The sequence below is a fragment of the Canis lupus genome, chromosome 12 (genome assembly GCF_048164855.1).
Source record: "Canis lupus baileyi chromosome 12, mCanLup2.hap1, whole genome shotgun sequence".
Taxonomy (NCBI): Eukaryota; Metazoa; Chordata; class Mammalia; order Carnivora; family Canidae; genus Canis; species Canis lupus.
This window is the reverse complement of record NC_132849.1, coordinates 6,176,349-6,245,830: the sequence shown is the minus strand read 5'-3', so window position 1 is coordinate 6,245,830 and position 69,482 is coordinate 6,176,349. Positions and strand designations below refer to the sequence as shown.

The following is a 69,482-nucleotide window of genomic DNA, read 5'->3' as shown; positions in this document are numbered from 1 at the left end:
ATGTAAGCTCCATCTTACATGGGCAAAGCAGTTTTTGTTTTGCTCACTGCTATATCCCTAGCTCTTGGAACAGTGTCTGACATATAACAAGCACCCAGTAAATATTTGTTGAATGAGTTAAGATGTTTTTATTATTATTCCCATTTACAGATGAAGAAACAGATTTAGAGATATTAAATAAACTGCTGGAGGTTGTATAGCTAGGAAATGACAGAATTCAAATTCATGTTCTTTTTTTTTTTTTAAAGATTTATTTATTTATTTATTTATTTATTTATTCATTCATTCATTCATTCATTCATTCATTCAGAGAGAGTGAGAGAGAGGCAGAGACACAGGCAGAAGGAGAAGCAGGCTCCATGCAGGGAGCCTGATGTGGGACTCGATCCGGGACCTCCAGGATCACACCCCGGGCTTCAGGCAGCGCCAAACCGCTGCGCCACCGGGGCTGCCCCAAACTCATGTTCTTAACCACTACATATACTGTCTTTGTATGTTTTGTTGAAGCCTGCTTCTTAGTAATTTCTACCACAATATAGCACAGTCAGTATCATATATATGAGATGTTATTTGGGGGAAAGGCAGTATAAGGGTGAGCTCTAGGGAGGGTTGATGATAAGGAAAAGCTGTTTGGGACCAGATTATAGAAGACCCTAAATATCTCAAGAATTTAGACTCAATCACAATCTTTAATAGAAGAGACACACCGTAGATTCCTGACCCAAGTGAAGTAGAGATGGATGGTTTACAGTTTTCCAACCACCAGTTTATTGTCTCAATTAAATAAAATTTTGTCTTCCTTTTACCCCATGTCCTTGGGTTAGTATCTAGAAGTGGAGTCTTTTCTTGACTCCTTATTGCACCACAATCAAACCAGTTATCATCCCCACTGCTAGACCTGGGTTTGTCAGGTGAAAAGATACCTGAACCAGTTGGTTAGAGTGTCTTTTCCTTTGAAAGGGCCTGAAGACATGCTCATAAATTCTTTCTCCTTCTCTAGTGTTGGTGAAACATCCTTTCTCCCCTAATATGTTCTTTCAATCAGATCACAGTTTAATCTATTAACTAATAGCCATTTTTCCTTACATTTTTTGTTGGACCTAAAACTTTGCAAATTCTTCAGACACACATTTTTCCACTCCCTCCTTCTTCTGATATATATTAATCTCATCTGCTGTTCTGTTGCTATATTTTTAATTATTATTTTTCTCTTATTACAAAAGCAATACCTATTCAGAATAGAAAACAAACTTTAAAATACACAGAACCCCCCAAAAATGCAAAACCCTATGACTTCAAATTAACCAACATTAATTTTCAGTGTGTATCCTTTAAGAACAGCTTTTTTTCATCATAAGTGTGTATGTATGTGTTTGACAAAATAGATGATCTTATACATATTTCTAAATCTTTTTTTTTTTTTCATGAACCAGGGCATTTTGTTGAGCCATATATTTCTTGTTTAGAGTATTTGCTGGATATTAATTGAAGAACAAATATCCAAAAATGGAATAATATGCAAAGTGAGCTAGAGAGCCCTCTTACTAAAGATGTTTAAATTTTTTTTTTTATGATAGTCACAGAGCGAGAGAGAGAGAGAGAGAGAGAGAGGCAGAGACACAGGCTGAGGGAGAAGCAAGCTCCATGCACCGGGAGCCCGACGTGGGACACGATCCCGGGTCTCCAGGATCACGCCCTGGGCCAAAGGCAGGCGCTAAACCGCTGCACCACCCAGGGATCCCAAGACGTTTAAATAGAAACTGGAAAACAACTTACTAAATATGGTTTATCAGAGGAAGGATACATGTCTAGAGTAGAGGATTCACTATGATCTCCATTGTCTAGCATTATGTCTGGCATATAGTAAATGCTCAATAATTATTTGTTGAATGAATGATTACATGATTTCTGAAGCTCTTCCAAACTTGAGACCTTGTAATGCATCAAGCCTCCTCTCACCATCCCAGTCTTCCTAGCTTTCTCCCTTCTCTCATCATATTAAGGGTATGTACCCTTACTAGCAACATAATTTAATATTGTTGATTTTGACCTTGGTCACCTAACTAAAGTAGTGTTTGTTTAGTTTCTCCACTGTAGAGTTAGTTACTCCCCCCTTTCCAAAGCTGAATTAGACAAAATTCCCTATGTATAGCCTACACTTAAAGACTGAAAAGTTGGGATACCTGGGTAGCCCACCGGTTGAACATCTGCCTTCGACCCAGGGCATGATCCTGGATGGAGCCTGCTTCTCCCTCTGCCTGCATTGAGCCTGCTTCTCCCTCTGCCTGTGTCTCAGCCTCTTTCTCTCTCTCTCTCTCTGTCTCTCATGAATAAATAAATAAAATTTTAAAAAGAATAAAAAATAAAAAAAAAATAAAGAGTAGAAAGTTATACTCGTTATACTCTTTCTTTTCAAGGTGGAGTCTACATAATTTATTTGGAATCCTGTACGAGAGGTTTGTCTTTTCTCCCCCATAACTTATTTAATCGCTTATTTATATCAGTATGGACTTGTGGATATTTATATTATACTTTAGGATTATAATCTAATACTACTTTATTTTATTTCATTGTCAAATTCTTCCAGCTTTGGCCATTGGGAGGTCTTTCAGTTGACTTTTGTGCCCCTTTGACATAGCCCCACCAATGTATGCGTGTTGTGGTTTTGAGTACTTCTTTGCTTTCCAGTACCAGAATATGCTTCAGGCTCACCTTATATGTTTCCTTCCCAACCCTAGAATCAGCCATTCCTCCAAGAAGCCCTGATTCCTTTTGTTGGAAAATGGTATTAGAGACCAAGATGTGGGTGCTAGGTGTGCTCTTTGTCACTGGAATATCATTTCTTGGAAGTTTCATTTTCATTTGGTAACTTTACCCTCCATCCTATCTGCTTCTGACTGGCCCCTCAAGGTTGGTGACAAGAAGCAGAGTTCAGTCTAGTAGTAGAAGAAACTTGCAGTTCATCAGAGTTGGTCACTATGGGATGGGCGGCCTTGGGGAAGAATGAACACCCTCTCAATAGAAAATGCCACTGGAATTTGAATGACTAAGAACGTACAGAGTGGAGTACTGCATTGGGAAGGGGTTTAGACTACATACTTCTATCGGTCCCTCCAATTCTAAGATTCTGTGCTTCTCAGTGGTATTTCAAATAATAATAAGTTGATTGTAATGATTCTCTTCACCCCTACCTCCCACCACTGACAGTGAGACTGATGACTGACCTCTCCCTGTGCCCCTACAGTGCCTGGCACACTACCTTTTCCATAGTAGATGCTTAATAAATGTTTTGCTAAATTCACTGCATTAGCTTGAATTGGGGCCCAATTGGGTGTAGAAAGCCAGGGAGAGAAAAAGTTCAAAGATTATATAGAGATATGCAGATGGTGACAAATATCAAATTATCTTGGGGATGGAAGGAAATTTTGTCCAAGGGTCTAATCACTTTCACCTTAAAAAAAAAAAAAAAGATTTATTTATTGGAGAAAGAAAGAAAGAGTGGGGCGGGGGTGGGGGGGGAGAGAGAGAGAGAGAATCCAAGCAGACTCTGCACTGAGTGTGGAGCCAATGCAGGGCTCCATGACCCAGAGATCATGACCCTGAGATCGTGACCCGAGCCAGAATCAAGGAGTCTTAACCAACTGAGCCACTCAGGCATCCCTACTTTTCTTTCTGTTCTACAGTTATACTATATTGCAAATATCTGTCCTGTTGGGATCATATCTCATCCATATCTGTATTTCCAGAAATACCCTCCTTGGTACAATGCCTTCCCCACCAAAATTTGTTGAATTATACTGGCTTTTTGGATCTTAAGGAGAAAAAATTGAGTATCTTGTACCTCCCTGGCTTCCTATCATTCTACTATACTTTTTGTTTTTGTCTTTATCAGGTTTTTCTCACTGGATCACTGAATACCCAGGCCCCCTCCACCATGGCCAGTCGGGGTGGGGGCCGGGGTCGTGGCCGGGGCCAGCTGACCTTCAACATGGAAGCTGTGGGCATTGGGAAGGGCGATGCTCTGCCTCCACCCACCCTGCAGCCTTCTCCACTCTTCCCTGTGAGTGTCTCCCCCACTTGTGTGCCCCTGGCTGACTGTATATGATCCTGGATTCCTCGTGGGCCACTATAAAACTCATCTTGCCTCTTCCTGTCTCTGTGCTTCCAACCCACATGGGATGTTTTCTAGGCAAAGTAGTTTCTTACACTCCCAGCTCCCCAGCTTTCAAAATGCTGTGTTGTTCTCCCCATTTTTCTTTGGCCGTCTGTTCAGTGGGAGCATTGGATTGCATGAGGGGGAGAGACCCTTCTAGGTTTGTACTCTAGTGTTTCACCCCCGCCTGAACTGACCACTGCCCCTGTTTCCTTAGCCCTTGGAGTTCCGCCCCGTGCCTCTGACCTCAGGAGAGGAAGGGGAATATGTCCTGGCACTGAAGCAGGAGCTACGAGGGGCCATGAGGCAGCTCCCCTACTTCATCCGGCCAGCTGTCCCCAAGAGAGGTCAGTTGGAATGTTAGCATCATGTTCTGAGTGCCTTTCATGAGCAGTGTCCTAGACACAGCGCCATGGAGGGCCAGAGAGGCCAGAAGAGGCACAGGAAGCTCACTGTCTAACTGGGGAGATGATAACAATTACCCCTGCCTTTGAAAGGTATTATAGTATTCGTGGTTTGTTCTGAGTCTCACAACAGTCTTAGGATAGTAGGAGGTTAAACATCAGGGTGCTCATTTCATAGGTATAAGTGAGATACATCAACATTTTTAACAGTTTGGATGTTACAAGCACCAAACAATAAGAAGGGAGGCTAATGCTGGGTGTCTGAGAAGCCCTCCTAAGGTCAGCAGGATTATGGAGAGGTCAGGGAGACCAGGAGGGACCAGAGAAGGGGAGTCTCTTAGGAGGCTTGGGATAATGGCTATTCACCAACAAGTGTGCAAGTGCAGTGTTTGAGTATATTGACAAATAGTGCTTTCCAGTTGAAGCCTTAGAAGCTGCAGCTCAGGGGTGAAAGGACTTGCCTGGTAGCCCTATTAACAGAGAGAAAGGGAAGACTGAAACCCTGATCTCTTGCTCTTTAGTATATTTTCCCATGAACCAAACTACCTCTCAGTATGGCTGTGCCTTTGGGTTAAGGGAGAGAACAAAAACATTATAATTTGGGGTGGCAAAGGGACAAGGTAGAAGAGTGTTGAAGATCCTCCCTGAAGCTGACCACCTGGGCTCTGGGTTTGGGGTGAAGGAACAGACAATGCATGCTGAGTATTGAGAGGGCTGGGCCCTTAGGAACAACCCTGTTCTAGGGCTCTGAAAGGATAAAACTTTGACCCTTGGCCTCTAACCCCTCAGATGTGGAGCGTTACTCAGACAAATATCAGATGTCAGGGCCGATTGACAATGCCATTGATTGGAACCCTGGTAAGTGATGGCCCTTTCATTGACTGCCTTTTGGCTGCCAAAAGCCACCAACCCATTCACCTTTCTCTGTCCACCTCCTCCTCCCCCACTCTACTCAGTATTTATAAACTGGAGTCCTAGTTATACTACAAAACACTCTCAGACTCTACCTGAAAATCTATGAAATAGCCCCTCTTCCCTGGAGGCATCCAAACCACAGTTTTGTTCTCAGTAACTTTGACCCGACCCCTTCCTTCCTCACCATCATCCTGACTCTTACCTTTCTTTAAAACCAATTATTCATAGGAGACCCCAGGCAGGGTCTTTCTGACTTTTATGTCCCCACTGTTCCCAGATTGGCGACGTTTACCTCGGGAGCTAAAGATCCGAGTGCGGAAGCTACAGAAGGAACGTGAGTATATCTGGGAAAAGGAGGCAGAGGAGAGATTTCCTTCATCAGCTGGAGGGCAGAGGCTGTCTGTGGTCTTGCCTGCCCTCCCAGTTTCTAACCGGTTCCACCCAGTATTGTAGCTGGATGCCATGGTGGCCACATGAGGGCAGCAGAGTGACATTGTCTCTGCAAGAGCTTTCTAATAAGCTCTAATAAGCTAAAAAAGAAGTTTGCTAAAAAAGAAAAAAAGAAGTTTGTTCTAATGGTTCACCTTTTGATTCTTTGGCCAGGGACCACCATCCTAATCCCCAAGAGGCCCCCTAAGAACACAGAAGATAAGGAAGAAACAATACAGAAACTGGAGGTAAGGGGGAAGTGTGCGTAGAGACCACCTGGACCCCAGTCCCATTTCCTGCCCTTTGGCCCATGTGTGCCTCACTCTTTTCCCTCCTCTGAGCTGCGTCTGAGTTTCTCCTTCTATTCATCTCCATGTAAGACCCTGGAGAAGAAGGAGGAAGAAGTGACTTCAGAGGAAGATGAGGAAAAAGAAGAAGAAGAAGAGAAGGAAGAGGAAGAAGAAGAGGAGTATGATGAAGAAGAACATGAAGAGGTGAAAGCGCTCTCCTTCCACCTTTAGGTCCCCTCTCTTCCTCATAAGCTCTGTGGGTCTCAACTCGGTCCTCCAGGGTTGTTCTCTCTAGAGGGTAGGAGAGCCAAAGGACATGTGCTATAGAGAATAGTGGCCTCCACTTCATGTGTCCCTAGGTTCTTCTAAAGAAGAAACTGTATAAGAAGGGACTTCCCAGGCCTGGGATGGTTTCTTGGGGAGGGGGGGAAGGAGAAGGCCCAAAGCATGCCTGACTTTGATTCCTTTTTGTTCTGTTTCAGGAAACTGATTACATCATGTCGTATTTTGACAATGGAGAGGACTTTGGGGGTGACAGTGATGACAATATGGATGAGGCTATATACTGAAGAAGGACCCTGAATGATACCCTGGACCTTCGGCTCTTTCTTGATTTAAGATAGAGAGAGTAACTGTGCCTATTATTTGGCTTTATGGACAGGCAAAGCATTTGCTTAGAGTCCAGAGAAACTCTTTGGCCCTGGAGACAGAAGTGAAAAATGATGACGGATAGCTCTCTTTTCTACTCTTCCTCTCCCTCCACCCTTGTGTCACCTCTCTTAGCTTGGGAAAAGGGCAAAAGACCAATGTCTGAATTGTATGAAAGAAAGAAGGGTCGAAAGAAACGAGTTGTTAGAGCTGAAACAGCTGTACGTGTGTCCCCACCCACTTTTTTTTCCCCAGCCACTTTTTTATAGTGAAAGATCATTGAGGGTGTGTGCAGTTAGGAGGCGTAAGGCCAGTTTTATATTTTTAAATAAAATGTTTTTATCTGTCTCTCTGTCCAGGGTGAGGCCTGGTGGGCGAGGCCTTGAGGGAAACGAAGGTTGCCTAGCTAGGCCATTCTTTCCTTATCCATCAGAGTCCAGTGTGACACACTGGGGGGTGCAGCTTTCCTGTCCTTTACCCCTGCCCTCCCACTCCCATGTAGGACACTCCCAATCTAGCCCTGCCAGGGAATATTCAGGAACTCATCGCTGAGGCTGTGCAGAGTGAGTAGGAGAGAATAGCCTCATGCCCTGAAGACCCGCTGGCTTCTGAGCCCCTGGTCCTCAGGCCATGGGACACAATTGTCTCTTTCCATATGTGGACACGGCCCTCTCTTTCCCACACTTGACCTTGATCTTGTCCTTGTTTACAAGGAAAGATTACAGCTATTTTTGTGAGAGTCAAGAAAGCCAGGTGCAGGGAGGGAGGAGGGAAGAGGTGCTGATTCTTCCTCAGCACACACCCTCTTCCAGGCATGGGGGATTCCACATTGAAAGATAGGTCTCTGAAAAGGGAATCCCCATTCTCTACTTCCAGAAGCTGCTTTATGGCTGACTTGCAGCTTCTCTTTTGGTTCTTCCTTTGTGGAATTTAGTTAGCCTTTCCTACTGCCTTCTTGGGGTAGAGGGGTAGGCGGTATTACTTTACAGGAAGTAAGGAGGGTGGGGAGGAGGGGAGTGACTTAGGGACACTCATAGCTCTGAGAGATGCTTTCTCGCCCACACAGCTCTCCCTGGGGTGAGGTCACTTCCCTACGCTCTGATTGGCTTCCTATGAAGCCCTCGATGAGCTGATTGGTTGCAGCCACTTGACATGCAACAGTCACGGGCGAGCTGCGTGTCCAGAATAGGGACTGAATAACGAGGCAGGCACCGAAAGCTGGTATGCTGTCATAGCGACCCTTCTAAACAGTTGAAAGTCCTAAAGAGGGGATGCAAGAGAACCTTCAAGAAATTTTCCAACCATATTCAGGCAGGCAAACTGAATCTTCAGCTTCAAGTGATAGAGATTGGCAATGTCATGCTAGATATTTCTGACCCCATTGTAAAAAATGGATAGAGGCTGTGACTCCATTGAGGGAAAGCACCTTGAAACCCTGGTGTGGCCATGGTAATAGATGTTAAGGTAGAGGCAGCCAAGAGAACAGAGGAGGAAGCCGGCATTGAAAGAGAACATTCCAGAGTTACTGAGCAATTTGCAGTGATCTGTGTGTTTCCTTTTCTAGCTCTCCAAGGTGCTGGGTGAGTGGAATGGTGGGGGAGGGACCAAGGGACCTGTTACACTTTAGCCTGTGACTGTGGCTGTGGAGAAGTCAGCAAGAAACAAATGTAAAAGACACTGAAAAATCTCCTTTTGCCTCCTGTCCTCCTCCTCCACATATACCAGTCCTAACCTAACCAGCTATCTCTGTGTCCATGTTGGGGGCACAGCCATCCCCCCAAATCGCACCTATTGCCAACCTGAGACTTTAAAAGAGTGGATACAAGATTCTAAACAGTAGAGGAGGATGGGAACACACTCCTGCTCCCACCTCTACATACACATGCATCTTTTCCCCTTGAAAAGGGAGAAAGGAGGGCAAAGGTGAGAGTGACCACTTGGGTTCAGTTGTACTGCCTCAAAAACAAAGTGGCAAAAAGATCAGACCATTCTTGGATTCTTTCCTATCTGGCATCCTGCCACTCTTGGCAGGTGACCTTGCTGAACAAAGCCAGAGACATGGGATCTAGCAACTTCCCCAGATTCCAGAACTGTTCCAAGCATAGCTAGATTGTTTCCATTGACCTCTCCCCTACTTTCCATAGGTTCCCTGAGCAGGCTGAGGCTGAAGTCTAAGGTCTAGTAACCAATCACAAGTGCTTATATCCCAGGAAGACCACCTGAGAGGTTAAAGGTTGAGCATCTGTTTGCAAACATTTAGAGAGGACTGCACAGTGCTTGCTCAGCCCTGTGCTACCCCCTTGCCTGCTAGGGCCTGCTTTATGTTGAACAGATTGCTCCCATACCCACAGCCAGGCCCATGCTGGCCTCCGGCTGAGGGGGGTTCTCTGGCAAGAATCCTACCCTTCACTACCCTATGTTCCATCCATAACTTCTGGTCCCCTCCTACCTTGGGCAGGAAGCTTTAGAGTTGGGGTCTGCAAACTCCACAGGAACCCAAGTGAGGTGAAGGAGGGCTGAATGGAAAACCTGGATGCAACATGTTGTTGAGAAGATTGGGAATGGAGACCCAAGAAAATTGGAAGGTCAGATATCAGGTAGATAGGGCCCCTGTGGTGTAGTGAGGAAAAGACACTTATTTCCCTCAATTCACTTTTATTGCTATTTGAACTTTGAAAGGAAGGAAGGGTGGCCTATAGGCATAGGCTGGTTGAGATTAAGCCAAAGGGAAGGGCTGCTGTCTCAACTGAGCAAAGCAGTAGTTATGGTCATATGTTTATGGAGTTATGGTTTATGGGATTTCACCATTCCACAGCCTTGTGCCTTGGGAAAGTCACCACAAGTCTGCAGGCCTCACGCATGGGACAGAATTTGGATTAGAGATCCACTATGAATCCTTCAAAGCGATGCCGATCCACCTGCCAGAGTCTAAATGGTTTTGAGAACAAAGGTCAGGATGTGTCCAGCTCTTGCTGAGCTCATTCCATTCTCTGGATTTCCCCACCTATTTTCAGCTTGGGCAAGCTAAACATACCTCAGGCATCTAGCCAGTCCTTTCCAAGAAACTGCCTCAGCCCCAGTAGCAGGAGGATCAGCAATTCTATCAACTATTGAGGGAGGTGATAACCCCTGCAGGAGAGTTCAAGGTCACAGTCTGCAAGTCAGGACTCAAATCAAACCATTTGATGGAGAAATTTCTGAATGAGGAAGGGGATAGTGGGGGCAGGGCTTCTTTATCTCTAGGCATTTTGCAAGTCTGGCCAGAGGACAGAGAAGAGAAATGAGCTAGACAGGAATAGCTCAGTTAGCTAATTGGGCCAGACAAGTATAACCCCTTCTCCAGTGACCTTTCCCCTACTGAGCCCCACTATCTCCTCAAGGTCATTTGGGATCAGAATGCTGAAAATAAGAAGTTCTAGTATCACCTCAGAAAGCCCTTTGCTGGGATCCCTGGGTGGCGCAGCGGTTTGGCGCCTGCCTTTGGCCCAGGGTGCGATCCTGGAGACCTGGGATCGAATCCCATATCAGGCTCCTGATGCATGGAGCCTGCTTCTCCCTCTGCCTGTGTCTCTGCCTCTCTCTCTCTCTGTGACTATCATAAGTAAATAAATAAAAATTAAAAAAAAAAAAAGCCCTTTGCTTTATCTCCAACAGAACTTAATTTGCTGTTTTGTGTCTTAAAGGGAAGGAAGGTTCTCCTGGCCAGCCTAAGGGGACTCAGTGGGAAGACAGTGATCGGCTCAAACTGCAGGACCTGAGAGGCTAAGGCCCAAGACTTTTAAGACCTTTTTAAGGAGCAAGGGTCCTCAGACCCAGGCCTGACCAATGCAGGGAGAGGCTGTGTCCCCACGATCTCTGAGTCTGGGACTATTCCCTATTCTCAAAGCCCTCCTTCCTAGATCCTCAGCTATGAACCAAGCTTCCCAAAATTTGGACCCCCGCCTCTCCCTGAATCTTCCCCATCCTGTGAGTCCATCTTTCTTGGTATAAAATGGTCAAGGGAAAACATCCAAATCCTGTCTTTGACCTTCTTTGTTACATTCAGGGCAGCATTGATAGTACTAGAAGAGGAGGGAGATTAGTTAGACCTGTCTTCACCTTACCAATGAGGGTGGTCATGGTGAGGGATAAACTCACCCAAGTCAGGGACACAGATCTGGAGTATTCCCTATCTTGGGGAGAGAAAAGATGAAACCCCATTTGGACAGGGAAAGAAGCCTGGGACTCATCTTCCTTCTGCTCCTCTATGGCGGGAGATGTAGCCATTCTGGAAAGGAGAGTCCCTCATCTAAGGAGGGCAAGGTAACTCTTTTACTTCATTTTTCTGAGGCACTGGATGGTAAGAGGAAGTAAAACAAAGATGGGCTCAGTGGGAGAAAGGGTAAATGCTGAGCAGCCCTTTTCTCAGCCTTCCACTTCCTGTCCCCAAGCCTCTCTCCTGGCCCTTAAACAATCTTTTCCATCTGACCATACTTGGCTGCTCTTGGCCCCTCACCTCTCCCTTACTTGGCCTGGCTCCTGTTTTGAGACTTGCTTTTCTCTGTGAGCTACCACTCTAACACCTGTCCAGAGACATCAGGGATGTCTACAAACTTCCAGAGGCTGGACTAGGCCTGGTCAGGAGGTGGAACTTAGGGCCAGAAAGAGCTTATCACTCAGTCTTATTGTCTTTTATATTCTTTTCCTCTTGTTGACTCTCTTGCTCCATGTCTGTCTTTCCATGTCTCTCTTTGCTTCCTGCTTAACTTGGGTTATTTATGGGTGATGCGGTGAGAAATATTTGGAGTTGCAGAATACACACAGTACATCTTCCAGGCTGGCAATTTTACTTTTAAGATTTGGTGGAGGAAGATAAAATTATTATGTTAAACTACACAAATATAGTGTATGTTATTAATTGAAAGGTGCACTCTTTATACATAAAATAGGTACTTCAACAACATTTTAAGCTTCTGACAGGCTACTTTGAGGGTTCCAGAAGCTCTGAGGGAAATGGTTCATTCTCCCTAATCTTAGGGGTCCCCTCAGAGGAAATATTTGAGAAGCTCTACGTAGAGGTAAGAACTTAAGAGAAACCTAAATACCACATACAGGAGTCAGGCAGGTATAAAAGGGTAAAGCAGGTGAGTTTGAAACAACAGGGAGTGTGAGACAACAAACTGGCAAATGAGAGCCTGTCTGGTCCCTTTGGCTCTCTTGGGTGGACGCCATGAAGGAATGCAGGCTGCTTTTTAAGAGAGGCCAGAACAGTAGAGTTTGGTGAAATCTGGTTTTGAAATGTTTACCACTAATTCAAATTTTTAGAAAGAAACTGTATAGGTTTCTAAATCTTTTTTTTTTAATTTTTTATTTATTTATGATAGTCACAGAGAGAGAGAGAGGCAGAGACATAGGTAGAGGGAGAAGCAGGCTCCATGCACCAGGAGCCCGACGTGGGAATTGATCCCGGGTCTCCAGAATCACGCCCTGGGCCAAAGGCAGGCGCCAAACCGCTGCACCACCCAGGGATCCCGCTGTACAGGTTTCTAAATGTCTGCAAGCTGATTCCACCAATGACCCTCTGGTTTGCTGCCCCTGATCTCAACTAATATTTCTTCTACTTTTATATGAGGCTCATCTTAGCTTTCAAGATCTCAAATTCTGTTCCCAAGGGTTCCAGAGCAGTGAGGTGTGTGAAGTTGCAAGGGAGTTCGGAGCTCTCCTACAGGGTAGCTTGAAGAACTAGGGCTGAAGAGAAGTCTCTTGGTACCACTAGCAGACTTCTTTCTTCAAGAGAAGCAAGGCAGCCATTGGCCACAGACTGACCACCCTTTCCTTGATCTACAGGGATATGGTGCTAAAAACATTTTGGGGTCTTGCACAGAAAGCAAAGTTTCCTTAGAGTTGGAAGGTATGACATGCAAGAAAAACCACGAATGGAGTGAAATTGGAGAAGGAGAGACAAAGGAGACAAAGGAAGGATTCATTTTGAATGGGGCAGAGGAAAGAGGAAGTCAGAATTTAGACAGGTGAAGTAGAGAGGGAGGGTCTTCAGCCACAGAACCATATAAGGGAAACATAGTTCTCACGCCCCTGGCCCCCACCTCACCTCCCAGCAACTGAAATCCTTCCTCTGTCCATCTGTCCAGAAAGTTAAAAATATCCAAGCTGGGCACCTGGCCAAGCCCGGACATTTCCAAGAACCTGTTTACTGACCATTTGATTGACTTAGAGAGGTAGTTAGCAGCTCCATCACCTCAATGAAGAATGAGAGTGGACCTTGCTTGACATCCCAGGACTCAAGGCACATGAGAGTCAAAATCCTGGACCCTTGCTCTTTCTGTTCTCCTCTTCCCAGTCGCTTCCGTTGCGACTGACTGGAAGATGGAGATGACCAATCAACTGGGAGTCAAAAATTCCAGCCTTCAAAGCCTGTTCATTCTTTTCTCCTTACAGAAGGGGCCCAGGAAAGAATACAGCAGGGTCAAGCCAAGGGAAAGGTCAAGACAAGACAGAAATAGCCTAAACAGGCTAAATTGGGCCTCAACAGAGGGCTCACCTCCACTAGCTTTTGTGCCACTCACTCTAGTCCATCTAAGGAAAAAAAAAATTGAATGGGATGCATTACCTTCAAATAAGGAGTCTGAGAGTTCTTTGTTGTGTCACATTGTTTGCGCAGCACTCTCTGTTCCTCAGTTTATGACTCTAAATGGTGGGAAGCTTTCCTCCGAAGTTGTATACTGAAAAGTTAAGAAAGCTCAGTTAATTTCCAGAAGGTGACAGGGTTAATCCAGAGGCTGGTGAAGCATTCCCCGAGTATGAGAGAGAAAACTCTAGTATTCCCTGAGCTCTACCATGAGGTGCTGGGAGTGTGTAGAGGGCCTGTCCTGGTCTGGAGATGGGAGTCCCAACCTCTTCCCTACCACAATTAACTCCAGGCTGAGTCAGCTTCCATACATGGACTTCTTCTCATGCTGTTTTGTTCCCTTAACACGGGAAGGGAATCAAGAGGAGCAAAGAGAGAATGGCCTTACTTCTGCTAGGTCACAGAAAAAGAACAATTTTGGAGACATGCCTGGAACTGAACTAAGGTGGTAGTGGATACACCTCTTCTTTTATTTTAAATAGCAAGCACTGGTTTGCCATTGTTCTAACACTTCACATTTATTTTTATTTTTTTTATTTTTTTATTTTTTATTTTTTTTAAGATTTTTATTTATTTATGATAGTCACACAGAGAGAGAGAGAGAGGCAGAGACATAGGCAGAGGGAGAAGCAGGCTCCATGCACCGGGAGCCTGACGTGGGATTCGATCCCGGGTCTCCAGGATCACGCCCTGGGCCAAAGGCAGGCGCTAAACCACTGCACCACCCAGGGATCCCTTCACATTTATTTTTAAAACCCTCACAACAATCTTCTTTATTTATTTTTTAAGATTTTATTTATTTATTCACGAGAGACACAGAGAGAGGCAGAGAGAGAAGCAGGCTTCCTGAGAGGAGCCTGATGTGGGATTCAACCCCAGGACCCCAGGATCAGGGCCTGAATGAAGGGCAGACACTGAACCACTGAGCCATCCAGGTACCTACAACAATCTTCTGAGATTTCAAGATATCAAACCATAGCTCTGAAAGCTTAAACAAGTGGCCCAAGCTTATACAGCTTGTTAAATGGTGGAATTAGGATTGGGGTTTAGATAGTTTGACTCCACACTGTATTATTTCTCCTTAATAGTATAAGAAGCCTGATCCCTAAACTTTTTCTAGGCTATAGAAAAGCCTATTGGGCTGGGATCTGCAGCCCTGGACCTATAGGCACTCTGCAGGGTGGTTTGCAAGTTAGGAAATGGAGGTGAGGGCAGCCCCGGTGGCACAACGGTTTGGCGCCGCCTGCAGCCCAGGGCGTGATCCTGGAGACCCTGGATCAAGTCCCACGTCAGGCTCTCTGCGTGGAGCCTGCTTCTCCCTCTGCCTGTGTCTCTGCCTCTCATTCTCTCTCTGTGTTTCTATGAATAAATAAAATCTTAAAAAAAAAAAAAAAGGAAATGTCAGGCTCTCTGTGTGGAGCCTGCTTCTCCCTCTGCCTGTGTCTCTGCCTCTCATTCTCTCTCTGTGTTTCTATGAATAAATAAAATCTTAAAAAAAAAAAAAAGGAAATGTCAGGCTCTCTGCGTGGAGCCTGCTTCTCCCTCTGCCTGTGTCTCTGCCTCTCATTCTCTCTCTGTGTTTCTGTGAATAAATAAAATCTTAAAAAAAAGAAAAAAAAGGAAATGGAGGTGAGTGAGGAGGGTAAGAATAGAGAAGGAGACAAAAATTTCTGCTCTTCTAGTCCAGAACTGTTGAAGTCAGGGGGCTTGGGACAGGGATTTCAGCCATTGGAGGGTCAGTAAAATATTTTCCTGATCTACCTTACGTATTCCATAGTCTAGAGATATATAATCCAAGGAAAGAATTCTAGGAAGGGGTCTGTAGGCTGTTGAGAGAACCGGGCAAAAGATACTCCTTCACCCCTCTCCAGACCCTTCAGCTCCTATATGATTATTTTTGTTGACGAGGTGCTCAGACAGATCTCTCCACACTTCTCCCTCCCAGAGGCTCAGCCCAAATTACACCCTTGTGTTTTCAGTCTGTTCAGAGGTATCAAGGTAGCCAAGGACCCCGGTTGTGGAAGTACCTGCCCTTTCCTTCTTAATTTTACTTTCTCTAGCTCTTTTCTCCCATTAGTTCGTTTTCTTGCTGTCTTTTCTCAGGTCTTTGTATATCAGGTTGGACCTAATGAATAAATGATACTAAGAACTGGATCTCCTCTAACGGCTCTACATGTAGGTTTTGGTTCTTTAAAAATTAAAAGGCAGAGGCACCTGGGTGGCTCAGTGGTTGAGCATCTGCCTTTGCTTCAGGTCATGATCCTGGGGTCCTGGGATGGAGTCCCACATCGGGCTCCCAGCAGGGAGCCTGCTTCTCCCTTTGCATGTGTCTCTGCCTCTCTCTCTTTCATGAATAAATAAATAAAATCTTTGAAAAAAAATTAAAAGGCATATGAGAAGAGCACTGGAAAGAATGACCCCCAAATCTACCCGCTTAAGTAGCTGGGTCAGTACCCAGGGAAGTATACTTAAAGGAGCCTCTCTGCGAAAAATGTCCTGAGTTAAGTTAGAAGTTGTGTGTAGAAGGTAAAAGAAAGTCGGAGTGGAGCCTTTTGTGCTCTAAGGGAAGGATGAGTTTCCTCTGAGTGAATAGCTTCTTTCCTTCTTCATATTTTGCTACACTGCTCAAGATGGTTGTCACTAGTCACACATGGAGCTAATTAAATTTAAATTAATCCAACAAAAATTAAAATTCAGTTAATCAGTCACACCACCACATTCAGAGCTCAATTGCCACTCCATCATCACAGAAAGTTCTATTAGACAGTGCTGAGTTTGAGGCATTATGGTATCAGGAGAGTATGCATATGCTCTGGCTGTTAGAAAATCAGATCTCTAACAGAACTTAGGTGTAAGTTATCTACCTTCTCCCTGCTATCCTCTTCTCAGATCTTGTCCCATTAGCCAGGCTGTTTACAAGAACAGTCAGGCTTTCTCTCCATCTCTTCCTCCTGCCCTCTGGCCTGCTCTCCTCCTTGCCCCACCCCTCCAGTCCCTGGAAAACAAGCTGGGCAAAAAACTTTCCATCAACTTTGACCTAGTTTTCTGGTCAAATTCAGGGGAAAGGGGAGGAGCCACTAAACTCTTGAACAGGTAAGAAAAGGAGGCAGCTGAGGTATGAGTAGAGTTACTACAGCAACAAGGAGCTAGAGCCACATACCTCGGGAAAGAAAAAGAAGAAAAGAGAGAAGAAATAGCTCCTGAGAATTAAAGACAGATGAACAAAGACTGAAGTAGGAAAGAATCTTTTCAATCTCACGTTGTGCTCAATTCACACTGATTTTATGAACTTTCAGGAGTCTGAGATTTGGAATTAAAGCCAGCCCCCAAATACCCAAATAAGGGCCAGGACTAGATCTGTCTACAAAAGTTTAAATAAGCCAGAAACCAGAAAGTACATTAACTACTCTGCAGTCTCAGGGTTGCTCATCCCCATCTCCCCCTTTAAGAGTAATAAAAATCATTTCAGGTAGAGGGGCAGTTGTGGTAACCATTTATTGTTATCACTCTATAAGGAATAGGAACTCCAGAAGCATGTCCTAAGGGATGATGGTGGGGTTAAATATTCAGCAAACATTTGCAGTTACGCTCATGTGTTTGATAGAACTGTAATAGGAACATAGGAGATGGTAGATGCCCTTCAACAAATACAAGTCTAGAGCAGCCCCGGTGGCTCAGCAGTTTAGCACTGCCTTCAGCCCAGGGCCTGATCCTGGGGTCCCAGGATCAAGTCCTGCATCAGTCTCCCTGCATGGAGCCTGCTTCTCCCTCTGCCTGTGTCTCTACCTCTGTCTCTCGTAAATAAATAAATAAAATCTTTAAAAAACAAATACAAGTCTAGATCCTTAAGTCCTGAATAATTATCTTCTACCTTACTGTATACAAGCCAGGTTTAGCCAAAAGTAAACTCTACGATGAAACCAAACTATAAAATAGGGAGCCATAACCTTTCCTTTCAAATCCCATCACCAATGTTTGTGTATTTCAAGACCTCATTTTATTTTTCAAAAGATTTTTTTTTTAGTTTTATTTATTCATGAGAAACAGAGAGAGAGGCAGAGGGAGAAGCAGGCTCCTCACAGGGAGCCCGATGCAAGATTCGATCTCTAGACCTTGGGATCAGGCCCTGAGCCAAAGGCAGAGGCTCAACCACTGAGCCACCCAGGAGTCCCTATTTTTCAAAAGATCTTATTTTTAAGTAACCTCTGCACCCAGCGTGGGGCTCAAATTCTCAATTCTGAGATCAAGAGTCACATGCTCTCCTGATGGAGCCAGCCAGATGCCCCAAGAGTTCATCTTTTAAAAGTCATGCACTCCAAAATTGAAGGCATTTCATCATGAGTATCTACAGGTGCAGAGAACTAGCCTGTACCACTAGACTGTCCCACTATAGTTTAGTTCCTTGGAATTAAGATTAAATGTAGCTCAAATTCCTTCCCTTTTCACCCCAACCCCCACTCTAACTATAGTCATTAGGGCCTTGTATCATAGGGAGTGTTTTCTCCACAGGGTATCCCAAACTGTGAAGTAGTAGGGGCAGGCTCCTTCAGGCACACTTCCTAATAGCTTCAACACCATCTCACAAGAAAGCCATTTTTTTCATGAAAAAACTTTTATTTTTATTTTTTTTTTACAAAGAATACCCCCCACTTGGGGTGAAAATATATCTGGTTAAGTACAAAATATAGTTTTTATCATACAAAAAGATATACAATTAAAAAACAAATGAACCACCTTCAGCCGACATACTTTCTCAGAAAAGGGTGGAGCTCAGTGCTCTGACACAGGACAGTGAACAAAGTGCTAAGGCTGAGGGTGACTGACCAAGTGCTAGGGGCTGCAGTGAGAGGGCTGTCGACATCCCTGCCTCCTAACATTGGGAAGAAAGGGAGCCCTGGGGGCTTTGGGTGAAGACACTTGCCCTCTCGTTTCTCAAGGCAATGTCTGGAAGCTCTGATCACAGTGCTGTGGGCATCAATCTAGAGAGTTCCTCCTTCGGTGTGGAGAAGTCACAGTGGGCAAGGCTGATAGCAGCAACCCTTCTCAGAGAATTAGTGTCAGAATCACAGAATTCTGTACACTGGGACAAAGTCTCAGAAGTGAGGAATAACACTATATTTTTTTGTCATTGTGCTTACCCCTAGAAACATAGTAGACCGGATTTAGCTTACTTTTGATATAGGGAAAAAACAAAAAAAAAACACCACAACCCAAAATTTGACAGGAACTAAAGTGCTAAGAATGATCACCTCAGAATCCATTCCAAGGAGTCACATGAAAAGAAAAACACTCTCCCACATGAAAATGTTTGTCAACAGGAGAACACAGTGCAAAAGGCTCTAAAAACAGCTTTTAAGACCTTTGGTGGGGCATAGTTACAACTGCTTTAAGCCAGATTAAAGCACATTCTAAGCAAAGACAACCTTAGAGCTGCTTCTCTTTAAGTCTTGGGAAGAAGCTCTCTCCAAAGTTCAAACCAAATCTGCTCTGGAAGGTTTTTCTCCCCCCCGTAAGTGTACAAAGGGCAACGATTTTGTCCTAAAAATTTGGCCATGATTTTTTTGTTTTCCTAGTTTGCTAAATTGGCACCAACATTCAAGATATACAATCTCCTCCAAAAAACCTGGGGAAGACCACATCAGGAGGCCACCAAGATTTGACAAAATTGGGATGGGCCGGAGTTTTTCTAGCGTGTTTTTAAACCCATCCAGCAGACACTCCCATATCACAACTTCACATCATCTCGCTGGCTGAGGATGTGTGCGCACCATCATTTAAGGTCCTGGAGATGGCCTGCTGAGCACCTCCTACACTGGGGAGTCAGAGGCTGGGGTGGACCCATACCCCAACTGTAGAGACTGTTCAGTCTCTGAGAAAGTAAGAGTCCAGGAAGAGAGGCAGAAAGAAACATGTTAAGTACAGCTGCTTCTTTTCTTCCACAAGTTCACTGCACATTGTTGTTGAGGATGGAGGGATCCACCTGGAGTGGGGGGAAGAGAAACAAAAGAAACGATTATTTTAGTTTGGGTAAGAACTAAAACAACCACCCAGTTTAGCAGTCCTTCCCATTCAACTTCCTGTAAGAGGCTTAGAGGACAATTTGTAAAATGGCAATGATCACCTCTGTGTAAGTCGGTGGTGGCATGAACTTGAACTCAGGAGCATACATAAAAATAGGGCTGTCTTGGGAACCATCTGTGTCATCTAGTAGAGGAGTAGTGGGGCTCTCCAATCGGTGATCTTCAGGAATGATATCCATATAGCAAGGAGGAGCTAGAGAAAACATAGGCATAAGAAGTTTGGCCAAGAAATGCCTGACCGTCACAATTTCACAAACCCAAGCAGGTCAAAAAGGAAGAAAAAACATTATTAGGTCTGGCTCACCTTCTGGGGTATCGGGAATATTGAGATCTATCCAACTCATTTCAGAGCTGGTTCGACTGGCCATGCTCGATGTCCGACTGCTCAGACCTGATCTGCTACCGATTACCAGGGGCAGATCAAGGATGACCTTCTTGGAGCCAGGAACACTAACATAGATCTAGAAAGGAAAAATGACAGTTAGTTAGACTAGAGGTTTGGAGAAATGACTATTTTGACAGATGAACAATTTCTTGGACTCCATTCACTCACCAATAAGGAGTATTCAACTCGAAGGATGTTGCAGCCCAGAATAGAAGGCCTGATCTTTTGCACCCGAAGGCTCTTGCCACGCCACGATGCACAGGTTCCTGAAATGATGTGATTGCCTCTGACAGATGACAACTTCTGTGTCAGCACTTTGGTTTGACCATTGGCAAGGTAAGTGTGGCGTGCTACTATGGCAGCTTTGGGAACCACGATGCGCGAACATGTATTTTCAAAGTCAGCATGGATGGAAATTTCATCACCTAACAATGATAAAGACGAAAACTTATTAGCCGACGCTTAATACAATTAAGGACTTCTACCCCTATAGCCTGCCCTCACTCCCAAACCCACAGTTCCTGTTTTATCAGACTACCTTTTTAATTAAGTTTTTACCTTCACAAAATCCTTTTCTGTCAATTCGGGCAGAGACAGACACTTGTCCATCAGGAATAAACATGCAGGAAACTTTCTTCTCCTTTTTAGCAGACACAGGAGCCTGTGTTAAATAGGGGTAAAAAGACATTTTGAGACTTTCTAGAGATCCTTCTCTTTTTCCTTTCTACTCCTTACCTAGAATAGGCAACTTTCCCTCCCACCTTGGTAATCCATTTAGGACTGGATCCCCTGAGGTACATCAGTCTAATGCCTAAGACACTTGACTTACGACTTACCATCCCCGAAACCCAAGAAAACATAATTTTTAAATGAACCTCACCATTAAATCAGGAGTGTTGACATCCACTAAATCCATCACTTCAAAGAATTTCTTTGTCTCTTGAGTTGGCTGGCTGGGGCGATCAAGAAAAGCCTTCACCCAGTAGTCTACACACCCATATTTTCCTTTGAAAGATGTTCCCAAAGGCCTGTGTCAAGAAAAAAGAAGCAATCTAAAACTGTTCTCCAAGAACAGGTGATCAAAGTTGGCGAATTTTAGAGATAAGAAAGTCCAAAGATGCATTTAGTAGACACCTACCCCTGAGGAAGCTCAAAGCCGAACTTGTACTCGTATTTGTTTCCAGGTCTCATGATCACCATCTCATTCTCACCTGAGGAGAAAGAAGAAAGAATAGCCCATCAGGTTTCTTGTTTCACTTCAAATGCATCTGTGTGATAAGGAATTCCCGGGCAGCATGCAAGTCTATTGCAGGTCCCCTATTTTCACCCCCTTCTGTTCTTGAGAGATCCTGATGCATTTCGTTGGGCAAAAAGTTTCAAAGCCTTGCAATGATGAAAGGCTCAACCAGGGCAGTGAAGCTACTACCCTCTCAAACCGGAAACAAGCGAAGAATATGCAACTTATGCACACAGAAAACCTTTAAATAGTTAAGGCAGCATACCTCAGGATCACCTTCAGAACAGAACACTGTAAGAAACTGTACAAATCACCCCCCCCCCTTTTTTTAGGAGTCTGCAAGTTAAAACTAAAAAAGGAAACAACATACAAGTCAAGCTACTCAACCTTAGCAGCTTGAAATATTCAGCATAAGCTGCAAGCATTCGTTTCAACTCTATTCTCAAATCAGCTTTCACCCTCCCAACAAACAACGGGGCCACTCACCTGTTGGCTGGTCTTCCAGGAGAAGCGTGTCTTCGAAGCGCAGGTATTCAGAGGTCTGTTTGCACTGTTGGGATCCCTGCATCCACAGGACTTTGGCCACTCCGCAAGCCAGGATCCTGACAGCTTTAACTCGAGTCACTTCGCACACCTCCACGACCACCCGGCCGGCCACTTTCTCCCCGCTGCCATACACCTTTTCAGGGTCGTTAAAGACCACCTCAAAAGACTTGATTTTCTTGAACATCACCATGATTGGCTGGGCTGCCTTGACAGTTATAAACGGGGGGGAGAGAAAAAACAAAACTCCAAATCCAAAAATGCTCTGCAAAAAAATTATTTCACTCTTCAACTCTCCGCTAAGATTTCAAAAAGATTTTGGAAAAAAATGTAAGCTGTGGGTGATGCCGAAGGATCCCCGGGAAAAAAAAAAAAATCAGCTTTCTGTTCTTTTCTCCGACAGCTGGAGGAGCGCCCCGACTCTAGGAGAGCCCGAACGGCCCACCCCGCCAGAGGAGACGGAAGGAGAGTTGCGGGGAGCAGCCGGAAACTGCTTTATATAGTCGCCCGGGCTCGCCCGGCCACGCGAGCGCTAGCCCTGAGGCTCGTGCTGCCCTCGTGCACAGCCCTCCCATTGGCTGCCCGCCCCTTGTTTACCAGGAGCCCAACCAATCAGCGAGGCCGCAGCGGCGCGTGGACACGGTGTGCTCCTGGCGGGGAAAATGGTTGTTGTGCACGGCAGCCTCGCCGGGAGGAGGGAGCGGAGGGGCTGCGGGGCCGCCTCCCTCCGCCCGAGGACGCCCAGGGGAAGCCCGGAGGGAGCGGGCCCTCGCGGACCCTAGCATTTATCACGGGGGGTGGCCGTCGGGGGGCGGGTGCAGATGCTTCTGGGGTGGGAGCAGCGTTTGAAGCGAAAAGAAAATGTGCTTATGTGGGAATTTCGTGCCTAACCTCAGCCAGTGCAATAAATTTAGAGGCGACCGTTTATTTCCGGCTCACAAGTCGCAAGTCCGGTGAAAAATAATCCCATAACTCCAAGAATACTTCAGAATTGGGGCAGAGGCCAGGGAGCTTTGGTGTGACTGTTCAGGAAGAGCCCCTTTGTCTTTCTCTTGCCCCCGGGTCTCTATCCAAACCCCTAAATACCGTGACAGAAAGGGGAACTTGTCACAAATTGTAAAGCTCTTCTCCGTCGTGGGTGGGCAGCGGTCCGGGGCGCTGCTCGGCTTTCGCGCTCCCTTTCCGGCGCCCCCGAACCTGGAAGCCCCTGTACCCTCTCTCTCCGTTCGCTCTGTTCTCCCTGGAACGGAATCAGGGCGTGTTCACATCCTGTTCCTTTCCCCCTCATCTCTTCAGTTTCTACCTGCAAAGTTGGGGGAACACTTTGTTTCTATTCCCCCAGTTACCAATATATTACTCTTTTAGTAAGGTATGTACTTGAAACAAGATGCTTCCCTCGTTTCACTTTCCTCCTCAGCTGCTTGCACTCTTCCTTGTCTTCATCCCCTCTGCAACTCACCAAATCAGAGGCGCATCTCTAAATCCGTAGCCCACACTCCTCACAGCCGAGTTAAAAGTTCTCTTGTTTATATGATCAAAGTGTCAGTAAAGAGATGGCTGCATTCCTGTTTGAAGGAAGAGTTTCCGTATCTTTTAAAAGTGTTTTTCTAAGCCCTTTTAGAAATCCCAGTGAGGAAAGAAGACAAAAGGATCACTGTATTCAAGCTAAAAGAGACCCTGACTGATCACTCTTTATTGTCATTTGTCAGATTCCCCCCTCCCCCAACCTGGCATGAGATGCCTTAAGGGCCTGACTCCTGAGAAATTATTCATAAATGCAAAAACAAACAAACAAACAAACTTGCAGAGATAAAGGCACACATGGACGCACCCTTTTTTTTTTTTTGATTCTTGGGCCTCTCCTGTCTGTGTTGAAGTATCAGGAGATTTTTACCTCATTTTTTTTTTGTCCTGGCAAGAGGAAGACAGTGTTTCCAAGATTGAGATGGGGAAGTAAATAAGACGTATGTGGGTGTACAGAACTCTTATTCTCAGCAAAGAATGCTATCCATTGCAATTAAGGATCCTTCTTCCTTCTTCATACACCATAACTGGGTTGACACCCTAAGGCTAACAAGTTACAACTCAGCACCGCTATTAAGCAAGCCCAAGACTCAGGCGTCAAAACTCAGTTGGAACACACACACACACTATCCACCACCACCCCACCCCCGGGAACAAAAAGGGGAACATGTTGATCCTTAGGATGTGAGTTTGAGGTGGCACTGTTTTAGAAACCCAGTCAACAAGACCTGAGTTGTTTTTCAGTCAATCGACAATATTGATTGAATTATCAGGAGCAGGCAGGGTAGGACTCTCACCAAAATAGTTTTAAAAACTCAAAATTGTGGCTTCTGAGAGAACTTTCAATTTGATGGCTATGAAAGTGTACATAAATATGAAACATCAAAATGTTTACAAAGAATTAAATGGGGATCCCTGGGTGATGCAGAGGTTTGGCGCCTGCCTTTGGCCCAGGGCGCGATCCTGGAGACCTGGGATCGAATCCCACGTCGGGCTCCCGGTGCATGGAGCCTGCTTCTCCCTCTGCCTATGTCTCTGCCTCTCTCTCTCTGTGTGTGACTATCATAAAAAAAAAAAAAAAAAAAAGGAATTAAATGAGTCAGGGGCGCCTGACTGGCTCCCTTCGTGGACTCTGTGACTGTTGATTAGGGGTTATAAATTTGAGCCTCGAACTGGGTATAGAGACTATGTAAAAATAAAATCTTAGAAAAAGAGAGATGAATCAATATTGTTAAACTGTGGGATATGTAGCTACATAGATTTTGAGGGGAAAGGAGGAGAGGTGGATAAAAATAGATCAGGGTGGTTGGTGTTGATTCTGGACATCTTAGGGAAAAGGGAATGCTGATATTTATTTGAGCACATCTAGGAAGGGCTGAATTTTTTGAGCTTTTAAAAGTCAAGCAATTCTTACTATAAATTTCTCTTTGGGATCAGGGTTTTTCTTTCTTTTCCATTTTGTAGAACTCAGTACAGACCACTTGTTTGCTCTGTGCTATGTCTGGGTTCCCTTAAATGAGAGAAAACTATTTAGCTTTGGCAATAAGCAGCTGCCTACCAGGCCCCTGGCCAACGCATGTTCTGAAAGGAAGCCCTTGGACAGAGTTGTTTATGACCTTTCACCTTATAACCCGGTATTCCGATAAAAAAAAATTTTGCTCCCTGACTCTTCTTTTTCAGTTCCTGAGTCAAAGGAAGAAAAAAAATCTTGTAAGTTCCTGTCCTGCGAACAGGGTACAAGCACATGTGAGGTGTGGGGGTGGGAGTGAGGAGGGCAGATCCAGGAAGAAGAGCAAGTCCAGGAGTTTTGCAAGTGAGATCATCTCTACCTGGGTCTTCCCCACCCTCTTCTACCTCTCTGCCAATAAAAAACCAAATTGTGATAGTTGTTTGTTTTACTGGAGTTGGTTGAGTAAAGTCAAAGCTTTCAGAGAGAATTGTCTTCTCTATTCTGTTGCCAGTGAGAGTCAGAGCTGGTTGCGGTTCTCTTTTCCTTAACTTCTGGCCTGAGGAACATTTAGAACTCTAGAGCCTCATAGTTCCTAATGCAAAACAAACCCCTTTGTCACCTCCACCTGTGGACTTCCATTCCCTTTCCTAACCTATCAGGTTTTCCCATTTTTCCCCTAGGCAATGTTAGTTTGGTGACAAATAAAGGTGGAAAGGAAATGTGGAATTCCAGGCTGCTCAACTGTGTGCACCTCCAAGTCGTTAATAAGGTTACATTAATAATTGTATAGCATCTTAGAGTTCAAAGTGACTTTTTTGTCATTTATTGAGCACTATAATGGACCAGGTCCTTAACATAACTATTTCAATGACATCTTATTTATAAATGAATCTGTCATCCTCTTACAGAAAGGATTTAAGGTGAGATTATTTCATTGACTTCTCACACTAACTCTGTGACTCAGGGTTGATTAAGTCAGGCTCAGAGGGTTAAGTAATTTGCCTGAGGTCACAGATTTTGTAAAGAGAGCAAGATCTTGAACCCAAGTTTGTCTGGTCTAAAGTACGAACTCTTTCTTTCTTTAGGATTTTTATTTATTTATTCATGAGAGACAGACAGAGACACAGGCAGAGAGAGAAGCAGGCTCCATGCAGGGAGCCCGATGCGGGACTCGATCCCAGGACTCGATCCCAGGACTCCAGGGCCGCGCCACGGGCCAAAGGCAGGCGCTAAACTGCCCCGAACTCCTTCTAATGCGCTATCCTGCCTCTCAGTACTTCAACACATTCTATCTTACTTGATCCTTGCTGTAAAGGATTCAGGGCAAGACTCATAACATCTTAGAGTCAAAGTGGACTCCAGCAGTCTTCAAAAAACAACCCCCCCCCACACACACACACTCACACACACACATGCCCTAGGACAAACAGCTAGTACCTGGTGGAGCCATTCTCCAAACCCAGGATTCTTAACACTTAACTTAGAACTCTTGTCTCTAGGATGCTTTCTGAGAAATCTTGTGTTTTTTCATTTAGCTTAAATTATTAAAAATACCTTATCTGGGGATGCCTTGGTGGCTCAGTGGTTGAGCATCTGCCTTTGGCTCAGGGCATGATCCCGGAGTCCCTGGATCCATCCAGTCCCATATCAGGCTCCCTGCATGGAGCCTGCTTCTCCCTCTGCCTGTCTCTCTGCCTCTCTCTCTCTCTCTCTCTCTCTCATAAATAAATAAAATCTTTTAAAAATAATACCTTATCTGGAAGCCCACATTTCATGTTTATTGGAGTTTATTTTTCTACTATATGGAAGAAAGAATGGACATCTAGGAGTTGCCCAACTTCAGGGAAAGATGGGGAAAAGGAGCTTAATTTATTCAGGATTGCTGTAGACTCATTTAAGATACTTCTTAAAGTTGACTTATTATATCAAAAATGTATTTCCCTTCTCATGCTATCACTCCTCTGTTTTCTTTCCTTTAGTATTAAAACTTTTTAAAGATTTTATTTATTTATTTATTTATTTATTTATTTATTTATTTATTGAGACACACAGAGAGAGGCAGAGACATAGGCAGAGGGAGAAGCAGGCTCCTCCTAGGGAGCCCAATGTGGGACTCTATCCCAGACCCTGGGATCATGACCTGAGCCAAAGGCAAATGCTCAATCACTGAGTCACCTGGGTGCCCCTACTATTAAATTTCTTAAGAGAATAACTTATACCAGCTTTCTGCATTGATTAAATTTGTCCCTTTGTAGTCTGACTTCTGCCTCCACTAAAATAGTTTTCTTCAAGGTTTCCAGAGGAAACCAGAGTGGTTTTTTTGGCTTTATTCCCCTTGGCTCCTATATAATTTGAAAACTGCCATCTTTTTAAAATTTAGACATTCATCTGGACTTTTGGACTTTCTCCTTTTCCAGCAATTTCTTTTTTTCTCTGTTCCTGAGAGCTTTTCTCGAGGACTTGTCCTCGGCCCTCTCCTTTTCTTCCTTTAAGCTTTGCTCTTCAGTTTGCCCATCTGTACATCATTTGTGTAAAATTTATACTTTACCTTTAGCCTGTTTCCATAGTTCCAGGTGGCATCTCAAATTCAACTTGTCCATATAGAATTCATAATCTTCCCTGTGTGCTCAAAATCAGTCCTTCCCTTTGTTTCTTTTAATGGAACTATTCTACATTCTCCCAATTATCAAGGCTTAAAATCCAAGAATTGCTTTTGATCCCTTCCTCTATGACATTCCCCACATCCAAACAATTGCCAAATTATATGGAGGCCATCTTTCCAGTGTTTCTAGAATTTACTTCTTTATTATTCCACTGCCAGGACTCTGATTCATGTCCTTATTACTTTTGCCCAGATTGTTTTATTTTATTTTATTTTATTTTATTATTTTTTCATGAGAGAGAGAGAGGCAGAGACATAGGCTAAAGGAGAAGAAGGCTCCCTGTGGAAAGCCCGATGTGGGACTCGATCCCAGGATGCTGGTATCACAACCTGAGCTGAAGACTGATGCTCAACCACTAAGCCATCCAGGTGCCCATTGCTTATATTATTTTAATACCTTATAACAGATCTTTTTGCTATAATCTATAGACCACAAGGAGATTAATCTAACAATATTGAATTCCTGTCTTCCTGTGATGCTCCGAAACCCATTGACTACTGAATCAAACCCAAATGCTTCAACCTGGCCTTTAAAGCCTTCACAAATTGGCCTCAATCAAACTTTCCAGTCCCATTTCCCATACTTCCTCATATATGTACTCTATACCTCGGCCAAACCTGAGTACTCACTGTTCCCCAATACATCCTCCTCTGCCTTTGCCTCTTTGGTCGTGTTTTTCTCTTTACTTGGAATGCCTGCCCTTCCTCCCCCATCTCTGTGTTTTGAAATCCTACCCACTTTTCCGTAGACAGCCAAATGACTTTTCTTCTATGAAATCTTTCTTGATTCCCAATCCCCTCATCGTTCACCTTGTAACTAAGTAGAATTTTACTCTCTTTTAAGTGTTCTGCGACACAAATGTTACTTATATTTCTCATATAAAACCTACATATGAATTTCCTTTTCTCTCCGGGATAATGAATTCCTAGAGAGCAGAAAGTATACCTTTTTAATCTTTGTGTTCCTTATAGCATCTAGCTGAATACATTTCATAGGTTAATATATTATTAAATATATTGTGTAAATTAGCCTGTTTATTAAATTTAATTTGGTAGATTGGGGTGTGTCTCTAATCAGAAAGTAGTATTGTTTCTTATCAGTGTTAGACTTTAAACTTCAACCTCACGTCCTTCAGCTGTACTGGAACATATATAACCAGTGTCTCCTCAAAGCCTGTGGCCCAATTGTATATCAGAGCAAGGGTGGTAAGGCAGTGAGAGGCAATGGTTTGTTTTTCTGAGGGGAAAATTGGACTATGTTGATGTTTATAAGCATGAGAGACACAGGACATTGTGTGCTTAGCCCAACTTCCTCTTTTCTGAGAATTTTTTTCTTACACAATTCAGGAATCCATTTGGTTCAGCCCTGCCACCCAGTGGATGGACTAATGTACTGTCAAGATCCTTAGTCCAAGAATTGTCTCAAATGCACTGAAGCTCTTCTGACACCTGAAACCCTGAGTGATGAAGATATTTCTTTGTAAGAAGGAGTAGAGGAAAGAATATGATATTCATGACTGAGTGGAAGAAACTATATATATATATATTTTAAATATTTTTGTTTATTTATTCATGAGAGACACACACAGAGAGAGAGAGACAGACAGACAGATACAGACAGATACAGGCAGAGGGAGAAGCAGGCTCCATGCAGGGAGCCCGATGCAGGACTCAATCCTGGGTCTCCAGGATCACGCCCTGGACTGAAGGCGGTGCCAAACCGCTGAGCCACTCGGGCTGCCCAAGAAACTATATATTAAACCAGTTTTCTATTTTTTATCCAGACTGACACTTAACAATACTTTCGTTGTTAATAGCATTTTATTTATTTATTTATTTATTTATTTATTTATTTATTTAAGATTCACTTACTTATTCATGAGAGACACAGAGACACAGGCAGAGGGAGAAGCAGGCTCCATGCACCGGGAGCCCAACGTGGGACTCGATTCCTGGTCTCCAGGGTCGCGCTCTCGGCCAAAAGCAGGGGCCAAACCACTGCGCCACCTAGGGATCCCCGTTAATAGCATTTTAAAGTGTATACAGAGCTATTTACACGTGTGCATTATTAGGCAATTGCATAAACATTTGATTCTCACTAAATAGGCAGGCAGAACTTTTGCAGGAGAGAATATTGTGATTCAGAGAGTTCAAGTGACTTGCCTCAAGGTCCTACAGCTAGGAGAAAATTCACCTGACAGCGCTGAAAGATCTCTCTAATAGTCTATCTCTGCTTCTTTTTTTTTTTTTTAAAGGGTGTTGATTTTTTTTTTTAAGTTTTATTTATTTATGATAGTCACAGAGAGAGAAAGAGAGGCAGAGACACAGGCAGAGGGAGAAGCAGGCTCCATGCACCGGGAGCCCGACGTGGGATTCAATCCCAGGTCTCCAGGATCGCGCCCTGGGCCAAAGGCAGGCGCCAAACCGCTGTGCCACCCAGGGATCCCTATCTCTGCTTCTTAAACAAAGAAAATTCATCTCCTTTGTAAAGATTTCTCTGATTTCTACAAACAGATTTAATTGCCACCTTCTTTGTATCCCTACAGTATGTTGGACATACTTCTAAATATCATTAATATTTATCATTTATCTTATAATTATCTGTTTATCTGTCTGTTTCTTCCCACCTAAATCATGCTTCCCAAAGGTAGGAACCATGTTTGTCTTATGGCCTGGCATAACTTAGGTGCTTTAAAAATTCTAAACAAGAGTCAAAATCAATCAGTAGGGTTATTTTAGCCTGATAAGCTAATGTGTCGATATAGAGCCCATTGCTCATCCTGATTCTTGTCTGTTCTCCAACACCGATGGTGTTGTGTTCCCCTGAAGCTGTAGGGCTTGACTGTGGGAGGTGCAGGGCTATCTCCTCCATATAGAGAAAATACCGCAGCAGAACATTTTCTGTTGTAGATGCCATAGTTTTCGCAAAGGGCCTGTCAATTCTTGGCTGGGGTAAGGTGGGGTGAGAGGGAAGGATGAAGAAGCTGATTGGTTTTTTTAAATTCTTACAACTCGTTTCTCAGAGGTAGGAGTTGAAGAAAAATGCTATATCAAAGACCGATTACATGAAGATGTGGTATATGCATGCAATATAATGTTACTCAGCCATTAAAACAAAAAAGATATATTGCCCTCAGTGACAACATGGACCGACAGGGTATTATGCTGAGTGAAATAAGTCTGGCAGGGAAAGATAAATACCATATGATTCCACTTATATGTGGAATCTAAAAAAAAAAAAAAGAAATGAACAAACGAATGAATGAACAGACCCATAAATACAAAGAACAAAATGATAGTTACCAGAGGGGAGGGTATGAAGATGGGCAAAATGGATGAAGAGGAATGGGAGGTACAGGCTTCCAGTGATGAGTGAATAAGTCATGGGGATGAAAAGTACAACACAAGGAATATAGTCAACGATATTGTATAGTGTTGCATGGTGACAGATGGTGACTACCCTTGTGGTGAGTATAGTACTAACCTATAAACTTGTTGAATCACTACATTGTATACCTGAAACTAATGTAACATTGTGTCATATATATATATACATATATATATAGTTTTATATGTATACTTATATGCAGTTATATGTAGTTACATATATAGTTATATATATACATGTGTATATATATAATTGATGTGTATATATATATATGTATGTATACATATATAATTGATTCTTTGAACCAAGAGCAGAAAATGATTCCAAAATCATTAGCCCTGTAGTGAAGGCAGAGTCCCGTTATCCTGCCTGATTCCCCTTTCACTTTCTCAAAGCCCACTCTCCATTCACATACAAGTTTTATCTCAGGAAACATACGTACCTTATTTCTTCCTATTGGGAAGGATGATGAATAATTGGTTTGGGAGTAGGCAGAAAAACTGAGGAAGGTCTTTTATGTTCTATGCGTTGCCTTCTTTCCTTTCCTTTGTGCTGGTGCAGTTTCCTGGCACTGATTTTGGGAACCGTGATTACTGGACCACGGAAATTACCTGTTTCCTTGAGAAGAAGCATGGGAAAGAATTTGCCATCAAGCATACAAGGTGGGTGAAGTGGATAGGGAGGTGTTGAGTGGACCTAAGAGGTGGCTGAAGTGGCCACAAGTTAATAAGTTAAGGGGAAAAGCTCAGGACTGGCCAAGGCAGGAATGCCCTCCCTTTCAAAAATCAAAATAACATAACATAATGTAGTTTAAAGTCACAGAATATTTAGAGCTTACACAAAGAACGTCAGTTCTCATGCCCTCCTACTGAGACATTCAATAGAGTCTCTTCCAATTCTTTTAGCTTTTTTATCTGGCACTTACTTCATATTTCTCTTATTTTATTTCTTAATTCACAAATAGTAAACATAGCTTTTGCTTTTTTGTTATAGTAATTGGAATGTCGGCTTTCACATCATGTTGTAGATCTGCCTTCTCCTTCCTCTGTTCCCTCATCCTCCTGATAGTTATACAATTTGTATATCAATACATAGTGTTTGCATTACTGTTGCCGTGTAAATAATATCCACTGTGGAGCCAAGTAGTGTATTTTTATTGTTTTCTGTCTTGAACAACCCTTTGTTGTGAGGTTATAATAATTTATGTAAATAATGTATTTGTTTAACTGTGCCCCATCTCCAATTTATTCCCGAAATGCTTATTCTGTCAAATGTTTGTTAGACTTTTCTGTCAAATGATCAACATATCTAATAATCTAAGAAATCAAATTTCTTCTTCTGGGACACTTGCCCCAGCTCCACTGAGAATTCTTTTTAGTCACCATCGCCATCTGCTGACTGTTGGTGGAATGGAAAGACGGAATTATGAGGTGCAGGGCTGGTATTTTTAAGCCAGAAAATGTCCTTACTATGGTATTTGACCTTTGGAATGACAATCTGGAGGAAGGAATATGTCCCTGTGATAGGACTAGAAAAGAGCATATAAAATCTTGAAATATTCTCTCTCCCTTATCCCGTCATCTTCTTCTTTTCTGTGTTTTTCTAGAAGAACGAGTTTGTTCTAAAATTCCTTGTGATGCTGTGGTCATTCTGAACCTTTGTCTGATCCAACAAAGGAAAAACGAAAGATGGGTTACCTGTTTTTTGTTTTGTTTTGTTTTTTAAAATTACAGCTTCATTGGGTATAGTTGATGTAAGATAAACTACACATATTTAAAGTATATAATTTCAGGGGCTCCTGGGTGGCTCAGTGGTTGAGTGTCTGCCTTTGGCTCAGGGCGTGATCAGGGGGTCCTAGGATCAAGTCCCACATTGGGCTCCCCACCGGGAGCCTGCTTCTCCCTCTGACTATGTCTCTGCCTCTCTCTGTGTCTCTATGAATAAATAAATAAAATATTTTTAAAATGAAGTATATAATTTCATGGGCTTTGACATATGTATACCCATGAAATTGCTGCCACAATCAAGTTAATGAACATGTTGCTCCTAAAATTTCCCCTTGCCTCTTTGTAAACCATCCCTCTCTCCCTTAACCCGTTCCCAAGCAACCACTGGTCTCCTTTCTGTTGGTGTGTATTAGTTTACATTTCCTAACACTTTATAAAAACAGAAACAAGCAATATATACTTTCTGTTGTTGTTTGGCTTATTTGCTTGCATGATTATTTTGAGATTCATCGTGTTATGTGCATTAGTAGTTTATTTCATTTTATTGCTGACTGATATTCTATTGTCTGGATTTGTCACAATTGATATATCCATTCATCTGTTGATGGATATTTGAGTTGTTTCCAATTTTTTTGGTTATTACAGGGAAAACTATAATGAATATTTGTGCTTAAGCCTTTGTGCTGACATATGCTATCACTTCCCTTGGGTCACTACTTAGGAGTGGAATGTTTAGATCATATGGTAGGCGTATGCTTAACTTTAATTCAAAGAAACTGCCAGACCATTTTTACAAACTGGTTGTACCATTTTACATTCTCACCAGGATCTTGTGAGAGTTCCACTTCTTGCCAATACTTGATATGGTCAGTCTTTTTAATTTTAGCTATTGTAGTAGTTGTGTAGTGTTTTCTCATTGCAATGAATCCGATTTGCACTTTCCTAATGACTAATGATGTTGAGCATCTTTTCACGTGCTTATTTTGACCTACTCATTTTTAAATACTTCACTGGTATTTAAACAGGGCTGACCTTAATTTTGAGCAAAGGAGATGATATTACATGACAGGTACCATAGAAGAATCTCATTCACCAGTTGGCTATGAAATTCTTAACTGACTTGAAATTCCCACACCTGAGGGATAAAGTTACTCTTTTGAGTTAAGAGAACCAATATAAGGAGCGGTTTCTACAAAAGATGTTTTGAGGAAAAATGAAGGGACAGCCTTGGATGTTTTCTCCCCCATTTTCTTCCATTAGAACAGATTGTTTTCTAGATTAGCCTCGGGTCATTTCAGAAAGTATAGAGAGTGTGCTTTGAGGGTATGGCAGAGTGGCTGTAGTCCTTAGAGGAGATAGAGAGGGAGGAATAGGGGATGAAGAACTGCAAAGGAATTTGAAGTGGCAGGCCAGATAGTACACCCTGCCTGGTAAGCTCTGGGGGAGTTCAGGGGGTGTATGGCCAGGTGGGTGAGACTAAGAGAAGAAGAGGAAGAAAAGTGTGAACACTTGACTAGGTCAGGAAAGGCAGGCCCCAGATAATGGAGTACCAGAAGGGGGAGACTAAGACCAGAAACAGGGGGGCAATGCCGAATATAAAAAGTACCTGCTTCATAGATTTATTCAGAGCAGTGTTTGTTACTTTAGAACATCCTAGATTAGAACAGCTTCTATCCTCAGTCTTCTCTTCTACAAACTAGATTCCTTCAACTTTGGGCTTTTGTGTCCCGTTGTCCCCCCGCCCCCTGCTTTCCCAGCATTCCCTTTGGGCTTCATGTAACAAAAGAAGGATGTTGCTTAATGTGGAGGCAGCCACAGCCACAGCTCACTTCCTTGCCCACCTACCTCCATAACCAGAATCTTCAGTGGCTGTTTCCTTGACAACACAGTGTAGTGATTAAGAGTTAAGGCTCTTGGAGCCCACCTGCTTGAGTTGAACAATTATTGTCAATTAATGAATTAGTTAGTGTTCAACCATTTATCAGCTGTAACTGTGGGCAGGTTGCTTAATCTTGCTCTACCTCAATTTCTTTATATGAAAGTAAAGATGAGACTATTAACCTTCCTTAGAGAGTTGTGAAAATTAAATGAATTCATATTTTAAAAATGTTTCAAACATTGCCTGGTAGGTTTCAAGCTCTCAAGTGTTAGCTATTAAGTTAAACTCCTTAGACCACTTTCAAAGTGCCTCTAATTTGGCCTCTTCCCACTTTCCATTCCATTGCTTCCTATCTACTTCAAGTTTTGCTGGTTTCCTCACTGAAGCATGAATCTATGCACAGCTCTAGGTGGGTTTCTTTGCCCTGGAAGGCCCTTAACAATTCAAATCCTACTCAATCTTCAAAGATCACTTCAAATCCCATCCCTTCTATTGCCTCTTATTATTATTTCTTTAGTTCTCATCAACTATCTTCCCATCTGAATTCATAGCACCACAGAATTTAGGGAATGATTGCACACTCATCACTTCTTCATGTGAATCAGTCTTTTTCCTGAATAGCCTGTAAACATCCTGAGGGGTGGAAGTAATACCTGATTCTGCTGAGCCCTCTTTCAATGGAGTGAATACATTGTCTTTACTCCATTTCAAGCATCTGTAAAGAGATTCAACACAGGCAACAGAAGAGCATGTGAAGAATTCATAGCTTTATTTTTTTTTAAGATTTTATTTATTTATTCATGAGAGACACAGAGAAAGAGGCAGAGACACAGGCAGAGGGAGAAGCAGGCTTCATGCAGGGAGCCTGATGCATGACTTGACCCCAGGACCCCAGAATCACTACGGGAACCAAAGGCAGACATTTAACTACTGAGCCACACAGGCATCCCAATTCATAGCCTTAATAAAGATTAGTTAGGGGTGGGAATGCTAGCTTCTTTCCTATCTGTGCCATTCTCCAAAGGCAGAGTTTTCTTTCTCCTAAGATCCAGACAACCCCTATTTCATTTCTGAACCAAGAAAGAACACCTTACTCACTTTTATTTGTCAAATAGACTCCATCCTTAATAATTTCCTCCTCTTTCCATCTTCTAAGAGAAAATATCGTTACATTTTTAAATCTCTCATAGGTAAATGATCATGTCTTCCTCTTCCAACTCTTTCCTCTTGAACAAGTTTTCTACTGGTCATCAAGCTTCTAAGTTTGTTGGGGTGATTTCAGGAGTAGCTAGACTAGAACAATCGCTTATTATAACTGGGCCTGGGAAAATTGACGAAGAGCACTTATAGAGATCTAGATTGCAAAAGCTTTGCCCAGAATCCTTATTCTGTGATCGTTTCAATCCTGGACTGCAGCCTTATCTGACTCTGGTTAAATGTCATTATTTCAGGTGTCTTTTTTTTTTTTAAGACTTTATTTATTCATGAGAGACACACAGAGAGAGGCAGAGACACAGGCAGAGGGAGAAGCAGGCTCCCTGCAGGAAGACCTGTGTGGGATTCGATCCCGGGATCATTCCCTGAGCCAAAGGCAGACGCTCTATCACTGAGTCACCCAGGCATCCTTTTCAGGTGTCTTCTAGTTCCCAATGTTCCCTTCACTGATTTCTTCATGTTCTTCCCTGTCTCTAACCCCTGATCATTTCTGCACCAGCCACAGGGTTGCTGGCCTAGTTACTGAATGCAAAGCCACAGAACAAAGAGCCCAGACATGAGTGAAGCCAGGAGGGTTCCTGAGGAAAGAGGAACCCCAGCATCTGAGGGGAAGAGGTGCAGTTTTTCTAAGTCTGGCAGGAAAGCTCGGGCATCCTCCAAAGCTGCCTGAGCTGCCATAGTGAAGTTGGGGTCACCAGAGATCAAAACATCAAAGACACAGGAATGGAAGTAAGCATCTTCAACTGGCAGCCCTTCCTTGCACAGCTGTTTAGCAGTATCAATGTTTATAGCTCCCCGACGACTGCGATCTGAGCGGGAGAGTCGCTGACTTGGGGGGCACCCCCCGACACAGAGCTGCAGGTCCTGCTCAGCTGAGAAGGCCCTGGCCACATCCTCTGCTACCTTGATGGAGAAGGAGAGCTGCCCGGCTGATTGTCGAATGATTATAGTTGTGCCAATATAGGCAGCTCGGATCTCCACGTGATTCCCAGGGTTAGCAGTTCGAATGGACAAACTTGAACCCCCAGGTCGGTGGCCTCCATTGATAGAACCATCTTCAAAGGCTGCTGGAAGATTGTCCACCTCAGCCTGGTAGACCTTCTGGTCAATGCATTCCTGCATGTTCTTAAATATAATGGTGAGCTGTGAAGGCAAGCAGGAAACAGTTCATTTTGGGCTCAGTGCTTCCTCCACTTACCACAATCAGCCCTCCACCAGTCAGGGATCTGATCAGGGCAGAGACGCCAGGCTTACTGCTGGGGGCGGGGGGGGGGGGGGGGTGTCTACCCCCACTCTGATCCCTTCTCTTGGTGCTCTAGAATTGCCCCAGCCCCACTCCACCCCTCCCTCTCCTTTCTGGTCTCAATCTCAGCAACTCACAGGGGAAGGGAGTTTCCCTCTCTAACTCCTCAACCTAGGACTCCTCCACTCTCCTCTCAACGTTCTCTTGTGTCTTCTGCATCTGCGTGACACTCCCAGCCGGGGAAAGTGACTTGAGGAGCAAGTTCTTGGTGGGAGGGGGTGGCGGGAGATGCGGGAGCAGTCAGGAGGAGAGGGAATAGCGAGCGTCTCTGCGGAACCGTGGGGATGGGAGGGAGTGGTACCGTGGGGCGACCGTGACGGGGCCTGGAGGAGCTGCTGAGTCCCTGACCTTCCGCGTGGCGGTGGCGTTGGCCCCCGATGCCACGGGGGAGCTGGTGGCCTGGACAAAAAGGAAGTCATTATCCAGCAGGGGCCAAGCTCCCTGGACACGGCACGTGTGAAAGTGGTGGTGGAAGCTGCGCACGTGGGGGTCCCCGAAGGAGGCGCAATGCAGGAAGCCCGGGGGACGACCGTGCAGCCGGGAAAACTGGCCTTCGTAGTCACAGGGGTCCGGGGCTGGGGGGCCAGAGGAGCGGACAGGGCCCGAGCCCGGAAGGGCTGGGCCGCGGGGCGGGGGAGGGGCCGTGGGGCCCTGGCGGGAGCAGTTGTGCTGGATCATCAGGTCTTCGATGCCGTGCACGGCCGAATGGAAGGCCAGGTCTCCGCGGCAGGTGCGGGCGGTGCGCCGGGTGCAGAGAGCGTAGGAGCGGAGGGCTCGGCACAGGCCGCCGGAGCCCACGGCTCCACCCCGGCCCCCAGCTTCTGCCCCTCCTCCTGCTCCTCCTGCTCCTCCAGCTCCTCCAGCTCCTCCAGCTCCTCCAGCTCCTCCTCCTCCTCCCCCTCCCCCTCTCCTTCCTCCTCCTCCTCCTCCTCCTCCTCCTCCTCCTCCTCCTCCTCGAAGCGCTCCCGGTGAACCCCCACCTCTAAGGCTCAGGGTGGATGATACATACTCAGCATTGCAGCGGAGGATCTTGCATTGAGAGTGAGCTGAGGACAAAGGGAGAGGATTGTGAGATGGCTCTTGGATCCCCACTTAATTCTCCCAAATCTGATGAAGGAAATTTCAGCTGCTCCTAAAACCCAACTGATCCCAAGTTCCAGTCCAGTCCCTGGTCCTCAGCCCCCAGCTCCCTAGTTCCTGTGTTCACTACGTCTTGCTAAAAATGTGTAAGCCCGCTAGGTCTCTTCTCCCTACGGATCAAGCGCTTTTCCAGTGTCCTTCCCCAAGGCGAATGGGAAATAAAATATATATCTATTTGAGAGCCAGGCGAGTGACTGGAACTCTCCAGCACCTGTCCCTTCTCTACACACATGCTCACCTGCCCACCCTTGCACAGCAGAGGACCCTCTAGGTTCCCCAGCCCTTCCCTAGCCCTTCCTTACCATGTCCACAGAGAAGGAGCAGGAGGGTGAGAGTGCTTAGAGTTGGGGGGCTGCCATGGGGAGACCAGCCTGGATCCCCCATACCTATGCGGCCAGGTCCCCCCAGGCTCCGGCTTTTTCCAGCTGACGACCCTCCTACCTAGTGAATTTTGACCGGACCTCCTGTAAAGGACTGAAAAAAGAAACTTGGCTGGGCATGGGGAGAGAGAAGAGTCGAAGATCATTCAGGATTATATGAAGAGAATCTGGGAAGATCAGGAAAAAGGATGAGCGGTCGGGAGTTTGGGGAGAATAGGGCTCTCCCAACTGTAAGTGTGGCTGTTAAGCCTCTGTGCCTTGTTCTTGTGGCCACTTTCAGGTCCCTTATGCAACACCCTGAGGTGGGGGTGGAAGGAAGGTTGACTAGACTGGCGGCGGGGGGGGGGGGGGGGGGGGCGCGGGCAGAGTCCACTGTATTGCCCCATCCTGAGCTACCAAACAGCAGAAATGTCAAAAAAAAAAAAAAAAAAAAAAAGGAGGAATTGTGGGGATGGATCAGACCCCAGTCATCCCAGTGGGCTCCTCAATATAATTAGGATTTAAAAATACTTCAAAAACACACCTCTTATTTGCTTCTCCCCATCCAGAGGGGACACCCTCCAGGGGTCATTCATTTCTCTTCCTCCTTTGTGTCAGAATGTTTTAGCAAGAAGGAGTGAGGGTGGAATACCCATTCCCTCTTTAGAACATCAGTATTCAAATGAAAAGGGACCAATCTCTTTCATCTGAGACAGCTAAGATTATAATCCCTCTCTCTCACAGAATAACGGGATGCAAACCAAGCATGCAAATCCATTCTTGTGTGTGTTGAGTCAACAGTTCTTGCATTTTTTTTATTTTTCCAAATCTGACTGAAGAATCACTCTTTTCATCTTTCCTTTGCAAATTCAGAAGTTCTCAGTCTTGCAGAGGACAGGCCTTGGGGCCTTGGGGCCTGTCCTCTGCAAAACTCCGCCTGCAAAACCCCTCCTGCCAAACTCCCCATTCTTGGCGTAAGGGTATGATTGGGGTCAAAGTCATGCAGGAGGGAGAATAGGGTGGGAAGACTGGAGTGTGTAAATAAATAATTTACAACAAGACATAGCCCCTACCCTTGGAAGCCCAATGTGAAGGTCACTGCCAAGTAGGGGCAGGTAGAAGGGTACCAGTGACTAATCATCTGAGGCTAAATCTGGCCATGGTGAGAAAACTACAGAATAGGGCATATAGGAAACTCCTAAAACTTCACCAGAAGTCTGAGGCAACAGAGTAAGGAGAGAGCTAAAACGGCCAGAGGAGAGACAGAAGATGAAACTTCAAGAGGCAAGTGGCCAGCAGCCAGAAAGAAATAAGACAGGAGGAGAAATGGAGATGGGGCACCTTGGTATGAAAAGAGATCCTAGCTTTTGGACTAGAGACATTCAAGTAGGTGTCATAATTTTCTGAAAGTCTAACTTCATTCCAAAAGCGTATTAAAGGAATTGCAATTTCATTTTGACTTACTGTTTCCAGAGGACAAACATTACTCTGATATCCAATTCTCCAGCCATGACTGCCTACTCTGTCGGTCAGCTCCAGCCAGGGGATCCCCCGTCTTTCTCCATGTCTCCCCCAGGTCCCCAGACTGGCTGCAATCTCACTGAGGTTAGGGAACCAGAGAAGATTTGGGTGGGGGGAAGGGGGAGTAAATGGCTGGCCAGAGTACTGGACAGCTGAGCGGGGGAGGGAGGTGGCTACTGAGTTGACTGTTTTAAAAATAGCTAAGTCCAAAATTCCAGGAACGTCAGTGGCGGTAGGGTGTGGGTTGGGGGGATGGGGAGGGTAGAAGGATTAGAAAGAATATGGAATATAGAGTGCCAAGTGGGGAAGGGGCGACAGAAATATTATAGGCAAGTCAGATATCCACTTCCAGGTTATGTGACTCTAGTCACTGCCTACTCCAGGCAGCCCTCCAGCATTCTCAGTAATGAGCTCCCAGCCTTTAAAAAGTAGAGTGGGAAATTACACTCTTTCTTTCACTGCTTTCATCCCTGCTATATTGAAGATTGCATTTAGTTTCTATTGGTCACATCTAGAAGGTAGGTGACTTCAGATAGGGTCCATAGCAGAGGTAGTTCACACCCCTTCCCCCATCTTTGCAGAGTATTTCAGAAGGACTAAAAAAGCCAGCTGTCCAGTGGAGAAATCCGAGCTCTGAGTTGCCTAGGTCTGTTTCAGTCTACCAGAACAGATCCTTGCAGCTGTCTATCCCCCTGTCTCCTCCATTTCATTCTCTTAGTTTATACAGTAATTCCTCTTCCTTCCCTCTTAACCAATTCACACACAAAATATAAGCTCCCTAGTTGTTAGAGGAGGAGGCTAACAGAGGCAAAAAGGTGAAGAAGGAATAAGAATAGAGTTTTTTGAAGGTTATTAATCCACAGCGTTGGGGGGGTGGATTGGGACTTGGAAAGATAAAGTGAGATAAGAAGAGATTCAGAAAGATACTTTTGTGGAATAACATAATCTTGTGACCTTTTAAGATATTGCAACCAAAGGATTTAGCCATACCTTATTTTTGCAGTTATAGGCATCTGGGATCATCATCTTATATTTGCCAAGTGAAGTGAACACAAAGCCTGATTCCAAATAGTGTCACTAAGGCATTTGCTTAATTGGTTTGCATTTAATTCAGAATCTAGCAGTCTGCACAGTACTCTTATTATGCATATATTTCTGAAAAATTTAGATTTCTCTCAACCACATGAGTCCATAGCACAAGGATTTTATTGCAAAAATATGAAATGCCAACCAAACTATTCAAGTGACTTTAAAACACGGTAATTTGACTATGACATCCCAAGTGGGATTTACTCTAGGGACAAAAAGAAATGCAAAAATATTTTCAAGTAGTCATATTGTTGGTGGTAGTATTGGTATTGTTATTGTGCAACTATTGTGGGTGGTAGTATTGGTATTGGTATTGTGCAACTATCATGGGTGTTATTGTGCAATTACCATTGTAAAATAAACAAACAAGGATTAATGCTAGCATCTTTGTGAACCAGGATTTTTGGTGTAGAATAAGGAGATGCAGATTTATCATTGATGAAATTAAGTAAAAACTCTGTAATTCTGATTTAAATTGGAAATAAAACTGTGAGCTTGAGGCATATTTTATCCTAAAACATTTCCTAGCTTATGCTGATAAGGCCTAGAAATGATAACCCAATGGCCATGCCTACATCCAAATTGAGCTTTCTAAACACCATTTCCCACTGAAAGGAACTCATTAGAGAAATGGCTCATTTCAGGTATGAGTGAGGAATTGTCCAAGCTAAGCAAGGAAACCTTCAAAAACTATTAGGATTGCATCAGAAGGACTCAGAAACAACTGAATAGTTTGCACTGGCCAAAGATGAGACAATTTGAGTGTCAAAAGGATACTATTTGCGTATTTGATATGTTCAACTATCGTATTTGTATCAAATATGTTTAAATCTATGAGTTTCCAACAATACTTAAAAACACAAACTCCTTACTGGAGAATGCTAGGGGATCAACTCATTATTTTGAAAACTGCTAGTAATTGGAAAGAATCAAACGTTTATCCTATTCTTACTGTGGGAATTCAAGATGAGGGGGAAATTTCTCTTTATAGAAGTTTTCTAGCAGATAACTGAAAAAGGAATGGCATAATTAGAAAATCTACATTTATAGTTCTCTCTTCTAGAATTTGGGCCTCTTTTGGATACTTCTGAACTAGAGTTTAGCATAGTAAGGGCCAATTTTGGAGTGAATATTGCCAAGAAGCAGAGTTATTTCAATGATTGGGTATATACTTGGGAGGCAAAAGAACTGAACAGGGATTGGAACTGAAACTGGTTAAAACAACGACAAAAAAGCAGCAATTACTCATGTTAGTCAGAAGAGGGGATGATTCCTCATTTTTGTGGTTGCAGAGGGTCTTGTCTGTATTTTATTCCAAACTCAGTTGTGGAGAGTCTGATAAGCTGAGAGATAATAATTATCAACCTTGACTTCTATACTCAGCTTAAGTATTATTCCAGAATTAAAAATAAGAAAAACATTTCAAACAAAACAAGAGCACCAATAAATCCACATCAAAAGAACCATTAAAAAGATTTACTAGCAAGAATGATTTTGAGCAAAGAAGGATGGATTAAGGTGAGAGAAGGAATGGTAAACAAAGAAATACATATGTGATTGAATCTAAATACTGAATACTGTATGTTTAAAAATGACTGCCTTGGCAGTAAACACAATAATAACACATAAAACAGAATGGGACTTGTAATTAAAGCTGTTTGAGCTTTTCATATTGTTTGGGAAGAATGTGTCAAAACTGATTTTATGCTTTAATTAATATTTAAGTCTGTGTTGTAAGGGTAGGCACCAAAATAATAGAAAACATAAAGGAGGAAAAGGGAATTAAGATAACAAAACAAGACAAAAACTTGATCAATCCAAAAGAAGACAAGAAAGGAGAAAAAAAGAAAAGAAAACGTGTACATTAAATCACAATAATAATTCACAATCTAAATTTTAAAACTGGGGAATTCTCACTGCTCTGTAGATATGATTTTGGAGAAAGGAAGGGTTGGAAGCAAAGTCCCCCATCCAGGACTATGACTGTGGTCAGGAAACAGTGAGAAGTAGGCAGTGTTGAGACATATTTTAAAGGTAAAGCTACAGGACTTTTTGATGCTCAGATGTTCCCAGGACTGATTTTTACTAGTTTTGACAATGACTGATTTTTGAAGTAAATGAGATCATTTCTTTCATGATTGTTTTCTTGTAAGGCCTTAAATTGCTCTGTTTTCTATAATTCCATGGCCCTTGACAGGAAAAGTTTCCCAACTCTTCAAGAAGATGGCCACTCGTTCTTTGTTGCACCCCTCAGGATGATTCAGAACATGGTTCAAGTCATTTAGATCTTTCCCATCCCATTTACAGACCCATCACCTTTACCCCTTTGGGGTCACCTCTACAATACTTTTAAGTTACTGCATGGTCCTTCGGGGTTACAAAGCTGTAAAGAAGCTGCACCAGGAAAGGTAGTGGAACCAGCTAGATAACATATTATTTGTACTAGCGTGAAAAATCCCACCCGTGGCTAAGAGGTGAGCAACATTTGAAAGCACAGACAAGGTTAAATGACAGGAGAAACACAGCAAAAGGATGTCGTGTGGGTTTTAGAAATGAGTACAGAGAATTGTCATGAGACACATTAAAATGGATCTACCTGGACAAGGGTACTCATCATAGTAGAAATAGTTTATCGTTGATCATCTACTGGTACCACATGCTATGCTGAGTGATCTGATGATAGCATTAATAATCCTTACAACAATGATGAATGGCAAATATTAACCGCATTTTATAGAAGCTAAAGCTCAGAGAGACCATCTGTCAAAGGTTATTTAATTCAGGGATGCCTGTGTGGCTCAGTAGTTAAATGTCTGCCTTTGGCTCGGGTCGTGATTCCGGGGTCCTGGGGTCAAGTCATGCATCAGGCTCCCTGCATGAAGCCTGCTTCTCCCTCTGCCTGTGTCTCTGCCTCTTTCTCTGTGTCTCTCATGAATAAATAAATAAAATCTTAAAAAAAAATAAAGCTATGAATTCTTCACATGCTCTTCTGTTGCCTGTGTTGAATCTCTTTACAGATGCTTGAAATGGAGTAAAGACAATGTATTCACTCCATTGAAAGAGGGCTCAGCAGAATCAGGTATTACTTCCACCCCTCAGGATGTTTACAGGCTATTCAGGAAAAAGACTGATTCACATGAAGAAGTGATGAGTGTGCAATCATTCCCTAAATTCTGTGGTGCTATGAATTCAGATGGGAAGATAGTTGATGAGAACTAAAGAAATAATAATAAGAGGCAATAGAAGGGATGGGATTTGAAGTGATCTTTGAAGATTGAGTAGGATTTGAATTGTTAAGGGCCTTCCAGGGCAAAGAAACCCACCTAGAGCTGTGCATAGATTCATGCTTCAGTGAGGAAACCAGCAAAACTTGAAGTAGATAGGAAGCAATGGAATGGAAAGTGGGAAGAGGCCAAATTAGAGGCACTTTGAAAGTGGTCTAAGGAGTTTAACTTAATAGCTAACACTTGAGAGCTTGAAACCTACCAGGCAATGTTTGAAACATTTTTAAAATATGAATTCATTTAATTTTCACAACTCTCTAAGGAAGGTTAATAGTCTCATCTTTACTTTCATATAAAGAAATTGAGGTAGAGCAAGATTAAGCAACCTGCCCACAGTTACAGCTGATAAATGGTTGAACACTAACTAATTCATTAATTGACAATAATTGTTCAACTCAAGCAGGTGGGCTCCAAGAGCCTTAACTCTTAATCACTACACTGTGTTGTCAAGGAAACAGCCACTGAAGATTCTGGTTATGGAGGTAGGTGGGCAAGGAAGTGAGCTGTGGCTGTGGCTGCCTCCACATTAAGCAACATCCTTCTTTTGTTACATGAAGCCCAAAGGGAATGCTGGGAAAGCAGGGGGCGGGGGGACAACGGGACACAAAAGCCCAAAGTTGAAGGAATCTAGTTTGTAGAAGAGAAGACTGAGGATAGAAGCTGTTCTAATCTAGGATGTTCTAAAGTAACAAACGCTGCTCTGAATAAATCTATGAAGCAGGTACTTTTTATATTCGGCATTGCCCCCCCCCCCCGGTTTCTGGTCTTAGTCTCCCCCTTCTGGTACTCCATAATCTGGGGCCTGCCTTTCCTGACCTAGTCAAGTGTTCACACTTTCCTTCCTCTTCTTCTCTTAGTCTCACCCACCTGGCCATACACCCCCTGAACTCCCCCAGAGCTTACCAGGCAGGGTGTACTATCTGGCCTGCCACTTCAAATTCCTTTGCAGTTCTTCATCCCCTATTCCTCCCTCTCTATCTCCTCTAAGGACTACAGCCACTCTGCCATACCCTCAAAGCACACTCTCTATACTTTCTGAAATGACCCGAGGCTAATCTAGAAAACAATCTGTTCTAATGGAAGAAAATGGGGGAGAAAACATCCAAGGCTGTCCCTTCATTTTTCCTCAAAACATCTTTTGTAGAAACCGCTCCTTATATTGGTTCTCTTAACTCAAAAGAGTAACTTTATCCCTCAGGTGTGGGAATTTCAAGTCAGTTAAGAATTTCATAGCCAACTGGTGAATGAGATTCTTCTATGGTACCTGTCATGTAATATCATCTCCTTTGCTCAAAATTAAGGTCAGCCCTGTTTAAATACCAGTGAAGTATTTAAAAATGAGTAGGTCAAAATAAGCACGTGAAAAGATGCTCAACATCATTAGTCATTAGGAAAGTGCAAATCGGATTCATTGCAATGAGAAAACACTACACAACTACTACAATAGCTAAAATTAAAAAGACTGACCATATCAAGTATTGGCAAGAAGTGGAACTCTCACAAGATCCTGGTGAGAATGTAAAATGGTACAACCAGTTTGTAAAAATGGTCTGGCAGTTTCTTTGAATTAAAGTTAAGCATACGCCTACCATATGATCTAAACATTCCACTCCTAAGTAGTGACCCAAGGGAAGTGATAGCATATGTCAGCACAAAGGCTTAAGCACAAATATTCATTATAGTTTTCCCTGTAATAACCAAAAAAATTGGAAACAACTCAAATATCCATCAACAGATGAATGGATATATCAATTGTGACAAATCCAGACAATAGAATATCAGTCAGCAATAAAATGAAATAAACTACTAATGCACATAACACGATGAATCTCAAAATAATCATGCAAGCAAATAAGCCAAACAACAACAGAAAGTATATATTGCTTGTTTCTGTTTTTATAAAGTGTTAGGAAATGTAAACTAATACACACCAACAGAAAGGAGACCAGTGGTTGCTTGGGAACGGGTTAAGGGAGAGAGGGATGGTTTACAAAGAGGCAAGGGGAAATTTTAGGAGCAACATGTTCATTAACTTGATTGTGGCAGCAATTTCATGGGTATACATATGTCAAAGCCCATGAAATTATATACTTCATTTTAAAAATATTTTATTTATTTATTCATAGAGACACAGAGAGAGGCAGAGACATAGTCAGAGGGAGAAGCAGGCTCCCGGTGGGGAGCCCAATGTGGGACTTGATCCTAGGACCCCCTGATCACGCCCTGAGCCAAAGGCAGACACTCAACCACTGAGCCACCCAGGAGCCCCTGAAATTATATACTTTAAATATGTGTAGTTTATCTTACATCAACTATACCCAATGAAGCTGTAATTTTAAAAAACAAAACAAAACAAAAAACAGGTAACCCATCTTTCGTTTTTCCTTTGTTGGATCAGACAAAGGTTCAGAATGACCACAGCATCACAAGGAATTTTAGAACAAACTCGTTCTTCTAGAAAAACACAGAAAAGAAGAAGATGACGGGATAAGGGAGAGAGAATATTTCAAGATTTTATATGCTCTTTTCTAGTCCTATCACAGGGACATATTCCTTCCTCCAGATTGTCATTCCAAAGGTCAAATACCATAGTAAGGACATTTTCTGGCTTAAAAATACCAGCCCTGCACCTCATAATTCCGTCTTTCCATTCCACCAACAGTCAGCAGATGGCGATGGTGACTAAAAAGAATTCTCAGTGGAGCTGGGGCAAGTGTCCCAGAAGAAGAAATTTGATTTCTTAGATTATTAGATATGTTGATCATTTGACAGAAAAGTCTAACAAACATTTGACAGAATAAGCATTTCGGGAATAAATTGGAGATGGGGCACAGTTAAACAAATACATTATTTACATAAATTATTATAACCTCACAACAAAGGGTTGTTCAAGACAGAAAACAATAAAAATCCACTACTTGGCTCCACAGTGGATATTATTTACACGGCAACAGTAATGCAAACACTATGTATTGATATACAAATTGTATAACTATCAGGAGGATGAGGGAACAGAGGAAGGAGAAGGCAGATCTACAACATGATGTGAAAGCCGACATTCCAATTACTATAACAAAAAAGCAAAAGCTATGTTTACTATTTGTGAATTAAGAAATAAAATAAGAGAAATATGAAGTAAGTGCCAGATAAAAAAGCTAAAAGAATTGGAAGAGACTCTATTGAATGTCTCAGTAGGAGGGCATGAGAACTGACGTTCTTTGTGTAAGCTCTAAATATTCTGTGACTTTAAACTACATTATGTTATGTTATTTTGATTTTTGAAAGGGAGGGCATTCCTGCCTTGGCCAGTCCTGAGCTTTTCCCCTTAACTTATTAACTTGTGGCCACTTCAGCCACCTCTTAGGTCCACTCAACACCTCCCTATCCACTTCACCCACCTTGTATGCTTGATGGCAAATTCTTTCCCATGCTTCTTCTCAAGGAAACAGGTAATTTCCGTGGTCCAGTAATCACGGTTCCCAAAATCAGTGCCAGGAAACTGCACCAGCACAAAGGAAAGGAAAGAAGGCAACGCATAGAACATAAAAGACCTTCCTCAGTTTTTCTGCCTACTCCCAAACCAATTATTCATCATCCTTCCCAATAGGAAGAAATAAGGTACGTATGTTTCCTGAGATAAAACTTGTATGTGAATGGAGAGTGGGCTTTGAGAAAGTGAAAGGGGAATCAGGCAGGATAACGGGACTCTGCCTTCACTACAGGGCTAATGATTTTGGAATCATTTTCTGCTCTTGGTTCAAAGAATCAATTATATATGTATACATACATATATATATATACACATCAATTATATATATACACATGTATATATAACTATATATGTAACTACATATAACTGCATATAAGTATACATATAAAACTATATATATATGTATATATATATATGACACAATGTTACATTAGTTTCAGGTATACAATGTAGTGATTCAACAAGTTTATAGGTTAGTACTATACTCACCACAAGGGTAGTCACCATCTGTCACCATGCAACACTATACAATATCGTTGACTATATTCCTTGTGTTGTACTTTTCATCCCCATGACTTATTCACTCATCACTGGAAGCCTGTACCTCCCATTCCTCTTCATCCATTTTGCCCATCTTCATACCCTCCCCTCTGGTAACTATGATTTTGTTCTTTGTATTTATGGGTGTGTTCATTCATTCGTTTGTTTGTTTGTTCATTTCTTTTTTTTTTTTTTTTAGATTCCACATATAAGTGGAATCATATGGTATTTATCTTTCCCTGCCAGACTTATTTCACTCAGCATAATACCCTGTCGGTCCATGTTGTCACTGAGGGCAATATATCTTTTTTGTTTTAATGGCTGAGTAACATTATATTGCATGCATATACCACATCTTCATGTAATCGGTCTTTGATATAGCATTTTTCTTCAACTCCTACCTCTGAGAAACGAGTTGTAAGAATTTAAAAAAACCAATCAGCTTCTTCATCCTTCCCTCTCACCCACCTTACCCCAGCCAAGAATTGACAGGCCCTTTGCGAAAACTATGGCATCTACAACAGAAAATGTTCTGCTGTGGTATTTTCTCTATATGGAGGAGATAGCCCTGCACCTCCCACAGTCAAGCCCTACAGCTTCAGGGGAACACAACACCATCGGTGTTGGAGAACAGACAAGAATCAGGATGAGCAATGGGCTCTATATTGACACATTAGCTTATCAGGCTAAAATAACCCTACTGATTGATTTTGACTCTTGTTTAGAATTTTTAAAGCACCTAAGTTATGCCAGGCCATAAGACAAACATGGTTCCTACCTTTGGGAAGCATGATTTAGGTGGGAAGAAACAGACAGATAAACAGATAATTATAAGATAAATGATAAATATTAATGATATTTAGAAGTATGTCCAACATACTGTAGGGATACAAAGAAGGTGGCAATTAAATCTGTTTGTAGAAATCAGAGAAATCTTTACAAAGGAGATGAATTTTCTTTGTTTAAGAAGCAGAGATAGACTATTAGAGAGATCTTTCAGCGCTAAGTCAGGTGAATTTTGTCCTACCTGTAGGACCTTGAGGCAAGTCACTTGAACTCTCTGAATCACAATATTCTCTCCTGCAAAAGTTCTGCCTGCCTATTTAGTGAGAATTAAATGTTTATGCAATTGCCTAATAATGCACACGTGTAAATAGCTCTGTATACACTTTAAAATGCTATTAACAATGAAAGTATTGTTAAATGTCAGTCTGGATAAAAAATAGAAAACTGGTTTAATATATAGTTTCTTGGGCAGCCCGGGTGGCTCAGGGGTTTGGCACCGCCTTTAGTCCAGGGCGTGATTCTGGAGACCCAGAATCGAGTCCCGCATCCGGCTCCTTGCATGGAGCCTGCTTCTCCCTCTGCCTGTATTTTTGCCTCTCTCTCTCTCTATGTCTCTCATGAATAAATAAATAAAATCTTTAACAAGGTTATCTAATTCAAACCTAAATTTATCAGCCCCAGAAGTCAATACTTTTGCATTATAGCATCTTCTATAGATTCCCAGGCAGATCAATGTAGATGAAGAAAAGAAAAAAACAAAAGATACGGATTTATTTATTTTTAAAGATTTTTAAAAATTTATTTATTCATGAGAGACACAGAGACACAGGCAGAGCAAGAAGCAGGCTGCATGCAGGGAGCCTGATGTGGTGGGACTTGATCCCAAAACCCCGGGATCACACCCTGAGCCAAAGGTAGACGCTCAGCCCTGAGCCACCCAGGCATCCCCAAAAGATACAAATTTAGAGAGGATGTGAGAGATAGTACACCAGAGAAAACAGTCCCTAGATCTTCAAATTAGAGTGCTGGCTAGGAGAATGAGCCTATCACTGAGGATGAGAAAGAGACAGGCTGGCATCCAGCTTTTATATACCTAAGGAGTTCAAAAGAATTCTAATATATGGGGCACCTGGGTTGCTCAGTGGTTTGGTGCCTGCCTTTGGCCCAGAGCATGATCTTGGAGTCCCAGGATTGAGTCCCACATCAAGCTCCCTGCATGGAGCCTGCTTCTGTCTCTGCCTCTCTCTGTGTCTCTCATGAATAAATAAATAAAATAAAAAAAAGAATTCTAATATATTTCAAATATATTAGAAATAAATTCTAAATTCTAAATTCAAATATTTAGAAAATATTTAAGAAAAATTTGCCGTTTTTGGCAGCTTGACGTTTCCTTTGAAGAGGTGATGAGAATTCTACAACTCATTTTCTTCCTCACTGTTTCAAAATTCAGAGGAAAATATAATACTCGGTTACAGTATTTATATAAGCTTGGCTTTTTGTTATATATTTTGTCTTTTCTATAGCTTTTGAATTTTCTATGTTTTAAAAGATTATTTATTTATTTATTCATGAGAGAGAGGCAGAGACACAGGCAGAGGGAGAAGCAGGTCTATGCAGGGCAGACACTCAACCACTGAGCCACCCAGGTGTCCCTTGAATTTTCTATTTTTATGTTGGTTGTCACGTGTTATATTTGTTTTGGTTACATGTGAGGTGTTGCTTACCTTTTTGTAAGTCTCTATAAAACTCTTTTGGATAAATTAAAGTTAAGGTAAAAGCAAACCAAATATTTTTGGAAGTCTAGATTTAAATGTAAGTTAAATAAAAACCTGTTCATTTTTCATAGCTTGGAATTTTACCATTTTGCTCACTTGAAACTAGTACATAAAGACATACTATTTACTTTGTACCACCTTTACCTACATGTTTGGTGTTTTTATCATTTCCTGGAAAGGTGAAGAAAGCAGTGCTTGCATTTCCCTGCATTAAGAAGAGAATTCCAGGGATGCCTGGGTGCTTCAGTGGCTAAACATCTGCCTTTGGCTCAGGTTCTGATCCAGGGTCCTGGGATGGAGTCCCACAGCAGGCTTCCTGCAGGGAGCCTGCTTATGTCTCTTTTCTCTGTGTCTCTCAAGAATAAATAAATAAAATCTTTTTTTTTTTTCTTTAAGAGAGTTCCAAAAATAAAATGCTTGTAAAATCCAAGACTGCTGATGCAGTAAAAAGACAGGTTTCCTTTGGTTGAACTTATTAGGGCATTGGCAGTGTGAGATTATTTGGGATGGAGAGTTTTTATAAATCTATGGTTCTCAGGCAGCTCCGGTGGCGCAGCGGTTTAGCGCTGCCTGCAGCCCAGGGCGTGACCCTGGAGACCCTGAATCCAGTCCCAGGTCAGGCTCTCTGCATGGAGTCTGCTCCTCCCTCTGCCTGTGTCTCTGCCTTTCTCTCTCTCTCTCTCTCTCTCTCTCTCTCTGTCTGTCTCTATGAATGAATAAATAAAATCTTAAAGGAAAAAAAATAAATCTATGGTTCTCACTTTGGGTGATCACAAACTCCTTCTGAAAATTGAATGAGAGATATTAGCCCTGTTCTCAAAAGAAAAAATTCTCAAATATGTGCCTTGACATTTTAACTACAATTTCTTGGTGGGGGGCGGGTGTACATATACCTCCTGCTAGAGGGCTGGAAGAGACATGACTCCTTCACTGTGCAAGCACTGAATCCTGGCCCCCAGACTACCAAGGAGCTTTACTATGGATAGTGGTGAGAGTGAGGTAGATAGATACTTGAGTAAGACTGTCAATACCCACCTCAAAGCAACAATAGAACCATAGGAAGATTCTGCTCTTCCTGCTCCAAGGATGTTTCACAATGGCTTTGAAGTAATTCTATTCTGGACATCAAGTAGTTCTGAAAAATATTTGGGTTGCTAAAGAGTATCCATTACAGTATATGCCCTTACAGATTTAGTTTTGTTTATTTGATTTATCTTAATTTCTGTCTTGAGGTGTTGTAGAAGGGAAAGCCCTCTGTTAACTATTTGGATAAGAACTCAATTGTGTCATGTTGCTGTAAAATGTTTTTATGTTTTAGTTTCCCTACCTTCTGGTGAATAATTAGGCACACTATTAAAAACATTATTTTTTTACAATGGCCCTGATTATGTTTGTTAGCCAGCTACCAGTGGCCCCTGGCCTCCTGAGAGCTGCAGGTCTTCTAACATCTGAAAAAAGGATTATTTTCCTGATTGAGAAGGTGAATGTGAGTAACTATTAAGGGTAGAACAGAGGCAGTGAAAGTAATAAGAGAGAGAGATTAAGGTTCAGTTGTGATGGAACATAATAAGATGTGTCATAGGGATCTTTTCCCTCCCTTTTTAGCCCATTCTCTGCCCACCTCCCCTCTAGCAACTTTCAGGTTTTTCTCTATAGTTAGGAGTCTCTTATGGATTGCCCCCTCTCTCTTTTTTCCCCCTTCTCCTATGTTAATGTTTTATTTCTTAAAACTCCACATATGAGTGAAACCATATGGTATTTGTCTTTCTCTGGCTGACTTATTTGGTTTAGCATAATACCTTCTAATCCAGTCACATCATTGCAGATCGCAAGATTTCATTCTTTTTGATGGCTTAGTAATATTCCATTATTACATCTTCTTTATCCATTCATCAGTCAATGGACATTTGAGTTCTTTCTATAATCTGGCTGGGTTTTTTGTTTGTTTTTAAAGATTTTATTTATTTATTCATAAGAGACACACAGAGAGAGGCAGAGACATAGGCAGAGGGAGAAGCAGGCTCCCTGCAGGGAACCCAATGCAGGACTTGATACTGGGACTTCAGGATCACGCCCTGAGCTGAAGGTAGACACTCAACCACTGAACCACCCAGGTGTCCCTATAATTTGGCTGTTGTTGACAAGGCTGCTATAAGCATCAGGGTGCATGTGCCCCTTTGAATTAGTGTTTTTGTGTCCTTTGGGCAAACAGCTAGTATTGCAATTGCTGGGCTATAGGGTAGCTCTATTTTTAACTTCTTGAAGAACTTCATTCTGTTTTCCAGAGTGGCTGCACCAGTTTGCAAGAGGGTTCCCCTTTCTTTGTTTCCTCACTGACATCTGTTGTGCAGTTAAATCTGTTAATTTTAGCCGTTCTGACAGGTGTAAGGTGGTATCTCATCATGGTTTTGATTTCTATTTCCCTGATGATAAGTGATGCTGAGCATTTTTTCATATGTCTGTTGGCCATCTGGATGTCTTCTTTGAGAAAATGTCTATTCATGTCTTCTGCCTATTTCTTAACTGGATTATTTGGGGTTTTTACAGGGTGTTGAATTTGATAAGTTCTCACTTATCAGAGGGCTGCCATGCGTGCTCTGCTTGGCGTGGGGTGCCCTGCTGCCCTTTGGGACTGGGGTCCGGTGCAGAGAGCCACTCCTCCTGGGAAACGGGGCGTCGCTTGAAAGGGCCCCCCCACCACACAAGGCATGTTGGTGGGGAACCTGGTGCTAAACCATTCCTGGACAACCTGCTTCTGCGTCGGGGTTTCCTATGAGCAGCTCCCTCACTGCAATCTATTGAAAGTCAGCCCTCGACACAAGGGTTTGTAAATTTTTAAAAGGGAAAAAAAAATTTTTTTTAAGAATTTGATAAATTCTTTATAGACTTTGGATACTAACCTTTTATCTGATAAGTCTTTTGCAAATATCCTCTCTCATTCCATAGGTTGCCTTCTAGTTTGTTGATTCTTTTGCTGTGCAGAAGCTTTATATCTTGATAAAGTCCCAACAGTTCATTTTTGCTGTTGTTTGTCTTGCCTCCAGAGAGGTGTCTAGTAAGAAGTTACTACAGCTAAGGTCAAAGAGATTACTTCGTGTGTTCTCCTCCTGTGTTCTCCTCTAGGATTTTGATGGTTTCTTGCCTCACATTTAGGTCTTTAATCCATTTTGAATTTATTTTTGTGTATGGTGTAAGAAAGTGGTCCAGTTTCATTCTTTTGTATGTTGTTGTCCAGCTTTCCCAGCAGTATTTGTTGAAGAGACTGTCTTTTTTTTCCATTGGATATTCTTTCCTGCTTTGTCAAAGATTAGTTGACCATAGAATTGTGGGTCTATTTCTGGGTTCTCTATTCTGTTCCACTGATTTATGTGTCTGTTTCTGTGCCAGTACCATACTGTCTTGATTGACTATAGTTTTGTACTATAACTTGAAGTCTGGAATTGTGATGCTTCCGGTTTTGCTTTCCTTTTTCAAGATTCCTTTGGCTACTTGGGGGTCTTTTGTGGTTCCATACAAATTTTAGGAGTGTATTATCCTCTGTGAAAAAGTGTCAAGGGGATCTAGAGTGTAAAATAACCCAAATCTTTTAGGCTTCCTCATCTTCAGTGTTTCTCAGGGGGGGGGGTTCTATTGACATTGTGGGCGGGACAATTCTTTGTTTTGTGGAACTGAACAGCCCAGTGCAGGCCAGTTAGCATTTTTGTCTCTCCTCTCCTGCTAAGTGCCATTTTTATGTCCAGTCAATGTAAAATTTTAAAGTATCCCTGCATATTTCCAAAGCCCCACCCCACCCCAAAGGTGATACCACTCTGGTTGAGGAAACCTAGATATTCTCAATCCCAAGTGGTTTCACATTACCATGACCTAAACTGGCTCAGTAGAGATGTTTTTACCTTATGGACCATCCTCGCTTTAGAAACAGTCGTTTTTGGTTTTGAGGGTTTTGTTTTTGTTTTTGTTTTTTTTTTTTAAAGATCAAAGTGGCTTCTTTATTCACCAATTCATGAGTCAAGCAGCATCCCTCCAGCAGACAGAAAGATAGAAAGTAGCTCCAAAGAACTGTTTAAAATGGGAGAATTTAAAGGCACAGGACAATAGGGACAAGGAAAGAGTGGAGGACCACATCTTTCTGTGGAGGAGGGAGGGATCTATCAGGCGTATTACCTCACTAGGGCTGACCAGGAAATTCTAGACTTACTATCTGAAAATTACAACCTTGGGACAGGTTGAAACTAGTTAGATTAGGATTTTTGAGGGGTTTCTTTGTTTTTGTTTTTGTTTGTTTTTGTGTGTGTGTGTGTGGAGCTCAAGGACGTGACCTTCCCACTACTCTCCTATAAGAGAGATGGTTGATTCCTTTTATTTTTTTTTTTAAGATTTTATTTATTTATTTGAGAGAGAGAAGGAGCAGAGGGAGGGGCAGAGGGAAAAGCAGACTCCCCACTGAGCAGGGAGTTGGATGTAGGGCTGGACCCCAGGACTCTGGGATCATGACCCAAACTGAAGGCAAGCATCAACCAACTGAGAAGGCCCTCGTTGATTCCTTTTAATTCACATACTTAGCTTCTCTACAGAGCCTCCCAAGGACAGGACCACACAAACTTAAACCTCAGCTCTACCTTCTACCCCCTTTACCCGTAGAATTTGGATTTCAAACCTACACTCCTAGACTTGTAGGGGTTTCCTACACCCCAGTCCAAACAGAGCAGCTCTGTTTTAAGTTGTTTTAGATTCTGGGATTTGGGGTATGCTTTCATTAAGAAAAAAGAGTTCTATTGCTTAAGTGGATTGAAAAACCAACAGATTATATGTTTCTAAGTATCTTATTTGGTGCCAAGTCTTTATAATTACGGCTCTTCCCTTGTCCCCTCATTTGAGGAGAACTTGGAATCTGAGTGGGCACTCGGGACATTTATACTGGTAAATTACACAGCAGGCTATCTCCTCTGTATGTCAGGCATTTTAGGTCTCCTGGACATAGATTATTGAAAATTATCAGAACCCAGGAGATAGTATAAGGGGAGCTTGGATTTTTAGTTATACAGTGGTGATATCCACCTAGACTGTTCCCTCAGAAGGCCTTTGGGTGTTTCTGGTTGATTCCTGGACTCCAGCATACATAGGCTCCTCTGTCTTGTGAAGAACTCTTGACATACTTATCATGATGTTGTGGATAAAACAAATCAAACTGGTAGGAGAATTTATCATGAGAAACAAATAGTAATTAAGGTTGATGATTGATACCCTGTGGGTTTTTTTGTTGTTGTTCCCAGACATTTATTGCTAATCAGGCAAAGATTTCTCAGTTATTTAGGCCTGGACTTTGGCCACTGCTCTATCAGGAATAATGTCTGTTATTCCCTCCAACTGTTAGTTTTTTATCTCCTTCCTTTGTTCCATCTTAGATTTGGACTGTATTAATTAGCCAAAATTAACCTGGATCCTGGTGCCAAGCCAAGGAATATTCTCAGCTGGTTGAGAATTCTTCAAGCATCGATCAAGCACCTCAAATTTCCTAGAAATATTTGGTAGGATTAAGGCCTTATTACAGCCTTGCCATGGAGACAAATATACACAAATGAAAAATAACAATCTAACGCAAGATAAATGTAATATAGTGCTTAATGGAAAAATGTACTATTTGGTGCCTGAAGCAGCACCTTTTAACTTGGGTTGCAGGCTATATTCATCTGGGGAGGTTTACAAAATTCTGATGCTCAGATTATACCTCAGACCAATTAAATAAGAATTCCTAGGGGTGGAACCCAACCACCAGGATTTTTTTGTTGTTAGTACTCCCTGTGTGATTTCATGTGGGGCAAAGTTGAGAACCTCTAGTCTAAAAGGATGATGAAGACAGAAAAGTCCATGCAGACAGGCATTTCTGTGGACAGTAGGAGTTGAGATTGTTGCCATCTGGCATTACGTGGGAAAATCTGATTTCAGGAAGGGGTTAGGAGCTCATAGGGATCTTTAAGCCCAAGCAAAAGAGAATCTCAAACAATTTGGAGAGGAGCTCTGAATTCTACTGCTGCCTTTGCTCCCAGTGGGTAACAGTGTTTTCAGAGTTTCTTCACTCCCTCTGGTGGAATTAACTGTACTTTGTCCCATTCAATTCTAGTTTTTGTGTGTAAAATCCTTCTGCTCTTCAATTAAACCTTTTTTGTTTCTCTATAAAATTTTTAATTGTGGTAAAATACACATAAAATAAAATTTACTATCTTAACCATTTGTATTTTTTATTTTTTAAAAAAGATTTTATTTATTCATGAGAGACACAGGGAGAGAGAGAGGCAGAGACATAGGCAGAGGGAGAAGCAGGCTCTGTGCAGGAAGCCCAATGTGGGACTCAATCCCAGGACCCCAGGATCACACCCTGAGCTGAAGGCAGACGCTCAACCACTGAGCCACCCAGGCATCCCTTAACCATTTTTAAATATACAGTTCAGTAGTGTTAAGTACATTCATATTGTGCAACTAAATCTCCAGAACTCTATCTTGCAAAACTATACTCATTAAACATAAACTTTTCCTTTTGAGATAATTGTAGCTCTATATGCAATTATAAGAAATAATACAGAGATCCCATGTACCCTTTACCCAGTTTCCCCCAATGGTAACCCTCTGGGAAACTATAGTACAATATTACAATCAAGATATTAACATGGATGCAGTCATGATATAGGTCATCTCCATCACAAAGATCCCTCATATCGCCATACCTTCTTCCCTCCCATCTCCATCCTTACCTTAACATTAGTAAAATCTAATCTGTTCTCCATTTCTATAATTTTGTCATCTTAAAAGTGTTGTATAGACAATCATATAGTGTATAATCTTTTAGGATTGGCTTTTTTCTCTCAGCATAATTCTCTGGAGATTCATCCAAGTCATGTGTGTATCAGTAGTTTGTTCTCTTTTATTGCTGAGTAGTATTCCATGCTGTTGATGTACCACAGTATGTACCACTTGTCTATTGAATGACATCTGCCTTGTTTCAAGTTTTTGGCTATTATTAATAAATCTGCTATAAACATTTGTGTACAGATTGGATGTGTGTGTGTGTGTGTGTGTGTGTGTGTGTGTGTACAGGTTTTGTGTGAACATTAGTTTTTATTTCTTTAGCATAAATGTCCAGGAGTGCAAATGCTGGGTCATATGAAAATTGCATCTTTAGAGATTTTTTTGTCTGTTCATTTAATAAACTGCCAAACTGTTTTCCAGGGTGGCAGTGCCATTTTACATGCTCAGAAGCAATGGATGAGTGATCCAGTTTCTCTCCATTCTCACCATTTGATGTTTGTTGGATGTCATTTCTTTTTAATTTTAGCCATTCTGATAGGTATGTAGTGATATCTAATTGTGATTTCAATTTATATTTTCCTAATGGCTAATAATGTTGAACATCTTTTTATGTGCTTATTTGCTATCTGTATATTCTTTTTGGTGAAATGTCCCTTCATGTCTTTTGACCATTTTCTCATTGGATTTTTTTTTCTTTTACTGTTGAGTTTGAGAGTTCTTTATATATTCTAGGTAATGGTAATAGTCCTCTGTTGTATATGTGGTTTGCAAATATTTTCTCCCAATCACTGCTTGTCTTCTCATTCTCATAACAGGGTCTTTTGCAAAGCAAATATGTTTAATTTTGATAAAGTGTTATTTATTAGTTTTTCTTTGTATGGATCATGCTTCTGGTGTCAAATCTTTGACTAGTCTTTGCTTATGAAGAGCTATCTTTTTCTTTTGAAAGTTTTACACTTACACTTCACATTTAAGTTAGTTATCTAGTATGAGTTAGTTTTTTAAAAAGCTATGAAACTGAAGTTGAGAGGTTTTGTCTTGTTTTTTTTTTTGACTCTTGATGTACAATTTCTTCAGCAATGTATATTGAAGAAGCTATTCTTTCTTCATTTAATTGCTTCTGCACCTTTGTAAAAAAAATCAGTTGGACATATTTGTGTGGGCCTATTGCTGAGTTTTTATTCTGTTTCATTGATCTATATATTTATCCTTCTGCCAATACCACATCATCTTGACTACTGTAGTCTTGAAAATGGGTATGCCTATTCTTCCCACTTAATTCTTCTTTTTCAAACTGTTTTAGCCATTCTAGTCCTTTTGCCTTTTCACTGAACTTTTAGGATAATTTTGTCCATATCCACAAAAAAACTCTTGCTAGGATTTCTCCTTCACTGTTGTTGTTGTTATTGTGGTAACATACACATAACATAAAGTTCACAATTTTAACATTTTAAAGTGTAAAATTCAGTGGCATATAATACATTCAAAATGTTGAGCAGCAGTCACCACTATCAAGTTCCAGAGTGTTTTATCGCCCCAAAAGGAAACTCTGTATCCATTACTCAGTCATTCCCCAACATCTGGCAATGACTAGTCTGCTCTCTGTCTCTATGGATTTGCATATTCTCAGCATTTCCTATAAATGGAGTCATATAATATGTGATCTTTTGTGTCTGACTTCTTTCTTTTAGCATAATGTTTTCAAAGTTCATCCATACTGCAGCCAATATCAGTACCTCATTCCTTCTTATTGTTCAAACAATGTGCCATTGTATCTACCTACTATAGTTGTTTAACAATGCATTTATTGATTGATATTTGGGTTGTTTCTACTTTGGCTACCATGAATAGCATGCTGCTATGAATGCGCATGTATAGGATTTCTTTTGAGTATCTGTTTTCAGTTCTTTGGGGGGTATAGTGTACCTAGGAGTGGAATTACTGGATCATATACTATGTTTAATTTTTTGAGGAACTACCAAACTGTTTTCCACAGCAGTTGAAACATTTTACATTCCCACCAGCAATGTATACGGGTACCAATTTCTCCTCATCCTCACTAATACTTGTTATTTTCCATAATTGTAGCCACCCCAAACGTGTGAATGGTATCTTATTGTGGTATTGACTTGCATTTCCCTAAGGATCAATGACATTGAGCATCTTTTCATGTGCTTGCTGTTTGTTATGAAGATCTTCTTTGGAGATCTCTATTCATTTGCTCATTTGAAAATTGGGTTGTCTTTTTGTTATTGAATTATATTCCCTTTACTCTTTTTAAAAAAGATTTTATTTATTTATTTGAGAGAGAGAGGAAAAGCACAAGTGGGAGGGGGAGGCAGAGAGAGAGGGAGAAGCAGACTCCCTACTGAGTAAGGGATCCTGATGCAGGGCTTGATCCCAGGGCCCTGGGATCATGACCAGAGCCAAAGCAGATGTTTAACCAACTGAGCCACCCAGGCACCCTCCCTTTACTCTTAAAGGATATTTTCATTGGATATAGGAATCTGGGTTGACAGTCTTCTCTTTCAGTGCTTGAACAATTTTGTGCCACTTTCTCTGGCCTCTGTGGTTTCCGATGAGAAATCTGCTGTCATTGTTTCTTCCTACAAGTAAGGTATTATTTTTCATTGCTTTCAAGAATTTTTCTTTGTTTTTAACTTTCAGTAGTTTGACTCTGATGTGTCCTGGCATGAATTTGTTTGGGTTTATCATTTTTGGAGTTTGCTCCGCTTCTTGAATGCCTAGGTTTTATCCCCCTGCCAAATTTGGGGAGTTTTCAGCCATTATTTCTTTTACAACTTTTTTCCAGTCCTGTTCTTTTTTTCTTCTCCTTCTGGAAATCTGACGTACAATAAATCTGTTGTTATAATCCCACAAGTCCCTGAGACTCTGCTCTTTTATTTTCCCATTTTATTTGTTTTCCATGTTAATTTTTATTGTTCTATCTTCTAGTTCACTGATTCCTTCCATTGCCCCCTTCCTCTGCTGTTGAAGCCATCTACTGAGATGGTTTGGTTTGGTTTGGTTATTGCATTCTTTAGTTCTAAAGTTTCCATTTAGTTCTTCTTTATATCTTCTGTTTCTTTCCTGAAATTTAATTTCTCTCCTGGGACTTTGTATTTCTTTATTTGTTTCAAGCATGTTTGTAATTGCTGATTGAAACATTTTTATGACGACCGTTTAAAATCTTTGTCAGAGAATTCTAACATCTATCATCTTAGGTGTGATTTGTTTTCATTCAGTTGAAGATCTTTCTCATTGGTATGAGGAGTGCTATTTTAATAAAACCTGGACATTTCAAACTCTGGATCTTATTTAAACCTTCTGTTTTAGTTGGCTTTCTCTGATACTACTCTGGCAGAGAAGTAGGGGTGAGTGTTTTGTTACAGCTAGGTAGGTGTGGGCTTCTGGGTTCCCCACTCAGCCTCCACTGACACCTGCAGGCAGGGCTTCTCATTACAGCTTAGAGGAGGGCAGGAGTTTTTCAGCTGCCCATTAGGCTTCCACTGACACTAACCTGCTGGGAGAAGTAGGAAGGCCTTCCTACTCCTCCCCACATGGCCTCGAGGGACAGTGGGGAAAGAAGTTGGCCTTGTTATCACTGGGTGCTGGAGAAAGTGCTGACTCTTTACTTTGTCTTCTCTGGAAGCAATCCAGCAGAGAAAGGAAGGTGCACTTCCTAAAAGGCCTGGTGAAAGAAGTCTAGGCATTTCATTCAACCTTTACTAGTGTGTGTAGGAGTGAACCACACTCTTTCTGTGGTGTTTGACTGGAGTAGAGTAGTTATTATCTAGAAGTTTTCTGTTTTGCTAGGCTGCCTCTTTCCTGGTCCTTTGGCTAGAAAGAACAAGCTTTTGTTGGTTTGGTTTGGTTTTGTTTTTTTCCTTTGGCTGTCCCTACTGGCATTTCCAAGTTGCTGGCTTCTTCAGCACCATATCTGGGATACATGAGACAAAAAGAACACTCAGGGAAATCACCAATGTGTGGTTCCTTAGGTTCTGAGGCCCCTACCTTGTCTACCTCCTTTTCTCTGCCTTTCAAGTCTCTTATGTTTGTTTCATATGCAATGTCCAACGTTTTAGTTGTATTAGCAGGAAGAATAGGAAAAAGTACATCTACTTAATCTCCCTTGATCCATTTTCTTTTATTCACTAGTTTTTTTTTTTTTGGTTTTCCATTTGATTATGATGTTTTTAAAATTAATTTATTTAAGTAATCTCTATACCCAACGTTCAACTCAAACTCACAACCCCAAGATCAAGAGTTGCATGCTCTTCCAACGGAGCTAGCCAAGTGCCCCCTGATTATGAGCTCATTAAGTATATTTTTGTGACTTCAATACCTAGTCTGGCACATGATCTGTAAATGTATGGAAAAAGGAAAAAATAAAATAGAACATGGAGTGAATTGAATGAATCCCCCTCCTCCCTCATCCATCCTTAGATGTATGATGTCAGAAGAGGAGGAGGCTTAAGCCTGTCCTGAATGATGAGGCTTCTCCTGCTATTTTGATTTTGAGAAAGGTGGCTACCACCTCGAGCTGATACTTTCTTTCCTGGGTTCTCATGTGTTACCAAAAATTACTAGCAAGTGACAGAATAATAGATAAAAAATGAACTATTGACCAGAACATAAGAAGGTAGATTTCCTCTGACATAAAGAAATAAATTCTATCTTACCCAACCCAGGTACAATTTCAAAATGTTGCTCTGAAAGTTACTTTTTTTCAGCCTTGAGGAATAGGTTGCTGTTCAGTGGGAAGAGAGCTGGAGTAAATAAGTGAGCTCTGTTAGGCTCCATGGTGACATATGACAACAGGATTACTAGTTTTTGTGAAAATAAATATCTAGCATTTAGTTACTCTTCTCCCTAAATTCTGGCATTTAAACCCATAGGAAAGGTGGAGATTGTATGCTTTTCTTAAACACTAACAAATTTTAACACTGATACTTTAAAAGCGAAGCAAAACAAAAGTCCCACAAACACCCCATGTCCTATCACTCATTTCTTCTGTCAGGCCCTGCTGACATGCATACATCGTTGGTGATTCAATATTTAAATTCACCTTTTCATTCATTATTAAAAGTATTTTCTGATGTTAATGTGGAGGGAGATAGCTTTTAAAAACTTGTTTAAAAAAATTTCTGTTTTAACTCAGGTGCAAAGAGTTAATTACATTATAGTCATCTGACAAAAAAAAAAAAAAAAAAAAGAAAGAAAAAGAAAAAAAAGAGGCCTGAGAGGAGTCTTTTGTTTGTTTCATTCTTGTTTTTCTCAATTTTTTTTAAAAAAATGTAAACCTACAGAACACTTGAAAGAATAAAACAATGAACACTCAATTACTCCTCACCTTGATTCATTGTATTTTGTTACATTTGCTTTCTTTTCTCTCTCTCATATATTTAAAAAAATAATTTACATACATTGATGGGTATGATTTAAAAGTCGCATTCATTTGGGGAATATAAAAAATAGTGAAAGGGAATAAAGGGGAAAGGAGAAAAAATGAGTGGGAAATATCAGAAAGGGAGACAGAACATGAGAGACTCCTAACTCTGGGAAACGAACTAGGGGTGGTGGAAGCGGTGGGCGGGGGGGTGGGGGTGACTGGGTGACGGGCACTGAGGTGGGCACTTGACAGGATGAGCACTGGGTGTTATTCTATATGTTGGCAAATTGAACACCAATAAAAAAATTTATATATATAAAAAAAGAACATATATGTAATAAGAAAAAAAATAATAAAAGTTCTTTCAGTGGAGGCATGCACCTCATTTCTTTTTTCCTCCTTTCCTCCCACTCTCTTCATATAAAAATTGTAAAGCTCCAAACCCATGCCCTTCTCTTTTGATTTTTTTTTAATTTTTAAATTTATTTTATTTATTTATTTTTTTCCATGCCCTTCTCTTAGTCTCCCACCGGAGAGGTAAGCTCGGGTCGGGCTGACCACCAAGGTAGGCCCAGTGACTTTCACTTGTCTGTAATATTTGTTTTGGCCAACAGAATTTGGTCTAAGTTCACAGACAAGAGTAAAGCTGCAATAAGATCAGGATTTCCTAGCTTAGTCACAAGACAACCTTTCTATTTCTTAAAGAAAATTTCCTGGTCAATTGGACAAAGGTCCAGATGAAGATCTTTACTTTTCTCCTGATCACAATTCAGGAAATCATTGCAACTACACGAAACGAGAGTTTCTTTTCTCTCTGTCTCTCCTGTGGTTATTTGTCTCTGGTCTCGGGGACTGTGACGGTGTTAGGATCATCCCTCAGCTCTAGGAGCCAAGCTTCCGGGTTCTCTCGCGGGTTTTCTAGATTCAAAAAATAAACGCGAAGAGGCAATTTCGACTGAGGAAGGCCCAGTAAGGCAGATAGAATAACATACAGAACAAGAAGGGTTAAATGGAAATACATATTCACCATGATATAGTTTTTATCAGCAGCTTCTTTCAGCTTCCCTGGTGGTCTAGTGGTTAGGATTCGGCGCTCTCACCGCCGCGGCCCGGGTTCGATTCCCGGTCAGGGAATGACGTTTTTTAAAACTATTCCACAGAATCCTTTTAATAATTAACATTGTTTCTCCTAGTCAATTCCCCCATTGGTCCAAAGCTGAAATATAGGTAACACAGAAATATACGAAGTGAAAGTTGTTCACAATTCTACCAACCTGTTAACTGTTGACGCCCAATTTTAAAAACAGACCTGGAATTACGTTATTCAGACTATTTTATTACCAGGTATTTTTAAAGTTAATATATTTCCAACACTTGCCGATGGAAATAAACATTCGTCATTAACGTCTTTTAATTTAATTTAATTTTTGAAAAGGTAATATATTTACATAATTTAGGATTCAAATATGCAAAGGATATAACTGACAAACCTAATTTTTACCTCTTCCATCCTGTTTCCCTCTAATAAGGCAAACAATGTTGTTTCATATCTATAATGATGTAAATATTTTATGCAAATACAAGTACATGCCTAGATATTTATATATTTAAATATGCTCCCCCCTTGCACAAATGATAACGATCGATACACGCTTTTCTGCACTTTGCCTTTTTCACTCAACAACATATTTTGAAATATATTAGGCAGATTGTATGTGAATATTAGACATTAATTTCCTCATTCTTTTTTACGGCACATAGTATTTCTCATAGCACAATTCCATTGTATTGATGATATTCCATAATTAATTGAACCAACTTCCTTTTAATGGACACTTAGATTATTTCTAATCCTTTGCTACTACAAACAATGCTGCCATAAATAATCTTGTACGTAGGTCATTTTGCACGTGTGGAATAAAATGCCCAGGAATTGAAATACTGGTTGAAAAGATATGTGTATTTGTAGATAGATATTGCCAGTATGCCTTGCAACAAGGTCATCCCAATTTACACTCCCACCAGCAGTGTATAATGTATATAGAATTAGAACAAAAACAAAACCAAAAAAACCTCATGTGGGTTTTCTTCAAAGTGGATTTAATCTAACTTATTTCTGGAATTTTAGTCCCTACCCCCTAAAATTTTGGCTTTACCGATAACAGTTTGATGAACATTTGTGTAGGTACATCTTTGTGTTTATCCCTATTTCCTTAGGATAATTTCATGGAAGTAGAATTACTACCTCATACCATATGCTAAACTAATTAAAGAATTAAATTCAAGAGTAGAAACAATGAAAAAGCTAAGAAAAATACATAGTTATCTTAGTATGGGATAGAAGACTTTTCCAAGACAAAAACAAAAACGGAAATGATAAAGGATAAAACTTAAGTGAGACTACGTAACAGAAAATTGCCCATTTAAAACTCCTATAAATAATATTAAAAGTCCAATGACAAAGTAGTATAAATCAGTAATATCAATATAAAGAATTAATAGAAAAATAGACAAAGCATATGACTTAGTAATTCTCAAAACTAATACAAAAAATCGGTAAGTCTGAAAAATGGTCAACCTCAACAGTAATAGAATAAAAGCAAATTGAGATAAGACTTTTTATCCTGCACTTTTGTGAAGGTGGAAAGCATAACGAGATCCCGCTGACTGATGTGATATGGTAATAGCGAAAACAGGTGTTATCGCCACCTAGCAATTTGGCGATATGTATTCAAAGTTTTAAAATGCGCATGCTTTCTCATTTGCAATTTTGCCTTAATGCATTTGCCCTGTGAAAACACTCTGAAATGCCTAATGACTCCCTCAGGGTAGCCTTCACTCCTTAACTGGATTTCAGACGCCCCCTTCAAACGACAAAAGCTAAAGCTAGAATTGGCTTTTTTTTAAACGTGTGAATCCATAAGAAGCCGCCAAAGAATTTTTAATATAATCATAGGAGAAATGCTAGAGAGCTTCTCTTCTACGTCCTCCTTTCGCTTTGTGTTAGTAATCCCCTAATACAGCTCCCGGGGAATTGCGTGACCAAGCTCTGCACCAGATACTCCTCATAATGAAATCGACCCGCGCCTCCCGGCACCGCGTTGGTGGTATAGTGGTGAGCATAGCTGCCTTCCAAGCAGTTGACCCGGGTTCGATTCCCGGCCAACGCATCTGCTGCCCTCTCTTTTACTCCCCCATATTCGAAGTCCAATTCAGTAAAGCAATGGGGAAAGGAAAGCCTTTTGATCATCCTTGCGTTCTAAGATTACTGGTTTTGGGGGAGTCTCTCCTAAAAAAAAGCCTCCGGGATGTTGGCGGCTGCAACCCTCGGCCAAGTTCGTGTGCTGGGTTCGGCCGCTGGGGTCGCACCACCGGTTTACGGTAACTAGCCTTTGGGGACCTTTAGGGAAGTGTCTGAAACAGAGACTGCTCGGATTTGTTTTCCTAAGTCCTCAGATGTGACTCGAGTTCACTGAGAAATCAGAATAAAGAAGTCAGCCCCAGGGGCCGCAGCTCCCGAGACAGCGCCACGTCGCTTGCAAAGGCGAGGGCAGCGAGAGGAACGAGAGGAGGGCCGCTTCCGGTCCCACCATTCTGGGGACAGGAGCCTCTACTCCAGGCCACGAGCTGGAGGTGCAAACAGGGAAATCCTCGGGGCGGCTTGGTTCTTTTGGGAGGAGGGAAGAGGAGTTCGGGGTGGGGGTGCTGGGATGGTCCCCGGCCGCTGCCCCGCCGACGGACGATGCTGGCGCCCGCACGCGGGATTCGAGCTCAGACCCAGATTCGGGGATGGAGACATCGAGATTGTGGAGTGGAAACATTTGTTGGGCGTTTTGAGTGATGCAGACCGTTTGAATCGGGCAGATGACACGGCCGCTCGTAAGGGGTCCTGTTAAAGGGCTAAAATTAAGCCGCAGTGTGTCGCCTGGCGGGTGGCGCGCCGTGATCGTATAGTGGTTAGTACTCTGCGTTGTGGCCGCAGCAACCTCGGTTCGAATCCGAGTCACGGCACATAATGTCTCCTTGGCGAGCCTGGCGTTTTACTTCTATTTTACGGTTGAAAACAGTTTTACTCTCTTTTGGTTCTAAGCAGGCTCCCTGAAGTGCAATCCACGAACTGGGTGAATTGCTTTTGTTCCGCTCCTTCCGAGGCTCGCCCACCCGAGGCAGACTCACCTACCCAGTTCTGGCAGCGACGCGCTTCAGGGCGGTGTAGGGGGCCTCGGGGTTGCCACCAAGCCTGCAGACGAGAGGATCCTTCGCTTCTGACTCTGAATTCAGCGCCTGTACCGGACGCGGGAAAAACGAAGAGTTGGGAGCGCAAAGTGAGATCGCCTGGGGCTCTGTCTCCCCTCTGACTTGAAATCTCGCTGGAACGTTCACACCTAATAAATACAGTCTTTTACTTAAGCCACGCAAGATTTTAGTATTTAAAAACAAATTCGTGTCCTCAGTGATGCGTCCCTCAGCCCCACTTGCACCCACCACCCTGGGTCTGCAGGGTTTAGGACGAGAAGCCAGGGGCTGGATTCCCAAGGTCCGGGGAGAGCGAGCCCCCACGCCCCACCTCCCCGGCTGTCTGCGCCTCTCATCCCCGGGCCCTCGCGCTCTTTCGCCTCCTCCTCAAGGGTCCGCACGCCTTAAGTCCGGCTGTCAAAGCAGCCCGGTCCACGCGGACTTTGCGGAAACACGGAGATTTTAGGCCTCCTAATTCCCCGTCTTCTGGCCCCGCGCAATCCCCATCACTCTCTCCAAGCCTCAGTCCTGGGACTGCAAAGCTACTATTGTGTTCACAAAATCTTAGAGCCAGAGGGCTTAAAAGAACGAGTAACTAGCGAGTATATGGACCTTGCGGCCTGTCTCTCCAAAGAAATGATATTTCTAAAGAGAAGCCAACCGACCAGCGCCCGGCTAGCTCAGTCGGTAGAGCATGAGACTCTTAATCTCAGGGTCGTGGGTTCGAGCCCCACGTTGGGCGCGAGCACGTTTTTTTAACTATTCAGTTCCTATCAAATCCTCTGTTGACAATCAACAATTATGAACTTATAAAAAGTCATTGCGGCCACTATTGTTTTAAACTTCCGTAAGGTCTTCCAGGAATCTTCTCTATTCCCTCCAAATTGAGGAAAAATAAGGAATCCGAACCGGGGATCCTGGTCATTGATACAAGGATCCCTGACCTACTGCTGGGGGGAGAGGAGGCTTCTCCGGGGGGCGAAAGTGTCAAGAGCTGGAGCTCCTGCCCCCGGGGGTCCCCCTACGTCCTGCTGCGACTCTGCTCCACCGAGAAGACGCCTTAGGACAGGACGGGATGGAAACACTCTCCTCCTCTTCCGCTCAGTGGTGGGAAATTTTGGATTCACTTCTCGAAGGCCCTTCTTAGCTAGTTAAAATGTTCTCCACTAGGTGCCAAGGAGCATCTGCTTTTGCTTTTCAGGTTTTGAAGCGTTCACCAGCCGCAAAGGGCTGTGAAATAAAATTCGTTTACTAAGATCTCGAACCGGGGGGAAAAAAGGGGGTTCCCTGGAAAATGATCTGGGGAGGCGGAGGAGGGACGCGGAAGAGCCAGGGAAGGGAGGGCGTGCGCCGACCGCAGGCTCGAGTGGGCGGGGCGCGAGGGGGCGCGAGGGGCGCAGGCGCGAGCGAGCGGGCAGCGGGGGGGGAGTCTGGCCTGCGCAGTCTCGGAGCTTGCGGCCGGGCGCTCTGCAGCGTTGCGCTCGCTGGGAGGCCTTTGTTTTGCTCCGCAAAGTCTGAACTTGAACCAATAATTCTAATCATCAGTTTTGAATAACGAAGTAGGTGTTTAGGGAAAAATAATGGTCAGTGAATATCATGGCCTGTATATAAGGGTAAATTCCAAATCAATCAAAGATTTAAATGGTAATAAAGAACACTCATGATGAGAACCAGCTGTGTATGGAATTGTTGAATCACTAAATTATACACCTGAAACTAATATAACACTATGTTAACTGGAATTAAAAACTTGGAAAAATAATAAAGAGGAACATAAAAGTTCTTGTAGAAACATGAAACGATTATTTATCATGTTGGGTGTGTGTGAAAAAAGCTGTTTATGACATAAACTCAGAAATCTTGAGAAAAATATCAGGTCATTTGACTACATAAATCAAATGATATCCGCATAAGTCCAAACACAAACAACAAATTTGAGAAATATTTGCAACTCGCACTGCATTAAAAATCCTCCATTTTAAGTTCATGCATTGGTGGTTAACATCCTTTTCACTGCCCTAGTTGTGAACTCACATCCCAAAACAGCTGAAACCCCTTGATAACAAACGCAAATCGCTGGACTCTAACTTCCCCTTCCTGTCTTCTTCCTCACCCACAACCTTGCTTCCCATTCTCTCCATACCTCTCTTGGTTTGCTTTCCGTGGACCCCACCCAAGACCCAGTAGAGACTTAGGTCCACAGGTCCTC

At 42.4% G+C, this 69,482-nt stretch overlaps 4 protein-coding genes, 1 long non-coding RNA gene and 4 other non-coding genes across 22 annotated transcripts in view; 6 read left to right on the top strand and 3 right to left on the bottom strand.

The window, feature by feature from the left end:
• POLR3GL (RNA polymerase III subunit GL) overlaps positions 1-7,187 on the top strand; it is a 13,640-nt gene extending 6,453 nt beyond the window's left edge. Inside the window, exons 3-10 of one of the 2 annotated variants that reach the window (XM_072769396.1) lie at positions 2,418-2,456; positions 3,893-4,060; positions 4,371-4,500; positions 5,347-5,415; positions 5,750-5,806; positions 6,076-6,149; positions 6,282-6,395; positions 6,674-7,187. In XM_072769396.1, the coding sequence (XP_072625497.1) occupies positions 3,935-4,060; positions 4,371-4,500; positions 5,347-5,415; positions 5,750-5,806; positions 6,076-6,149; positions 6,282-6,395; positions 6,674-6,760 (657 nt within the window). In that variant the 5' untranslated portion in view covers positions 2,418-2,456; positions 3,893-3,934 and the 3' untranslated portion in view covers positions 6,761-7,187. The remainder of the gene's footprint in view (positions 1-2,417; positions 2,457-3,892; positions 4,061-4,370; positions 4,501-5,346; positions 5,416-5,749; positions 5,807-6,075; positions 6,150-6,281; positions 6,396-6,673) is intronic. The other variant, XM_072769395.1, reaches the window with a different exon arrangement.
• The window catches only part of ANKRD34A (ankyrin repeat domain 34A), a 21,870-nt gene extending 8,004 nt beyond the window's left edge, over positions 1-13,866 (bottom strand). For 2 of the 6 annotated variants that reach the window (XM_072769394.1, XM_072769393.1), the window contains exons 1-2: positions 13,673-13,810; positions 13,447-13,558 (exon numbers count right to left, since the gene is read on the bottom strand). The gene's annotated coding sequence lies outside the window, so the exon portion shown is untranslated. Of the gene's footprint in view, positions 1-13,034; positions 13,196-13,446 lie in introns of all 6 variants that reach the window. The other 4 variants (XM_072769389.1, XM_072769388.1, XM_072769390.1 and 1 more) reach the window with 3 other exon arrangements.
• A 4,191-nt stretch (positions 13,867-18,057) lies between these two features.
• TXNIP (thioredoxin interacting protein) lies at positions 18,058-22,271 on the bottom strand. Its single transcript, XM_072769406.1, has 8 exons — positions 21,653-22,271; positions 21,068-21,140; positions 20,810-20,957; positions 20,488-20,590; positions 20,098-20,354; positions 19,849-20,005; positions 19,586-19,737; positions 18,058-19,444 (listed from the first exon to the last, which is right to left on the bottom strand). The coding sequence occupies exons 1-8, from the start codon at positions 21,900-21,902 to the stop codon at positions 19,409-19,411; spliced, it is 1,176 nt and encodes a 391-aa protein (XP_072625507.1). The 5' UTR covers positions 21,903-22,271; the 3' UTR covers positions 18,058-19,408.
• A 12,820-nt stretch (positions 22,272-35,091) lies between these two features.
• Positions 35,092-40,055, bottom strand: HJV (hemojuvelin BMP co-receptor). Of its 8 annotated transcripts, none has more exons than XM_072769398.1 (5): positions 39,821-40,031; positions 38,300-38,471; positions 37,867-37,903; positions 37,159-37,256; positions 35,092-36,697 (listed from the first exon to the last, which is right to left on the bottom strand). In XM_072769398.1, the coding sequence occupies exons 2-5, from the start codon at positions 38,300-38,302 to the stop codon at positions 36,074-36,076; spliced, it is 762 nt and encodes a 253-aa protein (XP_072625499.1). In that variant the 5' UTR covers positions 38,303-38,471; positions 39,821-40,031; the 3' UTR covers positions 35,092-36,073. The 8 variants fall into 8 exon arrangements, with proteins under 8 accessions (XP_072625499.1, XP_072625500.1, XP_072625503.1 ...); XM_072769399.1 differs by having other exon boundaries at positions 37,206-37,256; positions 39,821-39,977; XM_072769402.1 differs by having other exon boundaries at positions 36,935-37,256; positions 39,821-39,956.
• Positions 40,056-64,099: 24,044 nt separating this feature from the next.
• On the top strand, positions 64,100-64,171 carry TRNAE-CUC (transfer RNA glutamic acid (anticodon CUC)). The gene has a single exon. It is a non-coding gene; the product is annotated as a tRNA-Glu (tRNA).
• Positions 64,172-65,796: 1,625 nt separating this feature from the next.
• Positions 65,797-67,447, top strand: LOC140601004 (uncharacterized). The gene is made up of 2 exons (XR_012004067.1): positions 65,797-66,670; positions 67,131-67,447. It is a non-coding gene; the product is annotated as an uncharacterized lncRNA (long non-coding RNA).
• On the top strand, positions 66,136-66,207 carry TRNAG-UCC (transfer RNA glycine (anticodon UCC)). Its single transcript has one exon. It is a non-coding gene; the product is annotated as a tRNA-Gly (tRNA).
• TRNAH-GUG (transfer RNA histidin (anticodon GUG)) lies at positions 66,977-67,048 on the top strand. Its single transcript has one exon. It is a non-coding gene; the product is annotated as a tRNA-His (tRNA).
• Positions 67,448-67,942: 495 nt separating the features above from the next.
• On the top strand, positions 67,943-68,015 carry TRNAK-CUU (transfer RNA lysine (anticodon CUU)). The gene has a single exon. It is a non-coding gene; the product is annotated as a tRNA-Lys (tRNA).
• The last annotated feature ends 1,467 nt before the right edge of the window (positions 68,016-69,482 follow it).

Bases quoted from the DNA above. Each gene is read 5' to 3' on its own strand.
- TXNIP (XM_072769406.1), bottom strand. From the start codon at position 21,902: ATGGTGATGTTCAAGAAAATCAAGTCTTTTGAGGTGGTCTTTAACGAC. The intron at 20,591-20,809 runs GTGAGGTTCATT...TATTTAACACAG, and splicing joins TCAACACTCCTGATTTAATG to GCTCCTGTGTCTGCTAAAAA. The intron at 20,006-20,097 runs GTGAGTGAATGG...TTTCCTTTCTAG, and splicing joins GAGTTGAATACTCCTTATTG to ATCTATGTTAGTGTTCCTGG.
- HJV (XM_072769397.1), bottom strand. From the start codon at position 38,381: ATGGGGGATCCAGGCTGGTCTCCCCATGGCAGCCCCCCAACTCTAAGC. The intron at 37,904-38,299 runs GTAAGGAAGGGC...CTTTGTCCTCAG, and splicing joins GCTCCTTCTCTGTGGACATG to CTCACTCTCAATGCAAGATC. The intron at 36,698-37,205 runs GTCAGGGACTCA...TTGCCTTCACAG, and splicing joins ACGCCACCGCCACGCGGAAG to CTCACCATTATATTTAAGAA.